The sequence below is a fragment of the Uloborus diversus genome, chromosome 4, assembly GCF_026930045.1.
Source record: "Uloborus diversus isolate 005 chromosome 4, Udiv.v.3.1, whole genome shotgun sequence".
Taxonomy (NCBI): domain Eukaryota; kingdom Metazoa; phylum Arthropoda; class Arachnida; order Araneae; family Uloboridae; genus Uloborus; species Uloborus diversus.
In genome coordinates, this window is record NC_072734.1 from 60,203,873 (window position 1) to 60,272,569 (window position 68,697).

A 68,697-nucleotide genomic window follows, 5' to 3' on the forward strand; every position below is an offset into this window, starting at 1 on the left:
TTTCTTTGAAACCTTACTTTTATTTTCTATAAAGAGATGATATCTCTTTTTACCTACCATTTGAACATGATAAAATTAATGTATTTCTTTAAATGCATGTTCTTTTGATTTTAACTATAATTTCTAAAAAACAGCAGAAAGTAATATTGAAAAAGAATGAAACAAAAATTAACAATTTTTTTAAATCAAATGTGACTTAAGTATTAATAACGTTGTTAGATTTCAATGGACAAAAGTTTGAGTTTTAGCAGAAGTTTACAAATTATGGAGTACTTATGCCTGGAAAATCTTTATAAACAACTTTGTTTTTTTTTTTAATTTCACAAAATTCCCTAGATAAAGATTTTCCCAAAGCTTAATAAAATCCAGTAGATTTTCTTTATCCCTAGAAACAATCTTTTTAAAGAACTAATTATAAATTTAATAAAAATGCAATATTAATGATATAATAGTGTGGTTTTAGTAGCCCTGAATGCAAAATTAACTGCATAAAGTTACCACTTATTATAGATTATGCGACTGATATTTTCTACACCATAATAAATTATGGTCATGTATAAATTAAGTGTTAAAAACCATTTTCTTGTCCTATTTTTTTTTAAATACAGTCAACCCTCAATAACTTGAAGTCGTAAGGAACCACGAAAAATTTTCAAGTTATGTATTGGTAGTTCAAGTAATGGGAAGTTTCTAATCTTTTCAAGAGTTAAAGATCCAATGAAAACTTTAAAAATATTCGAGTTATAATTCTCTGAGTTATCGAGAGTTGACTGCATTGCAATCCAGTGAGCAAAATGGTTAGATTACTTGAACAACTCTCTTATTTATATAAAATTTATGAATTTCCATAGAAAGCTCTTTAACCTATAGTTTTCCCCATCACAACTGTAACTTTCTTTTACATTTAAAAGTTGCATTATCACAAGAAAAAACAATGAAAATATTAATTAACGGGAAAATAATATATTTTTTTATTCATCAGTATTTTCTAAAAATGCAACATTTCTATTTTATTTTTAAACTATAATAAAAAGATCAAATTAATATTTAATGGGATTTTTTTTTTTTTTCATTTATAACTTTCCAAAAGTATAGATTTTACAATGACAAAATGTTCGATTTTATTTCTAAATTCAACCGATATATTTCATGCTAACTTAAATAGTAAAGCATATTGATTTCATTGCTCTCAATAGTAGTTTTACTATTTCTATGCAAAAATCATGGAACCAAGATAAGAGTTAAAGAAACCGTTTCCAGAAGCATTTATAAAACAAATTCATACAAAATAAAATATGAGCAATGTTCTTAAAAAAACAATTTTATTTTCCCTGACATATTTCAGTCATTTTGATGGCTTTTCACAAAAAAGCTTTGAGTAACTCATGCTTTTAGTCATCATTCTCAATTTCAATTTTGAGTGAAACTCGTACCCATAATGGTACCTCATGTCACATGCACTTCTTATGAACAAAATGAACATATAAATTGGTGGGACATACATCACAACACAACATGACAGAAAAAAAATCCTGATTCAGTATCTTTTGCTTCATTCAAATTTCAGCCTTCAATAATAAGATTTTTTTTCCATGTGCATTAGACACTTATTAAGCTTTACCATCATCAAGATTTTTAACCCAGAATGCAATATGTAATGCTGAAAGACAGTGATGTTGATATTTTTTTTTAAAATCCTACAATGAAAATAAACTTTTTTCTAGAAGTAAAGTGAAAATGAAAAATATTATACTATACAGTGGCATAACAAAGAACAGGATAGGAGGCAGTCCACCTTGGGTGGCACTTTTACCCATGACTACAGTTAAAAGGAGAAAAAACACAAGTAGAGGAGAGTGGTAATGAATGAACCAATTGTTGGTTTTTAATTTTTGTAATATTTTCTAATACTTTTTTTTTTTTTTTTTAGCTCAGAATTGGCTCTTGTTACGTTATTTATTTGATTACATAAAAAAATTATAAAAGTTGGATTAGAAAATGTTTATGATGAATGATAATATAAAATAAAAATATAAGAAATTTGGCCCATGGGGCTGAATGGATCATTGAAGGTAATGAATGGACCACTATATGAATTCAATGAAAACATGCGGAATTGATCTTTTAAAAAAATCTCATGAATAAATAAAAATACAAGCAAAAATGTTTATGAATTTCATTACAATTACTTTTAAGTTTTATATACTTTTTTAATAATTAAAAATTTAATTGTCGTTCAGTAAAATTTAATATTATCACTGACAAAGTGTTAACAACAAATAGGAATTATTTTGATTTTCAAAGACAAGTAATTAAAAAAAAGTAAAAGCTAACAATAGGATATTTTCAAAAAAAAAAAAAGCATATAAAATCAACAAAGCAAAAGCACATGATTCTACTCCAACCTATTTATTAAATACTGGATGGAAGCACTCATATCAAATCCAAATGGTTAAATACGGGTAGGTGTGGTCAGTAATTGGAAAATTCTTTCTCAATCTCATTTATAGAATTTCACTTATATTTCTAATAAATAGCTAATATTTTTTAGGGTTAAAATGTGCAAATTTTAGAAATTACAATAAACCTAGTCTATCAAGACAGAAATCTAAATCATATTTAATATTAAATATAAAATCAGAAAAAAGGACTATACTTCAGGAATATATTTAGTTTTTTTTTAATTCATGAAATTCAACTAACATCAAAATACTTCTTACAATTAGTTTACCGATGTGGAAAGACTTGCTAATACACATATATGCAGTGAAATAATAGATACTTTTTTGCTAGTACTTATTTTTTTGAAAGGGACAAAATTACTTTTCAATCAGATTATTGACCATCCTACTCTAGTGGAAAAATGGCTCCTCTCAAACAATTGAAAATTGGATTAGTTTAGTAGAACAAATAGCTCTATCTTTTAGTGGCATCTAAAATAATTTTACGCAAATACCTAATAATATTTTGTTAGTGGCCCATTCATTACCACTCCCCTACTCACTCAGAATATGAGGATTTTCTTTCCAACTGAAAATTATCCTAATAAAAGGATATTTACTTTTTATATTAACTATATTCAACAGGCACAAACTAGCCATGCCACTGTATGTATTAAAATAAAATCTTTCCCAGTTAAAGTTGGTAATTAATTTCATGACATGAAACAAAGAAAAAGTATATTACTTTTTAGTCAACAAAGTACAGAATATAAGTTGTTCAATTAAACTTAAAGCAGAATTTAAAATTAAGGTTCCAATAAGTTCCATTGCACACAAAAAAAATTCTTATAAGTATTTAAAATTAAACATGCATGTTCATGCTCACCCTCCCCCATGTCACTTCTAATAAAAAGAGACATTAGATGTCATGTTTTAAAATACATATAATTGCAATACTACAAAACTGTAGGTCTCCAAACTTTCTGTATAATTAGTAAAAAATTTGCTGAATCAGAAAAAAGCTTTTTGGCAGACTACAGTGACCACCCATGGGGGAAAGGGGGCTGTTCAGATACACTACAATAAATTTTCATTCAGCTTAATTTTAAAATTAAATACATTATAATAATATTAAGAATTTTTTTTTAAAAAAGGCTTTGTATTTTTACTGACTTGATCTTGAGTTTAAGGAAATTCCTAAAATGTTATTAGCATTAAAGGTTTACTTGAACAACTGTTATTGTGCAAAAGAGAAGTCAACTAACAAAAGTAATTTATCTCAATAAAATGCCATGTAAATGTTAAATTTTCTGAAACAAATTAAGCTTTTCACAAAAATCTTTAAAGTCACTCATTTAATAATTATATGCCCAAAAACAATATTTCTTAGTCAACAACAAATTTCATTCAATAAAATGAACCAAAGGATGTGAACATCCAAATTTAAGCACAAATTTGCAAAGTAAAGATTTTTAAAAAGCTATAATGTCAGGCTTCACAGAGGTTATGAAAAGCAAATGCAATTTTTTCCAAATTTGTGCTTTATTATATTTGCACTTAAAGTCAACACTCTCGCATAAAATAAATGGCAAACCACTGAATTCAGGCAATAATTAGATTTTAACTTTTTTTTCTTTGCTTTTTTTCATTCATTACTTTCTTAAAAGATTTAACAAGAATTAGGTTTTCACATTATTTCAGTTCCAATAAATAAATGTTACGTCATTTTTTTGCAATAAAATGGAAGAACATAAAATAAGAAATTCAAGCAATAGTTAGGTAAGTTCAATGTTAAGTCTCAGGAATTATAAGATAATCTTGATAAAGACAGAGCTATATTTTAGTGCACAGCAAATATAATGCTAAGGTTTAATTTTTCAACAATTGCAAAATCTCATTTAAAATGGTAAGTTAATCATGAAACACCAAAGACAGATATGAATAAAACAATAACGTAAAAAAAATTTAAAGTCAGTTCAATTACAAATAGAAGTTTCATACAATACTTTCAATAATATGTAACAAACCACAAAGCAAAAATCCTTTTTTAGTCACCATCTAAACATAAAATTCTCTTGTCACTATAAGTAATATGAATTTAAATATGTTGAGAAAATGAATTTTAAAGGTGATTAAATTTTATCTTAGAACATTATAACTTTTAATTATTTCTTATAAATTCATACACTATTTCGGTGAAAGATTAAGTTTCACGTAAGTATAAACAAATGTAATTGTTTAAGGTAGTTTCATTATGTTAAGAAACATTTTAATTATACTAAACTCTGCCAATTAAACAGTATATAAATGCTTACCATAAGAGCAAATTAATAAAATACACATTTGTAATGACTTCATATCAAAGGATAAAATGAGATGTTCAGCAAGAGTAACATTACCTTTTAAATATTAAATCAGATGACTATAAATTCACAGAATTCTTTAACTAGAGGTAAATTCAATCCTTGAAAAAAATTAAACACATACTGGAATAAATGCTTCACTGAAGCTAGAAACCAAATTGCAATGAGTCAAGTTTCTTGAAGACATAAAGAAATAATTTAATTTTGTAGCAAATATGAATGAGTAAAACATAGTCGAATTTTTTTTCTTTCAAATGCTTTCCACTCGTCACTTAAATCTCTTAAGTTTGTCGATCCATGAAACACAGCACTTGTAAACAAAACAAGCAACAAAAACACAAAACAGTAAGGTTCGAGTTACGAATGCACTTCCAAGTCTTCCATTTTAAATGTATCAAAAAAGCAGGTACAAACGAAGACGCATCTTCATGCACTGAACTCAATAACAAAAGAAAAAAAAAAGTTTCTGTAGAATATTAGTTAAAGATTTTCTACGTCTAATAGTTCCACATCGTCGCTATCCAAATGATAAAAATCCGTCTTTTTCGAAATTTTATTTTCTACACCTAATTGCAGCCTTTTAACTGCTTCTTTAATTAGGCTACCTTCCCGTAAAAGTTCTTGAAGCATTTCATATGGATCGTCGGAACTATTATTTTTAATTGGCGATTTGGACTTTAAAATGCAGAATTTACATGAATATGGGGAATGATCTGTCGAGTTTTCTTTGTCGCTGGAGTTGTGTTTACATACAGTCCGCACTGGAGCAGAGTAGGGCGACATCCGCCTTTGTTTGGTAGTGTATCGTTGGAGGGGCCGTGCTTTAAGTTGCAAGTTGTGTTTAATAGCGGCTACTAATTCCTCCATGTCTGCAGGTAAAAATTCGTTCTTTCCAGGCATAGTCTCTGGCACCACACAAATATCCTCTTTGCTGGGCATGATATTCGATAAGTAACTGTAATCCCTGAGATAATACAAATATATACACAGCTCACACAGATCTCCTGCCTCCTCGACGCAAACCGGCGGAGAAAGACAACACAACAATTCTCTTTGTTTTGATTTGACCTAACAGCTCGGCGACATGTATCAATGTTCCAAACAAAGTAGTTCTTGCCAGAATGCTTTGATTTCACGCAGAGTAAGCTTTCGAATTGAGAACTGTTCTTATCAGATACTTTAACTTTCTGAATTTAGTGTCTAAAGATTGTATTTACAGTTTTATAATGGAGTAAATTTGTTTGGCGAGATGCCAAATGCTATTCGTATTTATGTATTCATCCGCAGTACTCCGTCCGTGATGGAAAATTCACGTAGTTTTAGGGTTTCCATAGATTAACTCATTCTTGACTGTCTTTCGTCGCCAATATGTAGCCAAGAGTTTGTTCAGGTGGCAAAGCAGAGAGATTCGTGAAAATAACAATGGATGCTCATTTGTGTTTTCGAAACACTGTGCGAATGCGAATACATCACGCTTGGATCTATTTTCAATGTATATAACTTTCATGCATCGTCGTTTAAGTATCAAGCTTCAGAGCATTGCTTTTTATTAAATTCATTCTAAACGTATAAATTCGCATAATCGTTTTGAGTAGCAAGGGGGCATGGGGAAGCGTTTTTTTTCAACCAATATTTTTTTCGTGTTTAAGTTGTTTGTTGTTCTTATCATCAAAGATCATACACTTGTTCAGTGCAGAAATTAGGAAATTGAATAATTTATCATGTTGTACGACGATGTTTTCCTATATTGGGATAAAAGGTGCGTCGTCTGCGAAAAAGCCCTTTAGCCAGAAAAAAAAATCGGAGGGGGGGGGGGGGATTTGGTTAGTTACGCAGTTGTTGTGGGGTGTGGGATCTTTACAGGAGGGGATGAAGAGCAGTGCTGTGATGAAAATAAATATACTATTTGTTTCTTAGAAATTAAAGTTTTTGCAATCAGGTCTTGAAACATTCCCCCCCCCCCCCACCCCCCGGACGTTTTGTGTTCTATATTTGATGCTCAGTGCTTCTAGAAGTTGTAATTTCGGATTCATTTCAGTCTATCATTTTAGATTGTTTCTCAGACTAAATATTATACAAAATTTCATCACAAATCATAATGTGTTTTAAAATTTTTTTTCTCTTTCATTCATTCGTCTTTTTTTTATTTTTAGAACAGCAAGTCAGTGTTAGAAAATATTTATTTAATGGAATACTTGAACCGGTGTCCCCCCCCCCCCCACAGTTTTCCCAACACGAAATCCGCCCCTCCCCGTCCCTGTTTTTCAGTTTCAATCTCACCTTTTGGTATATGTTACGGGGTGGAAATTTTAAATGCCGGGGAAAGTGGGTTAAACCCTTGAAACAGTATGGCTCTGATAAAAATACGCTTGAGCTTGGTGTGTTCATTTATGTTTCGGTTAAAAGTGGAGACACTCAAATTTTGGTCCAACTACAGTACTCGCTTTCGGCAAAGCAAATCGCATTTCCTCACCCCTGCACTAATTAGTGGAACCTTTAATCCTTCGCACATCGGGTTTCATGTTATCAGAGCCAGACGGTAGTAACTTAGTTACTTGTTTATTTTTAATGACACAAAAACTCATGTGCTGAGCCTGTATTCACATTTTAGGAGAGACAAGCAGAGAAAGATCCAGGGCCAGGGATGAATAATAAGCCCCCCTCACCGTCGTTCAGGAGGGTCAGGAAGAGCAATTGCACCCCCTTCCGTCCCCTACCCCCCCCCTTTGAGAAATGATTTTTTTTCACGTGGGCGTGGTTTTCAGAAAATTTGCATTGAGATACATTTTTGTGAGCCTTCTTGGAAAATTCGAAGTGACCGACTCGCCCCCCCCCCCTACCTCGATTCTTTAGCTTCGATCTAAGTGTGTGACTTTTTCTGTTTATGGAACCTCACTATGGTATAGTAACTTAGGGGCTTACTCAACTCGAATGAATGTCAAGGGCAGTGGCGTAGCTACGCTTTCTGCCGCCCGGAGCGATTCTTCAACTTGCTGCCCTTTTGATAGGAAATAGTTAATACATGAAAGAGTCGAAAGTGTTTTAATAAGATTTTAATGATTTTCTTGCAAAAGGAAAAAAAAAAAAAGGAATTCAGAGCTCCACCGAAAAATTCCAAAAGTTAAGTCAAAATTCGGAATTTTAGGCAATTTTTGGTAGTGGTTTATAGAAAAGAAGCTTTAAGCTTCCTCCATTTTTTTTTTTTTTTTTCAAAATTAAAATCCGTTTTATGCTTTCTTTGGTGACGTTAGGGAAATGGGGAGTTCGAAAGGAAATTTTCCGAAATTTAAGTCTTAAAAAAGCAATTTTAGGCTATCTTTGGATACGTGAAGATATTGGGGAAGGTTCAGCGGCACTGTCAGGAAAGCTTTTCAACTAAACTGAAAAGCACGTAAATGTAGGCTGTATATAGTGGTGTAAGGGCCTCCCCTAACTCCAACCAAAGACTGGATTTTCTTTCCGAAATATTTTCAAACTTGAAATCAATTTTAGTCCATCTGTGATGCCATTAAAGAGAATAGGGAATGTACGCGAGCTCTCGAACAATTTTCCGATGCCGAATTTTCAAAAATGCAATTGTAGGCTATACTTGACAGTATAAGTTTCTACAAAAACGTTGGAAAGTCAGATAGTTTTCCTGCAGGGACGGATGCATGGAGGGGCGAGGGGGGGGGCGATCGTCTCTCCCTTGAGGGATCTTGCACCGGCAATTTTTCCGAATTGAAGTCCTGAAACGCTAGTGTAAGTTGTTTTTAATGACATTAAGGAAAGGGAGGAGGTTTGAATCTTCCTCCCGGAAACCTTTCGCCATTGAAGTTTCAAAAAAGCAGTTTTAGACTATCTTCAGCGATAGTAGGGGAGGGGGACTTCTGGCCACATAGCAAAATTTAAGTCTTAAAAACGCGATTGTAGACAGCTCAAGTTGTCCTAGGGGAAAGAATGGGTTCGGTGACTTTCCTCTCGAAATTTTTCGAAACCGAAGTCTATAAAATTCAATTTTATACTACCTTCGATGATGCTAGGAGGAGAGGGTTTCGAAACATCCCAACGAAATTATACGAAATTGAAGTTCCAAAAACGCAATTTTGGAATACTTTCTTTCAAACGAAAAAGAAAGGAATGTGTTCAGGAACCTCTTTCACTATTTTTTTTTTACTTTATTTTGCTTCAGATAAAAATGATGTGATGATAGGAGGAGAGGGTTTCGAAACATCCCAACGAAATTATACGAAATTGAAGTTCCAAAAGCACAATTTTGGAATACCTCTTTCAAACGAAAAAGAAAGGAATATGTTCAGGGACCCCCTTCACTATTTTTTTTAACTTCATTTTGCTTCATTGCTTCATATAAAAATGCTGTGGTGACCTCCCCTCTCTCCCAAGCATGCATAAATCAGATACGTAGTAAGGTGTGAGTCAAAAAAAAAAAAAAAAAAAAAAAACGTCCCCACCTTGAAACATTTCTGGATCTGTCGTTGTTTTCCCGTCTCCTTTGGAAAGTTTTTAAAGATGACTTCCTAAAAACGCGACTTTAGCCGTTGTTTGACGGACAACGTCATGAAAGAGAGTTCGGAGGTGGGTTTCCCACCCGAAATCTTTTTTGTAACTGTTGCTCATTTTAAGCTCCTCATCACTGAAAAAAGAAGGCTTTGCGGTCTTCCCTTAGAAATTTAAAAAACGAAATTTGGAGCCAACTGTGATGACGTTAGGCACATTTGGGGTAACTACCTTAGAATTTTTCTGAAATTTAAGTTTAAAAAACCCAACTTTAAGCTATTTTTGGAGATATTGGATGCCATGGGGATTTTAAAGTTCGAAGTTGATGTCCTTAATGAACATATTAGACTGTCTTTAACCACGTTATAGGAAGGGTCAGGGCTTGACCATCCTCTGGAATTTGTTGGTATTGAAATTTCAAAAGCTCAATATTAGGCTAAAAGATGAGATGTAAAGGGATAGGATGGGCCTGGGCGTTATCCTTTGAAAATTTTTCGAGACTCAAGACCTAAAACTGCATTTTTGGGCTGTTTGGTGACGTTAAGCGATAGAAAGGCTCTTCCCAAAAAATGTGACACCGCCCTCAGTCTGTAGCTTCAGACGAAGGAAGAGAAAAAAAACAAACAGTATAATGCTGAGATGTCCACAAGAACAACACATGTTTTGTATTTGAGTAATTTTATTATCATATTTTTGTACCACAACTTTAGAATTGAAAGACCTTTTTTTTGACTCCAAAAAAAGATCAAAAGCACGTTAAAATTTTTCGCATCAAAAGTTTGAAATTGCCGCCCCCCCGAAAAGTGCCGCCCGGGGCGGACCGTCCCTCCGCCCCTCCCTAGCTACGCCACTGGTCAAGGCCTGATGTTGGATTGTTGTCTTTTTCTTCTGTTTTTTTTTTTTTTTTTTTTTTTTTGGAGCAATTACTAATGGGGTCGTTTCTAAAACTTTAAAATTATTTTTTTCTGAAAGAGCATGCTTAAAAACATAGGATCTGACTCCTATTAAATGAAAAAATAATGAGTGCGCCACTGCTTTCAGGTCCCCCCCCCCCCTTCCTCCTCTCTTTCCGATATAGAAATGAAGCTGGTTATAAAATACTTTAGCACACGAAAAGGTAAACATAGGTCTGCTTTTAAAGCCAACTCACGCTTTCTATAGTGGGCGTAGAATGGAAAAGTATCGAATTTTCTCATCTTTCATCGATAACAATAACAGAGTTTAATTATTACATAATTGAACATGTTATCTTTGTGTATCAAAAAAGACAGGAATTTAATGTTATATATCTGCATTTTAAAGACTATAAACTATTTAAGAATTTTTTTTACTAATAATAAAGCTGAAATTCTGGATCTCTGTGACACGCATAGCGCATAGATCATTCGGCCGATTTTCATGAAATGTGACACAAAATTAGTTTGTAGCATGGAAGTGTGCATCTCGAAGCGATTTTTCAAAATTCTCTTTCTATGATTTTATTTTTACCACCTTTGGTGGATTTGATTCCTCTGCACCGAGCTCACCGTCATCATTTGACAGCCCTAATGCAGTGTTGCCAGATTGGGGGAAATTTCCCCATTTTGGGGAAATCTGGTGCTCTCTGGGGAAATTTTGGGGAAATATTGTTACAAATCCTGTAAATAGTAATTATTGTAGTAACGTAACCTGTAAATAGTTTCCCGTAATGAATATACAACCCCTTTTTCATATGGCTAAAATATACGACCCCTATTCCCTTTTTGTTCATTGATAAAATTTGATAACGGTCAACGCATTTCGAGAAGCGTGTGGAATATTTGAGAAAATTCTTTTCGGTGTATTTAAGCCGTTAGCGATGGATAAACAGGGAGTTTCGATTCAGATTTCGAACTGAGTGTGTGTATTAGCTCTGTTTATAGCGAGGCATTTCGCTGTGTTGTTTTCGTATTTGGAAGTAAATACGTGTGTAAACGTTGAGTTTACGGTGTTGTGTGATAATTGCTGATGAATAATTTAGCAGTTGTTAACGGTTTCTCCTGTACATAGTGTAAATAAATTTCCTGTGTTTTTATCAAGAACTGTGTCTTCATTTCAAGAAAGTGGAAGTCGCACCGAATCCGTTACAATTGGCGCCCAACGTGGGGCTTCTTCTGGACTTTCTTGGAGTAAGTGTGACTTTGGACATTTTTTCATAAAGACTTTTTTGAATTAGGACTTTATTTTTATGGTGATTCCTCGCGCAATGGATGAACAATTAAAACAACTTCTTGACGCAATCACCTCTGTGAAGAGTGATATGGCGGCTAATCAAGAACAATTAAAAAGTGACTTGACTGCAAGTTTTACAGCCAATCAAGAACAATTAAAAAGTGACTTGACTGCAAGTTTTACAGCTAATCAAGAACAATTAAAAAATGATATGGCAGCTAATCAAGAACAATTAAAAAATGATATGGCAGCTAATCAAGAACAATTAAAAAATGATATGGCAGCTAATCAAGAACAATTAAAAAATGATATGGCGGCTAATCAAAACCAATTGAAAAGTGATTTAACGGTGCTGAAAAATGACCTAGTTTCTAACCAAGAGGAAATTAAAAACGATCTTACTTCGGTAAAGACTGTGATGGAAAATAAATTTAATGAGATAGAGCATCGAGTTGATGCTATCGAAGAGAAATTTGAAGAAAAATTAAGTTCCGTGGAAGGCCGATGCAATGCTGTAGAAAATAAACTGGAAGAAGAAGATAGAAAATTTCATCAACTTAAAGAAGACATCTTTAAAGACCTGGAAAGGAGATTGGCGACCGCGGAAAGCTGCTCTGTACAGTTTGGCGCTCCCACATCGGTTGCTCGACCGTCCATTAAACTTGCCACATTTGATGGGAAAACTTTGTGGCAGGTTTACAAAACTCAGTTCATGATAGTGGCGGAAGCGAACGGATGGGACTCTGCTACCAAGGCCTGTCATCTTGCAGCATCCCTGAGAGGTGACGCAGCGGACATTCTTCAGAACCTTCCGGACGGCCAGCGCCTGGATTTCGCCGCCCTCACATCTGCGTTGGAGCTTCGCTTCGGTGAGAAGTGCCAGAAAGATTTCAGCCGACTCCAGTTGAAGTCCCGTTTCCAGAGAACCGGAGAAACCCTGCAAGAGCTCGCGGCGGACATCGAAAGACTGTCTCATCTTGCTTTTTGCGACTGTCCTGCGGATGTTCGGGACAACCTGGCACTCAACTACTACATCGACGGGGTTCGAGATCCGGAAATCCAGAAAGCTCTACGGATGGCGGATGTCAAAGACCTGAATTCTGCTGTTGTGTATGCGATGAAGTTGGAGGCCGCCCAGCAAGCAACCCGCAAGGATCGCCATTCGATCCGCGGCGTCAAAACTGATGAGCCTGATCCGGTTTCGTCACGCTTTGCTGAACTGGAAAAGCAAATAAAAGAAATTGCAGGAATCCTCAAAAGGACTTCGGCTCCCAAGGACCAAAATGGACAATCACTTAAGTGTTGGAAATGTGGCGGCGAGGGTCACTTGCGAAGAAACTGTGAAGCTCGCCAAGAAACCAGAGGGAAGAGCACCTCTCCCTCGCAGGTCCAGGAAAACTAAGCCATGGCAATCTCGCGGGGCGGAGGTCGCCAAATTGGAATGAGCCCCATCTTAAAGTTTTCCAGATTTCATCGACGAGTGGCGGCAGTAATGGACTGTTTGTTTACGCATATGTAAACGGGTTTCCCTGCGAACTGATTATTGACACTGAAGCCAATGTTACGATCATTAGAACAGATGTGGCTCGTCAATTTGGACTCAACATTCTGTGGACGCCGCCCTGCGTTACCCTCCAAACTGTGACAGGTGACAAGATCGAGATTGAAGGTAAAGTGAACTTAGAAATTGTGTTTGGAAATGCCATTTACCATCATACCGCATTCGTTGCTGCTATCATAGACCCCTTCATTCTCGGATTGGACTTTTTAAAGAAGTATGACTTCAACCTCGATTTCAAGACTAACGAGCTGCACTCGACGAGAGAAGACATAGCAGTCTTTCCCGCAGAAAGTGATGCAAAATCCGCTCATCAAATAATTGCCCAAACAGATTTATCAATTCCCTCAAGGTCAGAATCATTAATACCCGGCTCCATTGAAGAAAGCAATAGTTTTAGATTTGGACTCATTGAATACCCCAACTTAAGCAATAACCCAAAAGGAGTGCTGGTGGCATCTACGCTTGTGGACCTTTCCAAGGATGTAATTCCTGTGAGAGTCGCCAACGTGAGTGAAAGGCCAAGGAATATCCGGAAAGGCGAAGTGTTAGCAACTTGTACTCCCGTAAACTGCATCATTAGAAGAATCAATTCCCCCGAGACTGTGTCTTCTGAGTCCTTGTCATCGAAGTTAATTGGGAGTGCACCCTTATCGAAGGATCAAAGAACTGCTGCGGAACAATTGGTGGACGACTTCAAGCATCTGTTTTCATCTACATCGGAGGATGTGGGCCGGACGAATTTAACGCAGCATAGGATCTACACTGGAGAACACCCCCCTATTAAACAGCATCCAAGACGACTACCGTTCGCCAAGAAGGAAGAGGTTGAGACCCTCCTGAAAGAGATGAAGGAGAATGATGTAATCGAACCGTCATCCAGTCCTTGGGCCTCTCCCATCGTCTTGGTCCGAAAGAAAGATGGCTCCACCAGATTTTGTGTCGATTACCGACGGCTGAATGAAATCACCAAGAAAGACAGCTACCCTCTTCCACGGATAGACGACACCTTGGACACTCTTTCCGGACACAAGTGGTTTTCGACCCTGGACTTGAAGAGCGGCTACTGTCAGGTTGAGATACACCCTGATGACCGAGAAAAGACAGCTTTTACAACTGGACAAGGCTTATGGCAGTTTAAAGTGATGCCCTTCGGCCTTTGCAATGCACCAGCTACGTTCGAGCGTCTTATGGAGACATTGTTAAGAGGACTTTCTTACGAATCCTGTCTGGTCTACTTAGACGATATCATCATCGTGGGACGCAGCTTCGAAGAACATCTGGCAAATCTTAGGAAGGTGCTGCAAAAGCTTAAGGAAGCCAATCTGAAGTTAAGCCCGTCCAAATGTAATTTGTTCCGCCGGGAAGTGAACTACCTTGGTCACATCATCTCTTCTGAGGGTGTGCAAACCGATCCAGAGAAGGTATCTGCGGTCAGGAGTTGGAGTCGTCCCGAAAACATCCATCAGTTGCGAAGTTTCCTGGGGCTCTGCACGTACTACAGGAAGTTTGTGAAGGGTTTTTCCAACATTGCACGACCTTTGCATAAGCTGACGGAGAGCAAGCAAAAGTTTGAATGGTCCAAAGAATGCGAAGATGCATTTCTACGACTGAAGGAGGCTTTAACATCAACGCCTATCCTCGCCTATCCTCAGCCTGAAAAATCCTTCATCCTGGACACTGATGCGAGCAACGAGGGAATTGGAGCTGTTTTATCCCAAGAAATTGACGGAAATGAACATGTCATCGCTTACTGGAGCAAATGCTTATCAAAGTCGGAGCGAAATTACTGCGTCACCAGAAAGGAGTTACTGGCCATAGTGAAAGCTGTAGAACACTTCCATCATTACCTCTACGGCCGAAAATTTCTGCTTCGGACAGATCATGCCTCGTTAACTTGGCTTTTGAACTTCAAGAATCCAGAAGGCCAGATAGCCAGATGGATACAGCGGCTCCAGGAATATGACATGGAGATCAAGCATCGAAAAGGGTTATCTCACGGTAATGCTGACGCTTTATCAAGGAGACCCTGTCTTGAGAACTGCCACTATTGTTCCCGAATCGAGAAACAGTATGGAACGACTAGCCCTACCGCCTATCAGGTGACAGTGACTCCAACATCATCAGAACCTGATCCATGGAGTGATGACCAAGTTCGAAAAGATCAACTTGAAAACCCCGACATAAAACCAATTTTAGAGTTCATGGAAAATGACAGTCGACGCCCTAGCTGGCAGGACGTTTCCATCTTCAGTCCTGCAACAAAAAGATACTGGGCTTTATGGAACTCACTCCATTTACGGAACGGCGTGCTACACCGGAAATGGGAATCTGACGACGGCAAAACATCTAGGTGGCAGTTACTACTTCCCCGATCAAGGATTTCAGATGTTTTGAAAGAAATACATAGTAGTGCGACTGGAGGACATTTTGGTGTCTTGAAAACCCTTAATAAAGTTCGGGAGCGCTTCTTCTGGAGCAAGGCGAAGGATGACGTGGAGAAGTGGTGCCATTCTTGTGACGCCTGTTCTGCTCGTAAAGGACCGAAGAAACGAAGCAGAGGGAAGCTACATCTGTACAACGTTGGAGCTCCTTTCGAACGAATTGGAATCGACATCCTGGGTCCTCTACCAAGAACTGCTGATGGGAACAAATACATTCTTGTTTCCATCGACTACTTCACCAAATGGCCGGAAGCATATCCCATTCCAGATCAAGAAGCTACTACCGTAGCAGAGACTCTAGTCCAGCATTGGATCTCGAGATACGGAACACCTTTGCAGATTCATTCCGATCAAGGGAGGAATTTCATCTCTGCTGTGTTTAAGGGCCTATGTCAAATTCTCGGAATTGAGAAAACTAGGACAACACCACTACACCCACAATCGGACGGCATGGTGGAGAGATTTAACCGCACAATCCTGAATAATCTCTCACTTATGGTATCCAGAAATCAACAGGATTGGGACAAGAAGCTACCTTTGTTCCTGCTGGCCTACCGCAGTGCTGTCCACGAGACTACCGGATATGCCCCATCTCAGATGCTCTTCAGACGAGAGCTTCGGCTACCTTGTGATCTCGTCTTCGGTCGTCCTCCGGATGCGCCTTCATCGCCTGAGGAGTACATCCAGGATCTCCAGGCCCGGTTGGAAGACGTTCATAACTTCGCACGAGAGCGAATCAACATCGCGGCGGAGAAGATGAAGACCCGATACGACACAAGGTCTACTGGACATGAATTCAACGAAGGCGACAAGGTTTGGTTATGGAATCCCATCCGACGGAAAGGTCTTTCACCCAAATTGCAGTCGCATTGGGATGGACCCTACAAAGTCCTTAACCGACTGAATGACGTCGTAGTGAGGATCCAAAAATCACCTAATGCAAAACCTAGGGTTGTACATTATGATCGGTTAGCCCCATACTATGGCCATAGTTCATGAGTATTACGTAAACAACCATGGTTGATAACATAAAAGTTGTAGATAATTTTTGCTTTTAATGTTTAGTAATATTTCTTGTTATTATTGTATTTTCTGTATCTGTTAGTTATTAATTAATGTGTATATTTGTGAACATGTGATAGAAGTTTGGCACCCTTTCTGGGGATTGTACTGCCCGGGACGTGCAGTCCTTAGGAAGGGGGCAATGTTACAAATCCTGTAAATAGTAATTATTGTAGTAACGTAACCTGTAAATAGTTTCCCGTAATGAATATACAACCCCTTTTTCATATGGCTAAAATATACGACCCCTATTCCCTTTTTGTTCATTGATAAAATTTGATAACGGTCAACGCATTTCGAGAAGCGTGTGGAATATTTGAGAAAATTCTTTTCGGTGTATTTAAGCCGTTAGCGATGGATAAACAGGGAGTTTCGATTCAGATTTCGAACTGAGTGTGTGTATTAGCTCTGTTTATAGCGAGGCATTTCGCTGTGTTGTTTTCGTATTTGGAAGTAAATACGTGTGTAAACGTTGAGTTTACGGTGTTGTGTGATAATTGCTGATGAATAATTTAGCAGTTGTTAACGGTTTCTCCTGTACATAGTGTAAATAAATTTCCTGTGTTTTTATCAAGAACTGTGTCTTCATTTCAAGAAAGTGGAAGTCGCACCGAATCCGTTACAATATGTTTTGAGGGGAATTCTTTGGGGAAAAATTTTTTCCTTGGGGAAAACCTGGGGAAAAAAAACCGCAGGGAAAAAAGATTTTTTTTTCGTATTTAAATTCGCGTCAAGAAGTAGTGAGAACATTGTTTGTATCAAACAGCGTTGGGTTAGCTTTGCTCAACTTTATGGAATTCTCATTTCGCATTATGTGGAATATTATGCTATGGAATTCGCTTTAATGTTCTGCGTGAGTAACTAGTTGGTACATGAAACAGGTAAAAATAAGTGTGATGAAGAGTGTTCTTGGATAAATATATACAAAAATCATAGTTTAAATGTACATACAGAAGCAGAGTAGTAAATGCGAGTAGAAAAAAATATTTGGTTATTTCTTATCTCTCGGTCAGGCGCTTAAATGACTCGTGGCACTCGCACGGTTTTGCCCGTAGTAAAAAATTAAAAGGTCTTTTGGTTCCCCTGTACATTTACAAATAATGCATGATGAATTTCTCGCCAATTGGCTTGCCCACGTTACGGTTCCACGTTATAACTTGGTAATTTACTCGTCCATCTTATGATAATTTTGCCCCGGAAAATGTTCTTAAAATTGGAGTAGAAAAAGAACAAAATCAAGTTTTCAAAAAATCGCTTAAAGGTGCACACCCTCATGCTACAAACTAATTCTTTGCCAAATTTCATGAAAATCAGCCGAGCGGTCATGGCGCTATATGCGCGTTGGAGATCCAGACAGACAGAGAGATCCGGACAGAGAGATATCCAGACAGAGATACTTTCAGCTTTATTATTAGTAAAGATAAAGAAAGATAAAGATAAAAAAGACAAAAAAAAAAAAAAAAAAGCGAAAATGTGAAGAGAAAAAAAAGTTGGGGAATTTTATAAGAAAATTTGGCTATTTGGGGAAAAAAAAATTTCAAGAGACAAAAATATAAGAGGAAGTCAATTCATTTTATGAAAATGTTAGTGGAAAAATATTTTTTGCATTTGGGGAATTTTGGTAGAAAACATCGCTTTTTGGGGAAAAGTTGGAAGGGAATTGGGGAAATCTGGATTTGACCATCTGGCAACACTGCCCTGATGGCTATTTATACTCGACCCTTCTGACTTTTCTCCTGGCATTAATTTGAATTCAAAATGTCAAAATTCTAATTAATGCAGGGGTTCGGGGTGGTTATGGCTGGTTGTGTGGTTGATGGTGTATTTTACTTGTGTTAGAAAAGGAGAAGGAAAAAATTCTTATCTTATTTTTAAATCCGCAGGTATAACTTTAAACTTTGAAACGAAATGTCAACATTACGTATAATAATTAATTCTGTCACCATGTGTTTTTTCCCCCGAGTCTTTTTACTCATTTATGATATAAGTAGATATGCTTTACTACTAGATTATAATGCGATTAACAAAAGGTATTTTAGAATTCCAGGTTCCATGTTCCTTTTTTTAAATTTTATGTCCAACATCGCAAATTGTTTATGAATTTCATTAAATTGTATTTGTCCTTTTTAAAAAACTGGATGTCTTATTCCAATTGCCGTAACCACTAGCGCAGCCAGAAATACCTTCTGGAGGGGGATTTGGATCAAAACAGCTCTTTCATATGCACAAACTACTGTATTAGAATTTGCATTTATGTTAAAACCAATGACCCTGGGGGATGTTTTCACCCCCAAACCTCCCTCCCCCCCTTTGCTGTGCCGCAACATTATTTTACATCTCACTAAAAAGAAGGTATTTCCAAGAGAGGCAAGCCCTCCCCCTCCCCTCCCCCGAAAAAATCAGAACGTACCGTCTGCTATAAGAAAATAAAAAATATAATTTTTGTTAAAAAATTTCTTCGTAAACATCTTTATCTTTACTAATAATAAAGCTGAAAGTCTCTCTGTCTGGATGTCCGGAGGATGTCTGAATGTCTGGATCTCTGTGACGCGCATAGTGCCTAGACCGTTCGGCCGATTTTCATGAAATTTGGCACAAAGTTAGTTTGTAGCATGGGGGTGTGCATCTCGAAGCGATTTTTCAAAAATTCGATGTGGTTCTTTTACTATTGCAATTTTAAAAACAAAATTAACATAAGATGGACGAGTAAATTACGAAATTATCATAACGTGGAACTGTAACATGGGTACAAGCCAATTGGCAAAAATTCACCATACATTATTTGTAAATATACAGGCGAACCAAAAGACCTATTAATTTTTCTATTACGGGCAAAGCCGTGCGGGTACCACTAGTTAATAACAAAACTGAAATTCTAGAAGTGAAAAAATTACATAGTTCTTTTTGTGTGTAGCTTTAGCAGATGTGAATGTGAAATGCAATACAAAGAACGAATTTCTTTCTTTTATTTCTAAAAAAAATTCATTCGAAAATATATTTGATAATTCTTCACAACAAAAAATTCTTTTGCATGTAACATGTAAAGCTCAAAGGATTTAAAATGACCACGTCGCGTGATTGCGAACATAAACAGAACAGGAAATCCCATGACCTACATTTTCCCGTGTCGATGAAAGCGAGCCAAATATAGGGATAAACGCTCAATAAACACAACCCGGCGACAAATTCTTGTGGCGGGGATCTGGCGCTTGCGCAGTGAGAGGGTAAACGACCTGTCTGCGTCGGCGACGTGATGTGTACGTAGTACATTCGGGAATGAAAATGAAATCAATCCGCGGCTCCTGAATCGTTTTTTTCCCCTGCTTCCTTTCGTCGCTCTACCTCTCCTTTGCTTACCGTTCAAGGTTCAGAAAGATTTGCGTAATTATTATAAGCAAAACTGTTTGCTGTTTCATTTTTCTGACGAAATAATGGCTGGCTGTTATGCTATTATTTCGGAATAAAAATGAAGCATTAAAACTAAGAGTAGTGTTTTCTTTCCAGTTTTTTTCCCAATAATGTTTGTTGAATCGTCTGTTGAAATAAACAAAATAACGTAAACGATTTGTTTGTGCAGATGATTTCAATGAAACAACAGATGATTTCAATGAAAGTAGTATTTTGCTTTTTTATTCTCCTCTTTTGTACGTAAACGGTAGTTGATTCCAAATTGAAGTAAATCAAAAAGGTGAAGATGAAGATGATCAAAGGTTGTTTGTTTGCTTATTTTGCAATTTATTCACTAATTTTCCTTCTCAAACTAGTGAGCAGCATATTTTTTTCAAATTTTTTTTTTCATTAAAAAAAATTGAAGCCGCATCTTAGCTATTCAACTAAAATAATGTTTTTTTCCCCAGCTTTGAAAACATTCTTGTAAAATTAATTACTGAGACCAGCGGCGTACTGGATCCAAAATGTGTACCGGGAAATACACTTGACCGGCGCCTTGTTCTATTTTCGTACCCCCCCCCCCCCCCCCCCCCCCCCCCCGCAATCCACCAAGCTAACTAATAAATTAAACTTGACGAACTTCCTATCAGAGGAGTACATAATCTTCATCGCCCTGGGAGAAATGTAGCTTTTGTCACTCCCACCCCCCTCAATCCACAAGCTCTACTAATAAATTAAACTTCACGAACTTCCTATTAGAGAAGTATATAATCTTCAACGCCATGGGAGAAATGTAGCTTTTGTCTCTCTCTCCCCCCCCCCCCCCGCCTCCCGTTTGACGAAATGAGAGAAAGTTTTTCTTTTAAATCTTCCTTCGGTGATGTTAGAAAAAGGGGTGTTCTGTGTCGGGGGGGGGGGGGGGGGGGGGGAATATGCTCAATCGGAAGTTTTTCGAAATTGAAGTCCAAAACACGATTGTAGGGGAATCTGAGACAACGTTAATGAACGGGGAAGGAATGCGGTTTGGGACTCTTCTTAGAAATTTTTCGAAATAAGTCTCAAATATGCAATTAAAAAAAAAATATATTTTTTAATAATGTTTGGCAGAAATAAGTGTCTGGGGCGGAAATTATTCAAAATTGAAATCCTAATTACACCTTCGTCTGCTATCGTTGATGACATCAGGTGAAAGCATGGGTTTCGGGGACTTTTCCTGGGAAATTTTCAAAATGGAAGTCTTAAATCGGAAATTTTAGACGATCTTTAATGGGGGGAAACATTGCGTTTGAAGGGTTCTCCTGTTTTCCACGAAAGATTTTTGAAATTGAAGTATCAAAACGTAATTTGAGACCTAGGCTATATTTGATAACATGAAACGAAAAAATGGAGATCGGGTACTCATCCCTGGCAATTTTTCGAAATCGAAGTTCTAACTTCTAAAAATTAAACTTTAGACGAGGTTTTATAACTTTGTGACAGGATTCTCGTGGACGGGGGAAGAGGAAGCTTTCCCACAAAATTTTTAAAATTGATGACTTGGAAACGCTGTTTTATACGTTTATAAATGTGAAACTGTTGCTACACCCAGGAGCGCCCCCTTCCCCAGGTCTCCCGCGAAATCAAAAAAAGTAGGGTGAGTACAGGGGTGGATACAAAGAAAGTTTTTTCAGGGGGCGACGGTAAAGTAAAAAGCCTCCCTCCCCCCTCCGCTCATACAATTTTAAGCTTCTCGCGTATTCCAATTGTGTCCCCCCCCCCCCACAAAATGCTCTACTTCAGGTATACGAAAATGGCGGCTCACTAATTGTTTCAAACGTATATATACTAATAATATAAAGCTGAAGAGTTTGTTTGTTTGAACGCGCTAATCTCAGGAACTACTGGTTCAAATTGAAAAATTATTTTTGTGTTGAATATTCCATTTATTGATTAAGGCTATAGGCTTTTTTTTTTTTTAAACAGATTAACCGAAATATTTGTAATTGCAAATTAAATGTTTAACTGTTTAGTTCTATGAATTCCTAATAGATGGCGGAGTTAACTCATCGAGTTGGCGCTGGCCGAAAGTGTCGGTAGCGGCGAGGAATCATGCCGCACGGCTCAGATGCTACGCTATTGTGGGTCTCTAGTGGTCAGCGAACAGAGTTTGGAATGCGTTTTTTCTTTTTTTTTTTTTTTTCTTCCATGTTCAGGTTCGTAATTTGATTTTGTAGGCTTTTTCTATTGGGTTTTGTTTTCCTTTATTTCTTCAACGTTGTTTTTGTTCTTATAGTTGAAGATAGTTACTTATATCAGTAAATAATTTGATTTGTCGTATTATTAAATTGTGATTGTTCTTTACAGCGTTTTCATTTAGTATTGTTTGTTTGGCGAAACATTTTAAATCGCAGAAAAAAAAAATTCGTTAAAGGATAGGGTTACGGTAGCGTGGTTACTTTGCGCGTGAAGCGATGAACTATACAGTTGAAGGATTATTTTGAATTGTATAGCTACTGTTAATCTTTTAATGTGTTTTAGAGAATAGTTTTAAATTCCAAAGAAACTTGAATAGGTTTTTTGCAAAGGTTGGTACGCATTTTGGTTGAAGAAAAATGATCATTTCACATCAGAAGGGGGGGGGGGGAGTTTTTTTTTTCTTCTATGGACTTTTTTTACATTCCTAGCACGGGTATCGCCGTGCGGGTACTGCTAGTTTTAAATAAAGAGAAAGAGAATGTCTTCATCGGACAATATGAACCTAATCATGAGAATAATATCCACTCAAAAATAAGTGTGGGGTGGGAGGGCTTTTCCCCCGAAATGTTTTTGGTTTTTTCGTTTTCAAAATGCATTTAAACGATCTTTGATTGCGCAGACGATTTTTTTTTTTCACAATGAAAATTATTTCTTTAAGTTGACATTTTATTGTTTTTATTTATTTTGGTAATTGCATTAATTCATTTAAAAATTATATTTGGCAACAGGGGAAAAAGAAACATTTTTTTTTTGATATGATGTATTTATTTTAATAAACTTATTAATTTTAATTATTATTTTTTCGTTTTGAAAACTGTTAAAGAATTTTTTTAATGGAAAAAAGTGTATAAGCTGCTTTGTTTAAAAGGTGCTGCTTTTTTTTTTTTTTTTAAAGATGAGTGAGGAATATTTTATTCCTAGAAATCAGCCAAAAGTATTAAAAAAATATTTTCGAAACAATTTGTGATTTTAGCTATTTTTGAGAATATTGCTCAGGTACTAGAAAGTAGTATGGGTATATGGGAAAGTAGGCTCGTTTAGTTCTAGACAGAACTTCTTGTTTTGTTCCAAGGTAAAGCTTGACTACGGAGAGATGGCAGGTGAACTGGAAGTGAAAACATATAAAAGTAGAAACAACAACAAAAGCACCAAAAAGGTAAAATATTTGGACTTTATTTCAACATATATATTTTTACAAAAAAGAAGATTTCTTTTCTTTTTTTTTTCTGTTCTTCAGAAGCAAAGGGGCGCAGCTAGATATCTTTTAATATTCAAGAATTTTTTTGGCGTTCTTGTTAACTTATTATGCAACTTTTAAACGCTTCGCAAAAATGAATTTCAAAAAAAAAAAAAAAAAAAAAAAAAACGGCTCACCCTAATGTTGTACATCTGGGATTATTGAAGGTTGAAGTAAAGTAGCAGCTCGTTTAATCCGCCTGAGCGAATTCAAGACTTCCACACGGAATTCTAATTTCTGATCATTCGTCAAAGATTTGAGCGTGGGCAGAAGAGAATCAAAAAATGCTCGGTCCTCGTCAACAGGTTCAACCAGAATACTTTGATTTATATATTTGTACACTGAACTGTTGTCAACATCCATTCGGTGCTGCTCCGGGGTTGCTTCTGATTTCGACAAACCCCGTGTAGAAGGGTTCGTTGTTGTAGTTTGTGGATGAGTCCATGCTGTAGTTTCTGAAAGAGAGTCAGAGCTGTATTCACCGATTGGATCATCTGGTTCCAACTTGATGCTCACCATCGGTTTCATGAACATAGACCTGTTGTCAATATCTATTCGGTGCTGATCCGAGGGAGCTTCCCATCTCAATAAACTCCGAGTAGAAGGGTTCGTTGTTGTACTTTGTCGAGGAGTGCTTGCTGTCATTTCTGAAAACGATTCTGAGCTGCAACCAGCGATCAGACCATCTGGGTCCACCTCAAGGCTCGGCATCGGTTTCGATTTTTCCGAACTATATATGGAGTTCAGGAAAAACAAATGTTTGGCATAAACGTAGACTCTACCTTTTGGCTCAGGCTGTTGGTTTCTTTTCTTTTGCGTTTTTAAATAATTATCTCTTATATTCCTCCATCGGGATTGGACTCTTTTTGCTGAAAAGAAACATCAATTCCAATTGATTGAATTGCTCAATTTATTTGCACAAATAAGACATTTTTACTCATATATTAGCATTTTATTACCCGTGAAAAAAATGCTTCACGAAGCAGTGAATGTTGGCATGTAAACTTTGGCTTTTAAGTGTGATGTAATATTCAAAAATCAGGAGTCATTTTATGTATCATAATGTGAAGCATCAACTTTCTAAAAAAACTTTCTTGTATTCAGAAAATAATGATTTGTACAAGTTGAGGAACTTCTGAGAAAAGAAGAAAAAGACACAAAATGAAGGAGAAAACTTCAGAAAATAAACAAGACACAATAGTCGAAAAAGAAAATCAAAGACAAATAGGAGAAAGGCCAACTGCATTGATAAAACGAAACAAGTTAAAAATAAACGTGCAAGATAGGTTATTAGAAATGAATTAAAAAAGAAAAGAAAGAAAAAGGACAAAATATAAAAATGAAAATAAAACTACGGAGAAATAGGGAATAGCTTTAAGAGCATTAACTAATGACTAAGTTAGACCTGTACATAACAAATGGAATCATTGCCAAAAATCAATACTCGACGTTAAATCCCGGTTATCACAAATTTGCCATTTCAACTGCGCTTGTGCACGGACTTCGCTGATTTTGAAACTCTTGCTCAAACTAATGAAAAACATTTAAATTTGTTTATATGAGATAAGAACAGATAAAAATTAGAAATTACAAAGCTTTCTTTGATTTAGTTTTTACGCCTCGGTAAAGATTGAATTTTGCGTCTTAATTATTTATGGATTCGGAGTCTGAGTTTTCTATCAAACAAAGGCCCTTTTCAGGGCCAAATTTTTAACCTCAGAAGAGCGTACTCGACCTGCAGCATCACTTCCAATACAAAGCCGAACCCTCAACCTAAATACAAATGTATAATACTGTAACGGATTCGGTGCGGCTTCCAACTTTCTTGAAAGGATGACACAGTTCTTGATTAAAGAATACAGGAAATTTATTTACACTATGTACAGGAAAGAGCGTCAACAACTGCTAAATTATTCATCAGCAATTAAGCAATTATCACACAACACCGTAAACTCAACGTTTACACACGTATTTACTTCCAAATACGAAAACAACACAGCGAAATGCCTCGCTATAAACAGAGCTAATACACACTCTCAGTACAAATTCTCAATCGAGACTCCACTGTTTATCCATCGCTAACGGCTTATATACACACCGAAAAGAAATTTCTCAAATATTCCACACGCTTCTGTAAAGTAGTAGACCGTTATCAAATTTTATCAATGAACAAAAAGGAAATAGGGGGTCGTATACTTTAGCCATATGAAAAGGGGTTGTATATTCATTACAGGAAACTATTTACAGGTTACGTTACTACAATAATTACTATTTACAGAATTTGTAACATTGCCCCCTTCCCAAGGACTGCACGTCCCGGGCAGTACAATCCCCAGAAAGGGTGCAAACTTCTATCACAAGTTCACAAATACACACATTAAATAATAACCAATAATGCATAGGAAACACAATAATAACAAGAAATATTACTAAACATTAAAAGCAAAAAAAAAAAAAAATATCTACAACTTTTATGTTATCAACCATGGTTGTTTACGTAATACTCATGAACTATGGCCATAGTATGGGGCTAACCGATCATAATGTACAACCCTAGGTTTTGCATTAGGTGATTTTTGGATCCTCACTACGACGTCATTTAGTCGGTTAAGGACTTTGTAGGGTCCATCCCAATGCGACTGCAATTTGGGTGACAGACCTTTCCGTCGGATGGGATTCCATAACCAAACCTTGTCGCCTTCGTTGAATTCATGTCCAGTAGACCTTGTGTCGTATCGGGTCTTCATCTTCTCCGCCACGATGTTGATTCGCTCTCGTGCGAAGTTATGAACGTCTTCCAACCGGTCCTGGAGATCCTGGATGTACTCCTCAGGCGATGCAGGCGCATCCGGAGGACGACCGAAGACGAGATCACAAGGTAGCCGAAGCTCTCGTCCGAAGAGCATCTGAGATGGGGGCATATCCGGTAGTCTCGTGGACAGCACTGCGGTAGGCCAGCAGGAACAAAGGTAGCTTCTTGTCCCAATCCTGTTGATTTCTGGAGACCATAAGTGAGAGATTATTCAGGATTGTGCGGTTAAATCTCTCCACCATGCCGTCCGATTGTGGGTGTAGTGGTGTTGTCCTAGTTTTCTCAATTCCGAGAATTTGACATAGGCCCTTAAACACAGCAGAGATGAAATTCCTCCCTTGATCGGAATGAATCTGCAAAGGTGTTCCGTATCTCGAGATCCAATGTTGGACTAGAGTCTCTGCTACGGTGGTAGCCTCTTGATCTGGAATGGGATATGCTTCCGGCCATTTGGTGAAGTAGTCGATGGAAACAAGAATGTATTTGTTCCCATCAGCAGTTCTTGGTAGAGGACCCAGGATGTCGATCCCAATTCGTTCGAAAGGAGCTCCAACGTTGTACAGATGTAGCTTCCCTCTGCTTCTCTTCTTCGGTCCTTTACGAGCAGCACAGGCGTCACAAGAATGGCACCACTTCTCCACGTCATCCTTCGCCTTGCTCCAGAAGAAGCGCTCCCGAACTTTATTGAGGGTTTTCAAGACAACAAAATGTCCTCCAGTCGCACTACTATGTATTTCTTTCAGAACATCTGAAATCCTTGATCGGGGAAGTAGTAACTGCCACCTAGATGTTTTGCCGTCGTCAGATTCCCATTTTCGGTGTAGCACGCCGTTCCGTAAATGGAGCGAGTTCCATAAAGCCCAGTATCTTTTTGTTGCAGGACTGAAGATGGAAACGTCCTGCCAGCTAGGTCGTCGACTGTCACTCTCCATGAACTCCAAAATTGGTTTTACGTCGGGGTCTTCAAGTTGATCTTTTCGAACTTGGTCGTCACTCCATGGATCAGGTTCTGATGATATTGGAGTCACTGACACCTGATAGGCGGTCGGTCTAGTCGTTCCATACTGTTTCTCGATTCGGGAACAATAATTGCAGTTCTCAGGACAGGGTCTCCTTGATAAAGCGTCTGCATTACCGTGAGACAACCCTTTTCGGTGCTTGATCTCCATGTCATATTCCTGGAGCCGTTGTATCCACCTGGCTATCTGGCCTTCTGGATTCTTGAAGTTCAAAAGCCAAGTTAAAGAGGCATGATCTGTCCGAAGCAGAAATTTTCGGCCGTAGAGGTAATGATGGAAGTGTTCTACAGCTTTCACTATGGCCAGTAACTCCTTTCTGGTGACGCAGTAATTTCGCTCCGACATTGATAAACATTTGCTCCAGTAAGCGATGACATGTTCATTGCCGTCAATTTCTTGGGATAAAACAGCTCCGATGCCTTCGTGGCTCGCATCAGTGTCTAGGATGAAGGATTTTCCAGGCTGAGGATATGAGAGAATAGGCGTTGATTTTAAAGCCTCCTTCAGTCGTAGAAATGCATCGTCGCATTCTTTGGACCATTCAAACTTTTGCTTGCTCTCCGTCAGCTTATGCAAAGGTCGTGCAATGTTGGAAAAACCCTTCAAAAACTTCCTGTAGTACGTGCAGAGCCCCAGGAAACTTCGCAGCTGATGGATGTTTTTGGGACGACTCCAACTCTTGACTGTAGATACCTTTTCTGGAGCGGTTTGTACCCCTTCAGAAGAGATGATGTGACCAAGGTAGTTCACTTCCCGGCGGAACAAATTACATTTGGACGGGCTTAACTTCAGATTGGCTTCCTTAAGCTTCTGCAGCACCTTCCTAAGATTTGCCAGATGTTCTTCGAAACTGCGTCCCACGATGATGATATCGTCTAAGTAGACCAGACAGGATTCGTAGGAAAGTCCTCTTAACACTGTCTCCATAAGACGGTCGAACGTAGCTGGTGCATTGCAGAGGCCGAAGGGCATCACTTTGAACTGCCATAAGCCTTGTCCAGTTGTAAACGCTGTCTTCTCTCGGTCATCAGGGTGTATCTCAGTAGGGGAATAAGGACAGTTCAACGCCAGCCGGCGGCAATGCGGCTATGCATCTGCAATCCGGCTCATAGCCGCCTCCCACTCCCCCTCCGACCTTGGGGATGACCTTGGGGTTGCGCCTCGAACTTGAAGAAGGTGACCACCGCGTTTTAAATATTTTCCCGCATTTTTTGGACTTTGTCATTTTACCGTGAAAGGTTACGAATAGTTTTCGCGCGTTTTAGATATTTTCCCGCGTTTTTGTACTTAGAATATTTTCCGTGATTTTTTCTTTGTAACGAAGGTTTTCACAAAAATAATTAATTAAAAGATGATGGTCCCACCAACCAACCAGGTGTATTAAATACACCCTATCAACCTTTTTTTTTTTCATTTAGGTCTTAGACTATTTTCCAGTCTTTTGATCTTCAATTATTTTCCTACATATTTGAACTTTGAATATTTTCCGCGAATTTAATTATTTTTATTTTTACAGAGTATCGGAGTTGGGAATCGAACACCCAAACTTTGATTTATTCACGTATTTCCATCTTTTTTCATTTTTACAGCTTAATTTATTTTTCCGCCTTTCGAACTTCACAGTTTTCAGAATTAGTTTGTTTTCACGTATTTCGAACTTTGTCATTTTTCTTTGTAACCATTTACAAGGGTATTTTCGCGCATTTTGTCGTTTTTTTTTTTTTCGCGCGTTTTCGAACTTTGTCATTTTTTTTTTTTTGTAACCTTTTAAGAGGATATTTTCGCGCATTTATATTCCCCCCCCCCCCTCCCCCGCGTTTTCGGACTTCGTCACCTTTTTCTCATAATCTTTTACGAGGATATTTTCGCGCGTTTTTAGATATTTTGCCGCGAATTTTATTTATTTTCGGTCATACTGGACTTAGTTGTTTTTTCTCACAAACTTTTACGAGGATATTTTCACGCGTTTTGATTTATTTTCAAGCATTTTAGAGTTCGAGGATTATTTTACCGTTTTAGTCTTAGACTATTCTAAAGTCTTTTAATCTTTGATTATTTTCTCACTCTCTTAGTCTTTCACTATTTTTAATCATTTCAGACTTTGAATATTTTTCACAAGTTAGATTTTTCTTTCATGCATTTTTGGACTGGAAATTTTTTCACATCCATACATTTAGGATTTCGATTATTTTTTTCTAGTTAGGTCTTTGACTATTTTAAAGCTCTTTTGTCTATTTTTAGCAATTTGTAGACTTAGTTTATTTTTATACCTTTTGATTTCTAATTACTTTTGCATCTTTTATTCATTTACAAGTGTACTCGACTTTATCATTTTTCCAACTTAAACTATTTTTTTCATCATTTAGGAGTTCAATTGTATTTTCATACATATTTACACTTAAAATATTTTTCGAATTTTGATTTTCTTTTTCATGCATTTCAAACTTTATCATTTTTACATCTTTGATTCTTTGCACGAATTTCAAAACTTGCAATCAATTTACTCTTAGTAGTAATTAATACTTATCATTAACAAATTTTCACGAATTTTAAAAATCAACTTAATTAATTTTTTCCAGTAAGCAAATTTCGCACTCAAGTTACATTTCATCACTACATATGCTTTTCAAGAGATTCATTTAATTTATCACATTTTATTTAATCAACTCCAATAATTATTTTTTGATTAGTATTTAACTTAGTCATTTCATCGTATTACTTTATTTATTTTTTCATACAAGCACTCTTGTTAGAATAAAACAAAATTTTCAACTTTCATGAATTTGAATCACTTTGACTATTTCATTTTCCCAATAATATTTTATTTTACTTTAACATATTCTCACGCGTTTTACTATTTATCATTCATTTACCAAAGTGATGAAAAATGTTCCCGCTATTATATTCAAAATACAACTCTTTCAATATAGTTATTTTCCAAGACGAAAGTGAACAAGTTTTTCTAAATTATTACTTTACAGCCAACTAATTTCATTAACAGAGTTTTCAATACAATTTATAAATTTCAGTTTTATTTATTAATTTTTCATTCGCATGCAAATAAATTCAAAGTCGCATATTTCATTCAAGTCGGCTTCAATTTTGTATAACTGAAGAAGCTTCCAACAAAACACTCCCACATCACAACCAAGACTTACAAAAGATATTTTTACAAAATTTCAAATCATTTCAAGAATATACACACTCATAGAAAATCCCCAACAAAATAAAATAAAAAGTTTGCTTAACACAATTTTAGACCTATCACAAGTACTATATTTGCTCCTTTTTAAGAATTTTCATTAAACTTCGAATTAATCTAATGCTAGTTCATGATCAACATAAATAGATAGGAACAGACACATACAATCTTCGTGGAAAAAAAAACCCCGGAATCAATAGTAAATTTATCATACGAAGAAAAAAATATTTTAAAGTCAAAAATCCAACCTTTGTAGGAAAAGACTCCTCCAATACTTATGCATTGATGCATTGTTGAAGATAATGAATAATGTTACAAAATATGCGTCGATTTTAAATTTAACAACGGCATAAAATGTAATATTATCCAAGCTTCATTTCCATGCCTTCCTAGAATGTTCTGACTGCAACCAACACTCTCTTCGCTAAGCGTCCATCCACATCGAAAGCACAATGGATAATGAAAGATGAAACATAGGCTTATCTCAGATTTTATCTTATCATAGTGAGTCATGGAATTCACGTGGTAAGATTTCAACTCAATACTAACGGCTGTAAACACATGTGAACTCTTTTATCGCTGATAAATGTTAGGTATCACAACAAAACCATTTGTAATAATCTTATCGCCCAAAAACTTAATTAAAGAAGATACATCGATTTAAATCTTTATTTGAAACTAATTTCCTAATTAATTTCAAAACCACTGTCGACGATTTATTTATTTTTAATTTTTTCCCGAACTTGAACTGTCTACAAAGTTATTCTATTCTATTCGTTTCTCATGCACACACACACACACACACACACACACACACACACACACACACACTTAAAGACTTAATTTTTTTCTATTCGCAATCATTCCACCATAACATTTCACATTTTCAAAAAGACCATAGTTATTACTTTTTTAAACTGAGTTGTTTTCCAATGATTATTTCACTGTGGAGATTATTTTCAATGCGTTCTTATTCTTTTAATAATTTTCATCAATTAAGCATTACAATTATTTATTCTTCCAAAAACATAGCGATTTTCACATTTCCAAAAAATATTTCTAGTGATTTTATTTTTACAACAGCGAATTCAATTTCCTTAGAAATTTTCGAATGTATTTTGACATATTAAAACGAATGCATTATTCAAGTTATACATATGTACATGGTGTAGCAATCAACCTTGAATGAATAATTGCAGGTCTTTACATATAAAAAAAATTTCAACTTGTAAGAATATTTTTTTTTTTTTCAAAACAATATTTTTTCAAACTTGTAACATTTTTCTACTTAGAAAATGAAATCAAATATTTTTTTTTTCTTCAATTATATAAAATGTTTTTAAGAATTAATTTCTCAAACTTGTAATGTATTTCCACTAATTAAAAAAAAAAATCAATTTTTTTTTCCAATCATATAAAAATAAATTTTTTAATCTTACAAAAATAATTTTTTTTCCGCAAAAATATTTTTTTCAAAACAAAAATAATATTTTTATAACATATTATTTTTTTCTTTTCAATCTTTTTTCACAAAACTTTTTTTTTTCATTTTTTTTTTTCAAACTTACAAAAATAAATTTAATCAACTGAATCTTCAAACAGAATGATTTAATTAATTTTAAAACTAGCAATCACTTTACTTTTTGTATTAATAACAACTATTGTTAATCCATTTACTCTTTGCACTCTCAGTATTAATTAGCACACATACATTACAAATAATAGTAATGTTTAAGATACTTATAAATCATTCACTCAAGCTTTCAAATATCCAATTATCATGTTATTGTTCAATCATGTGAGGGAACTTGTAATGAAACTTTACTCATCAATCGAAATTATAAGCGAAAATATCACATTTTTAGCAATTAATATAATCATACAATTAACTTTGAATTTAAGAAAATTAAAAACTATTATACACTTAGTAACACATAGGTCGAAATGGTTTACGATCAGGTGAGTGTCTTTTATCAATTGAGAGAACAACATAGTTGAGAAAGAGCGCTCACATTTCATATTAGAATTTATAAGTCTTTAAGGTATTTCTCCAATATTGAATTCAGTATTAATACGTATGAATTTCAACATGTGAATGTGACTGTATATTATTTTTCAACCCATTAACTTGTTTAAGGTTCACTATCATAATTTTCAACTTTTTCTTAGCATATGTTGAAATATTTTATGTGTGTCAATCTATTGAAATATCACAAAAATCATATTCTCACTCAAACTTTATTACAATACCATACAGTGAAACAAACAAAATACAGCCATTCTAAAGCTTGCTTACAAGAAAACGCATGTAGAAATATATGAAAGATTAATTTCAAAGCACAAATCATCAACTATATACAACGCAAAGCAATAAAACAAGTTTAACTGCCTTAAAGGATAACAGATACATTTTGAAGGATAGAGGTAATTCATTTATAAAACTTATTAATTTACTACTTAGCTAAAGGTGCGTATTTCGCAGTCTGAACTTCCACATTGACAATATGATCCAACGTCCACCCAGATCCAAGTTGTATAAATACCTCTAAGGCGTTTTCAACCTGACCAATAGCATCATTTAAATGTTCTAAGATAGTGTCCTTAACAAGTTCTATTCGCATTACACTTCTAAAATAAGAAGTAATCAAATCATCATCATCATCACCAACATGACGACTCAGCACTGCCTTCATTACTATGCACCATTTAATGCTTCGTTTTTCATCTATTTCATCCTCCAATATTTGAATAATTTGGAGTCTTAACTCATCAAAACACATTTTTATGTCTTGAGAATTTTGAGGAGCAGGTGTTACAAACTCCGTAGCAAAAACACCGAATGTAGTTTGTCGAGTAGGTTTTAATCTCTTTGGGACATGAGTTTTCACTGTAACTTGCTTCACTGCACTATGCATAACACGAACGTGATGCAAAAGGGTAGATTTACTCGCAAGCACTTTTCCGCACTGATCACATGTATAGCTTCGTCCATGTATCAGGATATGCCTTTTCAAACTATCCTCTCGTTTAAACTTTCTGTCACATTTCGAACATGCAAAGGTGGTAGTAGAATTATGAATCTTCAAATGACGATTCAAAGCAGATTTCCACTTGAATGACTTTCCACATTCTTGACATATGAATGAGGGACCATGCTCCTTAATATGTAGATTCAAATGCTTTCTTTCATCGAATAGCATGTCGCACTTTTCACATCTATAAGACTTCTTTCTAGAATGTATCTTTTGATGACTTCTCAAAGTAGACTCACGCCCAAAGGAAGCATTACATTTCATACAACAAAATGGTTTCATTCCTGAATGAGTCTTAAGATGTTGATTCATATTTGAATTTGAACTAAATTGCTTCCCACATGAAGCACATACCTGTAAAAGATATAAAGGAAAAATAAATCAAAAATTATCAGAAACTTTTTTTATTTAAGTCAATTCTATCATTGAAAATAGCATTTAAAACACTAGCACATATGAAGTTTCGTGCTATATACTTTCACAACATCATTTCATCATCTAAATTTAAACTCAAATGAAATGTAAATAAATACATAAAACGTGAAAACAAAACTCCTGTTTACATCATATTCAATTCTTTTAATAAGACAAGAATCCGAAAGTTGAAATTTTATAAAAGTTCATTTAAAAATACAGCACACAATATCGTTTACTGTTCCGCTACCAAAATTCAGCATGTACAATTTTTCCACTAAACTAACAAGCTTCTTTAGAATATTAAAGTAAGATGCTTATCAAATAAGCGCAAACCTTCAAGTAAGCACATTCTATGAAAATATTAATCAATTTTCATGAAATGAATATTTCGTACTCACACTTTTGAAATAGAAAAATTGGTGAAATCTTTACCCAAAATCATTTATTATATTATTTTCATACTGCTTGAGCCCTCAAATATTTCAACAAAAGAATTATCACATAACACACTCAAAAATAAATACTTACATGTGATGATAAAACATCTTCACGACTCACACCACCATCAACAATATTCGAGTTTTCCCTATGATTTTCCATTAGAAAATCTCTAAAGAAATTCGAAACACCAAGTTAAAATTTTCAACTGTTCGAAAAAGTTTTTCGATAGAAGTTAACTTCAGCACAGAAAACCTCCCGTCACGATCGGAATGGAATCCAAACCACCAAAGGATCTTTCGAAGTAACCACATCAAATTTATACTTTCGAAGGATGCGTTAAACAAAAAGGTGAAATTATCAACCAATGAGAATGCTAAATGAAATGGATGAGAGAACCAATGAGCTTAATGCATTTGTTTGAATACAATCCTTTCACAACAGTAAAAAATAAAACAAAATTAATAAATAAATAAAGATAAATTCAATCCATATGTGACCATCAAGATCTTTCTCAAAATTTGTCAAAAACTACTCTGAGTGGAGTTGTTTTTCTCAAAATTTAAGTTTCAGGATGTGCCATGACCTTTGCATGTTCGAAATGTGACAGAAAGTTTAAACGAGAGGATAGTTTGAAAAGGCATATCCTGATACATGGACGAAGCTATACATGTGATCAGTGCGGAAAAGTGCTTGCGAGTAAATCTACCCTTTTGCATCACGTTCGTGTTATGCATAGTGCAGTGAAGCAAGTTACAGTGAAAACTCATGTCCCAAAGAGATTAAAACCTACTCGACAAACTACATTCGGTGTTTTTGCTACGGAGTTTGTAACACCTGCTCCTCAAAATTCTCAAGACATAAAAATGTGTTTTGATGAGTTAAGACTCCAAATTATTCAAATATTGGAGGATGAAATAGATGAAAAACGAAGCATTAAATGGTGCATAGTAATGAAGGCAGTGCTGAGTCGTCATGTTGGTGATGATGATGATGATTTGATTACTTCTTATTTTAGAAGTGTAATGCGAATAGAACTTGTTAAGGACACTATCTTAGAACATTTAAATGATGCTATTGGTCAGGTTGAAAACGCCTTAGAGGTGTTTATACAACTTGGATCTGGGTGGACGTTGGATCATATTGTCAATGTGGAAGTTCAGACTGCGAAATACGCACCTTTAGCTAAGTAGTAAATTAATAAGTTTTATAAATGAATTACCTCTATCCTTCAAAATGTATCTGTTATCCTTTAAGGCAGTTAAACTTGTTTTATTGCTTTGCGTTGTATATAGTTGATGATTTGTGCTTTGAAATTAATCTTTCATATATTTCTACATGCGTTTTCTTGTAAGCAAGCTTTAGAATGGCTGTATTTTGTTTGTTTCACTGTATGGTATTGTAATAAAGTTTGAGTGAGAATATGATTTTTGTGATATTTCAATAGATTGACACACATAAAATATTTCAACATATGCTAAGAAAAAGTTGAAAATTATGATAGTGAACCTTAAACAAGTTAATGGGTTGAAAAATAATATACAGTCACATTCACATGTTGAAATTCATACGTATTAATACTGAATTCAATATTGGAGAAATACCTTAAAGACTTATAAATTCTAATATGAAATGTGAGCGCTCTTTCTCAACTATGTTGTTCTCTCAATTGATAAAAGACACTCACCTGATCGTAAACCATTTCGACCTATGTGTTACTAAGTGTATAATAGTTTTTAATTTTCTTAAATTCAAAGTTAATTGTATGATTATATTAATTGCTAAAAATGTGATATTTTCGCTTATAATTTCGATTGATGAGTAAAGTTTCATTACAAGTTCCCTCACATGATTGAACAATAACATGATAATTGGATATTTGAAAGCTTGAGTGAATGATTTATAAGTATCTTAAACATTACTATTATTTGTAATGTATGTGTGCTAATTAATACTGAGAGTGCAAAGAGTAAATGGATTAACAATAGTTGTTATTAATACAAAAAGTAAAGTGATTGCTAGTTTTAAAATTAATTAAATCATTCTGTTTGAAGATTCAGTTGATTAAATTTATTTTTGTAAGTTTGAAAAAAAAAAATGAAAAAAAAAAGTTTTGTGAAAAAAGATTGAAAAGAAAAAAATAATATGTTATAAAAATATTATTTTTGTTTTGAAAAAAATATTTTTGCGGAAAAAAAATTATTTTTGTAAGATTAAAAAATTTATTTTTATATGATTGGAAAAAAAAATTGATTTTTTTTTTTAATTAGTGGAAATACATTACAAGTTTGAGAAATTAATTCTTAAAAACATTTTATATAATTGAAGAAAAAAAAAATATTTGATTTCATTTTCTAAGTAGAAAAATGTTACAAGTTTGAAAAAATATTGTTTTGAAAAAAAAAAAATATTCTTACAAGTTGAAATTTTTTTTATATGTTAAGACCTGCAATTATTCATTCAAGGTTGATTGCTACACCATGTACATATGTATAACTTGAATAATGCATTCGTTTTAATATGTCAAAATACATTCGAAAATTTCTAAGGAAATTGAATTCGCTGTTGTAAAAATAAAATCACTAGAAATATTTTTTGGAAATGTGAAAATCGCTATGTTTTTGGAAGAATAAATAATTGTAATGCTTAATTGATGAAAATTATTAAAAGAATAAGAACGCATTGAAAATAATCTCCACAGTGAAATAATCATTGGAAAACAACTCAGTTTAAAAAAGTAATAACTATGGTCTTTTTGAAAATGTGAAATGTTATGGTGGAATGATTGCGAATAGAAAAAAATTAAGTCTTTAAGTGTGTGTGTGTGTGTGTGTGTGTGTGTGTGTGTGTGTGTGTGTGTGTGTGTGTGTGTGTGTGTGCATGAGAAACGAATAGAATAGAATAACTTTGTAGACAGTTCAAGTTCGGGAAAAAATTAAAAATAAATAAATCGTCGACAGTGGTTTTGAAATTAATTAGGAAATTAGTTTCAAATAAAGATTTAAATCGATGTATCTTCTTTAATTAAGTTTTTGGGCGATAAGATTATTACAAATGGTTTTGTTGTGATACCTAACATTTATCAGCGATAAAAGAGTTCACATGTGTTTACAGCCGTTAGTATTGAGTTGAAATCTTACCACGTGAATTCCATGACTCACTATGATAAGATAAAATCTGAGATAAGCCTATGTTTCATCTTTCATTATCCATTGTGCTTTCGATGTGGATGGACGCTTAGCGAAGAGAGTGTTGGTTGCGGCTACATCCAAACTCTTCCCCTTGCTGATAAGGATGACAGGTGAGCTGTCAGAGCAACTATTGTATGGAACTTCCTTTGTGCAGGGAAAGAAACTTAAAAAGCAGGTTCAGTACAAATCCGTATGTCCGCCATTACTGGTCACGAAAACAGTTGTAAATCCCCTCGGAAAGCATTCGCCAAGGGAAAGATAACACGCCAAATTGTTGCACTCCTTTCGAAAGAGCGTCCGGTTCTCCGGAAAATTCTTGGAGGTGTCTTATAAGTGTGAAGCTAGCCGTAAATAATAGGGTGCTTTCATGCGATCATTTTCTCAACTTTCAATAGTCTTTCTCGCTAAAATTATTTTCCGATACAGAACTTTAAGACGATTTCTTAGCGTACTTTCTATGTCATAATGCTTGCATACTAATTCCGGTTCAAAAACAATGAAAAATAATTATTACTATAAATAGACATGGTACGAAGTTTCGGCTATTTCTCCACAGCATCGTCCTGGCCGAATCATGAGAAGTGATTCTGCCGCTTCAGCAGCTATATTATGTTGAAATAAATAAAGATTTATGTTGTGAGTTTCATTTTACAATTGTAATTATATAAAATAGTGTCCTTTTAGTTTACGCAATTATGCCATACAATGAAATAAAGTAGATAAGTACATTTAGTTAAATTGATTGTAAGTATTGAACACTTGGAACCAGAAATTGTCCAGAAATTAATTGCATATTCTTTTAACTTGAACGTTTTTGGAGAAAAATAAGTTTAACCTCTATATTCGAAGTAAATAAGTACGTAGCATTTGCTTATTTTAAAATAGATTATTTGGCTGTAAGGATAAGGGGAGGTAAGGATAATCTTTTAAAATATTTTTAAAAAGAGTCTCAAGAGAACTTTTTTCTTTTAAGTAAAAAAAATGGGGGGGGGGGGGACTTTTTTCGGCTTCTTCCATAAAATATTTTCCCGTAGAGATTGTTCAAGATTATTAAAAATAGTCCTGGATTATAAAACATCCTACGAATTAAGCAAAAAAAAATAGTTAATTGAAAATGAACTTTTATTATTTATATTTTATAAAGCAAAATATGAAGAAATAGATTATTCTTTGCACATCCACGTTTTATCACTTTAAAGAAAATAGTTATTTGTGATTTTTTTTATTTTTTATTTCGAAATAAATACGTCAGCTCCGCTTAATCGGGTAACGGATATGCAAATACCCCGCGTTTACGTACAAAATCTCCTGGAACTGAATATTTCCACGTAGACGCAATGTTAAATATCCTCGCTTAATGCAACAATTTCCCCGGACAATCGAATAATATTAATCAGCTTTAGCAAATAATTTTGCTGGGAAAAATTTTGAATAAATTAGAAAGAAATTAAGCAAGAACATTGATTGTCGTTGAAGGCGTGAAAAACAACATCCATAGTCCATGAAAACGTTTTTTAATGTTTTTAAAAGAACAGTGAAAGAAATTTAAAAATTTCTTTTGTCTTTGTCATTACAAAAAAAAAAAAAAAAAAAAAAAGCAGTCGATAATGAAATTAAATAACGCAAATGAATATACGCACTTTAGGCGATGATGAGGAATTGATAAATATTAAATGTAAGATACGGTAGACGAGAAGGGAAAAAAGGAAGTCAGAAAAGTGTTCCCAAAAAGATCTTTTTTACAAGCAATTTATGGAATTTTTCAAAAAATAACGTACTGAAAAAAGGTGCCAAAACAAAGATTTCATAACTCAAGCTGTAGGTTACTTTTTATAATTTCTATGCGTACTTGTAATGTATTGTACTAATTGTTGAACTATTTTGCTGTTAAATTTAGCTTATATCAAAAACAATTTAGCAATAACATTTCTTTATGCAGCGATCTATTTATTATTAGTATAATGTTTTAAGACAAATGTTGTCAAATTAGAAAGCTAAATAAAATTTTCCCGCATATTAAAATCAGGGGTGATTGTGAGTTCATCAAAAAATACCTGAAAGTTTCAACGGGGGGGGGGGAGTAATCTTTGGGGCCCCTATTACTTAAGTGCACCTTTGCCATAGTTTTAAATAGTTCTGAGTCAAAATATTGCGTGCACATTTAATTAAATTTTTAATGGATTACGAAGTTACTTTTGAGCTGGTGTTATACAAATTATCTTGACATTTGTCCATCTTAAGGGATAGTTGTCCATCTTAAGGCTCTTGCAGGTATATTTGATGAGTATTATATAATTTAAAATAAATTGCGGAGGTAGGGAGATAAAAGCATAACGAAAAAAGATCATAATTCCGGTATTTTCAGACATAAAAATACCGGAAATACGTCCGAAAATACCGGAAATTCGGTAAAATACCGGACCACAATCACCCCTATAAAATAACCCGCTTTATCGAATAATATTTCTTGGAACCGACGATATTCAATTAAGTGGGGCTAGATCCAAAATAAATGCGTTAACTCTCTTACTTAAAGAATTTTTTCTGAAAGATAAGTAAAGTAAGAAAAAATATATGTACATAACTAGAACAATTTTAATTTGACTTCAAAAATTTCAAATTAGGTATAATGTTAAGATTTAGTGAAATTAGTTTAAAAATAAGACAGTAAGCAGGAAATGTTTTGTGACACTATACATATTAAAATATCTGTAGTAGAGTATCATATTGCATGCATTTATTATGAATTCAAGTATTCATGGCTAAAAATTCAAGAAAAGAAGCAGCCGAAGCTTCGGTCACCCTTTATCCGATGCTTCGATGTTTGGCGCTTCGGTTAAACTGCACTTCGCTTTTTAATTATTAGCAGTAACAATAAAATAAAACAGTAATTAAAAGGCAGGGGCGGATACAGACAGTTTTTGGGAGAGGCCCCGAAAAGTAAAAAGTGCCCCCTTCATAAGAACTTTTTTTATTAAAAAAAGTTCTAGACCGGGATACCTCGCCCTTTTTCGTTATTCATTACTAACAAGCTAATTTTCCGTTAGTAGCTTCATTTTGTCGTGACGCCCAACATTAGCCAGTACAAAAAATTTTGTAAGTGGTAGCTAACAGGGGTATTAAGGACATAGTTTGTTCATTTGGCGGTTATCAAATATTTATAACTAACTGTGTGTTTTTTTTATAATTATCATATTAATTATCTAAATTAGCCGAAAAAAAATTGTCCTACAAAATGCACGATTTGATCAAAGATGTCCCACTTTTGCAACATGTACTATTTACGAAGACATGAAATATAATTACTAACCAGCTGAATTTTTTTTTTTTTTTTTTTTTTGGTCAGTTAGTTAATGTTTATATAATTTAAAACACACATTGTCCTACAAATTGCGTGGTATGCTTTTCTGGTTCGACACTCCAAAGTTGTCAATACTACAGGACCATTTTTTTTTATTAACCGTAGGACACAAATATCACGTGATAGACTAATGTGTTTCGTGCCCAAATAAAGCAATGTTCAACGAGAAAACAGGTATATATCCCTAGTCCTACAATAATTGTTATTTTCGTTTTCCTATGTGAATCCATCCAAAATAAAAGCCCTCAAAAAAGAAAGAAATACCCCTTGAAAAAACTGCCTTAAAATTTCCAATGACGCAATTTGCGCTATGGACCCCCCCCCCCCCCCCGTCTGTCTGTGCACTCCAGTTAATTAGAATGTTTTTCTGTGAGAGTTTATTATTTTACTATTATAAAGTGTGGTTTCTGCGAGTTTTAAGTTTTTTTTTTTTTTTAAGTAATAGAAATTATTTTTATTTAAAAAGAGGATTTTCGCCCTCCTCTTTCCCCCAAAACCCGAAGCGCTAAGTGCTGGGACTTTTTACCCCCTTTTTGCTGGAAGGGTAAGAAGTAATTTGCAACAGGTTTCGACTTTTTTTTTTTTTTTTTTGGACGTTTGGGTTTGGCTATTTTTTAGCCTAATTTTACTGTACTATATGCATTACACTCCAAATTTTTTAGAAAAATATGTAAAGCATAATGTACTTACGAAATTGATTGTTTAAAAAAAAATAGCAATAATTTTATCATGAAAATACTCCAGTTTTTTTTTTTTTTTTTTACATAATTGCGTGAAAAATTCTACTTAATAAATTATTTTTCATATATTTTAAAAATGAAATGAAAAAATAGTCAATCGATTTATCTTTTATAATATAAATATTTTGATTTCACTCGAAATTCTTTATAGCAAGAAAAATGATACCCGATTATGCCGTCATTCCAATTTTCCGGTAGTACGACATTACAATATTTGTGATTATGATTCTTTCGAGCTGATGGAAAATTTCGACAAGAAAGCAAAATATCTTGAGAAAATTTCTTGATTTCTTCGCGTTTCTCATAAAAGCGAGGGTTGTCGCACAATATATTGCAAAAAAAAAAAAAAAAAAACACTCCATTATTTTGTAGCAATTCACAAAGTAATTAAAATTATTTCAGAGCGATAAACACGTGGTCAACATAAAATAACTTAGCACGGTTATGGTCGACTCCAACGTGAAATACCTAATACACAGTAAACAATTATGTGCGCATGCGTACTAATATAACTGAACTCCAATAGCAAAATGTAGTGAATGAATCTATTTTCAGTTGTATGAATTTCAAATTACATTGGAGGATCGGCAAAACGTACCACGCAATTTGTAGGATGATGTGGGTGTTAAATCACATAAATATTAACTAACTGATCAAATAAAATTTAGCTGGTTAGTAATTATATTTCATGACCTTGTTAATGATACATGTTAGAAAGGGGGGGACCTCGTTGATAAAATCTTGAATTTTGTAGGACAAATATTTTTTTGGCTAATATCAATAATTATTTTGAGAATTTAAAAAATAAAACCCAGTTAGTAATAATTTTTTTATTATCATCAAATCAACATATTATATACCTGCCACAATCGAGCATTTTTGCAAAGGAAACTGTTGGGCGTCTCATTGAAACGAAACTACTCACGAAGATTCAACTTGATAGTAATTATTTTTATATTTGAGATTTGTACTACAACTTTGGAGTGTCGGACCAGGAAAGCATACCACGCAATTTGTAGGACAATGTGTGTCTTAAATTATATAAATATTAACTAACTGACCAAAAAAAAATTCAGCTGGTTAGTAATTATATTTCATGTCTTCGTAAATAGTACATGTTGCAAAAGTGGGACACCTTTGATCAAATCGTGCATTTTGTAGGACAATTTTTTTTCGGCTAATTTAGATAATTAATATGAGAATTATAAAAAATAACACAGTTAGTTATAAATATTTGATAACCGCCAAATGAACAAACTATGTCCTTAATACCCCTGTTAGCTACCACTTACAAAATTTTTGTGCTGGCTAATGTTGGGCGTCTGGACAAAATGAAGCTACAAACGGAAAATTAGCTTGTTAGTAACGAATAACTAAAAAGGGCGCGGGATCCCGGTCTATTTCCGCGAGGTCCGTTTAAAATGTTTTTTAAAGATCTCTTAGAGCCAATTAAACTATTTTTAAGTACATAAAATTACTTACTAACTCATTTCGGATTCCCATTCCCAAATTTGAACGTTGTGATTTTAACGGAAAATCTTAGGCTCAACTCAATTCAAGCCCCAAGCTAAGGAGCAAAATATATTACTAGAGATCATGATTATGAACGCGATTTTTCAAACGTATACAACTGCAATTTTGCAATGCGCAGGAGCCTCGTAGCTAATGAAGTGCCGGATCGTTAAAAAAGTAGATCCACGGATCCGGATCATTAGTGTCAAGATCCACGGAAACGGGTCTCAATTTGTTTTACCCAATTAAACTATCCAAGTGTTCAATTTGTTACGGAAGGTATTCCCGTCAGAATAATAACACTGCTTCTTCAAAAAATGTCATCTACGGCGAAAATATAATCAAGACTATGATTTACTCTTTAAAGAAATCTCCGTTAAAAGTGAGGGAGAGTTGGAAGGAACGGGGTCAACGCTGCATTAATGCCTAAATAGAATGTGAAGAATTATTTCTAGCTTCCTTGGTAAATGTAGGATACAGGAGCAAGAGTGTAAAGCTGCTACTGGGCAGGCTAGAAATAATTTTTCGCATTTTGTTTCAGCATAAATGCAGCACTGACCTATTCCACCCAACTTACTCCGACCGACAGAATAACAGAGCCGAGAAAACCTTTACAAACAGTTAATAGAGAATTTAGTTTCACTTTTTTTTTTGAAGAATGCCGAGAAAAACCAAAATGAAGAACAACAGAAACCCCAAATCAATAACAGAAACGAATGTTAAACTAAAAATTAAAAAAAAAAAAAAAAAACATGTCCTAGAGGGCCGACCCGATATTGAGATGGATTTTGCGGGTCAAAACACACATTGTTAACAAATATGAACTGACAGCGGATAGAAATTTTAAATCATTTAACTTTTTCTCCTTACCGACTATGAAATAGCTACCTATCACGCGTCGTATAAAGGCTTTGAATTGCGTTTAAAATTTCCTTGACAAGATTATAGCTTTTACTGCATATAACTTGGAAGTTCCAAACAAATATAAAATGAAGAAAAACTTAGTTCTTTCAATTTGAGGCCAATATTTTTAACGTACAGGTAAGTTTTTACTAATATAATTCTGAAAAACGTGAAGTCGGTTTTTATTAATATCTCCGGTTTTGCAACGGGTGGTACAAATTTGCTTCTGAAATGATACCTTATAATTTAAAAAGGGAATAAAACCTAATTTAAACGGAGAGTTTTTTATTCAAATATTTAGGAATTTTTAGAATAGAAAAGTTCCGTTTAAGATCCGTCAAAAAGTAGCGGATACGGATCTTTAGTTTCCCTTGGATATCCGCGGATACGGATATCCGGAACATCACTACTCCTAATCTTTATCGCTCTGCAAATTAGTACAAATTATTTTGAAACCCGGGGAAGGGATGCTTTTTGTTCCAAAGAGAGCTCATAATGCATTTTTAACCTGTTTCTTTATAATTGACGTTTTAAATCGTTGAGAATCAAATAAGATTGCTAAGCAACTTTCGGGGCTTGGTCAGCGTTAGCGAACGGGGGGCAGAGCTCCCTAGTATATTGAAAAATAGTTAATGGTATTGTTAAATTATTCCCGGGAGGGGGAGGTTCGGAACCCTGTGCCCCACCCTAAAGCTCCTAAATGTTATAAAGTTAAAGTTTTGTCAAAAACATTTCATGACTAATAGGCCATTTTAAAATTTTTAAACAATGCAGGTTTTCGAGCATTCTGTGATTTAGTTTATAAGCACTTTTGCAAGCTTTTTTCTTTTTCACTATTATTTGAAATTCGAACACAAAAACTTTTAGAGCAGATAATGGTACACAATCCTCTCTTTAAGCGAAAATTTTTTATTCAAACAAAAATAGGTTAGGTAGCAAGTAAATATGTTTTAAATTTCAAACAGTTTCGTCTTAAATAGGTTAGACTGAATGAATGATAAGTCCGTCATTATGAAATCGTAGAAACTGGACACACGTGCTTTTTTTTTTTTTTCTCTTTTCTTTTCACACACCCCTGCTTAAGAGTGGGCCACTCTTTAAGACGCCAAGAATTCGCCAACTTCATTTTTAATAGTAGAAACTTTTAAAAGAGTGAGACTTAATGGGAAAAGAACAGGAAAAACAGCTTGGTATTTTCAAACTCCTTTCGCCCCTCAAACTCAACAGGAGGTATGACTGGAGCTCTTCGGCTGCGATAAGCGCTATTGTTTGCTCCCCCTAGTCCCTCGGGTCTACCGGAAGTGTGGAAGAAATTGGAGTACACCGTTGGTTGCAGTCAGAACATTCTAGGAAGGCATGGAAATGAAGCTTGGATAATATTACATTTTATGCCGTTGTTAAATTTAAAATCGACGCATATTTTGTAACATTATTCATTATCTTCAACAATGCATCAATGCATAAGTATTGGAGGAGTCTTTTCCTACAAAGGTTGGATTTTTGACTTTAAAATATTTTTTTCTTCGTATGATAAATTTACTATTGATTCCGGGGTTTTTTTTTTCCACGAAGATTGTATGTGTCTGTTCCTATCTATTTATGTTGATCATGAACTAGCATTAGATTAATTCGAAGTTTAATGAAAATTCTTAAAAAGGAGCAAATATAGTACTTGTGATAGGTCTAAAATTGTGCTAAGCAAACTTTTTATTTTATTTTGTTGGGGATTTTCTATGAGTGTGTATATTCTTGAAATGATTTGAAATTTTGTAAAAATATCTTTTGTAAGTCTTGGTTGTGATGTGGGAGTGTTTTGTTGGAAGCTTCTTCAGTTATACAAAATTGAAGCCGACTTGAATGAAATATGCGACTTTGAATTTATTTGCATGCGAATGAAAAATTAATAAATAAAACTGAAATTTATAAATTGTATTGAAAACTCTGTTAATGAAATTAGTTGGCTGTAAAGTAATAATTTAGAAAAACTTGTTCACTTTCGTCTTGGAAAATAACTATATTGAAAGAGTTGTATTTTGAATATAATAGCGGGAACATTTTTCATCACTTTGGTAAATGAATGATAAATAGTAAAACGCGTGAGAATATGTTAAAGTAAAATAAAATATTATTGGGAAAATGAAATAGTCAAAGTGATTCAAATTCATGAAAGTTGAAAATTTTGTTTTATTCTAACAAGAGTGCTTGTATGAAAAAATAAATAAAGTAATACGATGAAATGACTAAGTTAAATACTAATCAAAAAATAATTATTGGAGTTGATTAAATAAAATGTGATAAATTAAATGAATCTCTTGAAAAGCATATGTAGTGATGAAATGTAACTTGAGTGTGAAATTTGCTTACTGGAAAAAATTAATTAAGTTGATTTTTAAAATTCGTGAAAATTTGTTAATGATAAGTATTAATTACTACTAAGAGTAAATTGATTGCAAGTTTTGAAATTCGTGCAAAGAATCAAAGATGTAAAAATGATAAAGTTTGAAATGCATGAAAAAGAAAATCAAAATTCGAAAAATATTTTAAGTGTAAATATGTATGAAAATACAATTGAACTCCTAAATGATGAAAAAAATAGTTTAAGTTGGAAAAATGATAAAGTCGAGTACACTTGTAAATGAATAAAAGATGCAAAAGTAATTAGAAATCAAAAGGTATAAAAATAAACTAAGTCTACAAATTGCTAAAAATAGACAAAAGAGCTTTAAAATAGTCAAAGACCTAACTAGAAAAAAATAATCGAAATCCTAAATGTATGGATGTGAAAAAATTTCCAGTCCAAAAATGCATGAAAGAAAAATCTAACTTGTGAAAAATATTCAAAGTCTGAAATGATTAAAAATAGTGAAAGACTAAGAGAGTGAGAAAATAATCAAAGATTAAAAGACTTTAGAATAGTCTAAGACTAAAACGGTAAAATAATCCTCGAACTCTAAAATGCTTGAAAATAAATCAAAACGCGTGAAAATATCCTCGTAAAAGTTTGTGAGAAAAAACAACTAAGTCCAGTATGACCGAAAATAAATAAAATTCGCGGCAAAATATCTAAAAACGCGCGAAAATATCCTCGTAAAAGATTATGAGAAAAAGGTGACGAAGTCCGAAAACGCGGGGGAGGGGGGGGGAATATAAATGCGCGAAAATATCCTCTTAAAAGGTTACAAAAAAAAAAAAAAAAATGACAAAGTTCGAAAACGCGCGAAAAAAAAAAAAACGACAAAATGCGCGAAAATACCCTTGTAAATGGTTACAAAGAAAAATGACAAAGTTCGAAATACGTGAAAACAAACTAATTCTGAAAACTGTGAAGTTCGAAAGGCGGAAAAATAAATTAAGCTGTAAAAATGAAAAAAGATGGAAATACGTGAATAAATCAAAGTTTGGGTGTTCGATTCCCAACTCCGATACTCTGTAAAAATAAAAATAATTAAATTCGCGGAAAATATTCAAAGTTCAAATATGTAGGAAAATAATTGAAGATCAAAAGACTGGAAAATAGTCTAAGACCTAAATGAAAAAAAAAAAGGTTGATAGGGTGTATTTAATACACCTGGTTGGTTGGTGGGACCATCATCTTTTAATTAATTATTTTTGTGAAAACCTTCGTTACAAAGAAAAAATCACGGAAAATATTCTAAGTACAAAAACGCGGGAAAATATCTAAAACGCGCGAAAACTATTCGTAACCTTTCACGGTAAAATGAAGTCCAAAAAATGCGGGAAAATATTTAAAACGCGGTGGTCACCTTCTTCAAGTTCGAGGCGCAACCCCAAGGTCATCCCCAAGGTCGGAGGGGGAGTGGGAGGCGGCTATGAGCCGGATTGCAGATGCATAGCCGCATTGCCGCCGGCTGGCGTTGAACTGTCCTTATTCCCCTACTTATCTCAACCTGCCAGTAGCCGCTCTTCAAGTCCAGGGTCGAAAACCACTTGTGTCCGGAAAGAGTGTCCAAGGTGTCGTCTATCCGTGGAAGAGGGTAACTGTCTTTCTTGGTGATTTCATTCAGCCGTCGGTAATCGACACAAAATCTGGTGGAGCCATCTTTCTTTCGGACCAAGACGATGGGAGAGGCCCAAGGACTGGACGAGGGTTCGATGACATCATTCTCCTGCATTTCTTTCAGGAGGGTCTCGACCTCTTCCTTCTTAGCGAACGGTAGTCGTCTTGGATGCTGTTTAATAGGGGGATGTTCTCCAGTGTAAATCCTATGCTGCGTTAAATCCGTCCGGCCCACATCCTCCGATGTAGATGAAAACAGATGCTTGAAGTCGTCCACCAATTGTTCCGCAGCAGTTCTTTGATCATTCGATAACGGCGCACTCCCAATTAACTTCGATGTCAAGGACTCAGAAGACACAGTCTCAGGGGAATTGATTCTTCTAATGATGCAGTTTACTGGAGTACAAGTTGCCAACACTTCACCTTTTCGGATATTCCTTGGCCTTTCACTCACGTTGGCGACTCTCACAGGAATTACATCCTTAGAAAGGTCCACAAGCGTAGATGCTACCAGCACTCCTTTTAGGTTATTGTTTAGGTTGGGGTATTCAATGAGTCCAAATCGAAAATTATTGCTTTCTTCAATGGAGCCAGGTATTAATGATTCTGACCTTGAGGAAATCGATAAATCTGTTTGGGCTATTATTTGATGAGCGGATTTTACATCACTTTCTGCGGGGAAAACGGCTATGTCTTCTCTCATCGAGTGCAGCTCATTAGTCTTGAAGTCGAGGTTGAAGTCATACTTCTTTAAAAAGTCCAATCCGAGAATAAAGGGGTCTGTGATAGCAGCAACGAATGCCGTATGATGGTAAGTGGCATTTCCAAACACAATTTCTAAGTTTACTTTACCTTCAATCTCGATCTTGTCACCTGTCACAGTTTGGAGGGTAACGCAGGGCGGCGTCCATAGAATGTTGAGTCCAAATTGACGAGCCACATCTGTTCTAATGATTGTAACATTGGCTCCAGTGTCAATAATCAGTTCGCAGGGAAACCCGTTTACGTATGCGTAAACAAACAGTCCATTACTGCCGCCACTCGTCGATGAAATCTGGAAAACTTTAAGATGGGGCTCATTCCAATTTGGCGACCTCTGCCCCGCGAGATTGCCATGGCTTAGTTTTCCTGGACCTGCGATGGAGAGGTGCTCTTCCCTCTGGTTTCTTGGCGAGCTTCACAGTTTCTTCGTAAGTGACCCTCGCCGCCACATTTCCAGCACTTAAGTGATTGTCCATTTTGGTACCTGGGAGCCGAAGTCCTTTTGAGGATTCCTGCAATTTCTTTTATTTGCTTTTCCAGTTCAGCAAAGCGTGACGAAACCGGATCAGGCTCATCAGTTTTCACGCCGCGGATTGAATGGCGATCCTTGCGGGTTGCTTGCTGGGCGGCCTCCAACTTCATCGCATACACAACAGCAGAACTCAGGTCTTTGACATCCGCCATCCGTAGAGCTTTCTGGATTTCCGGATCTCGAACCCCGTCGATGTAGTAATTGAGTGCCAGGTTGTCTCGAACATCCGCAGGGCAGTCGCAAAAAGCAAGATGAGACAGTCTCTCGATGTCCGCCGCAAGCTCTTGCAGGGTTTCCCCGGTTTTCTGGAAACGGGACTTCCACTGGAGTCGGCCGAAATCTTTCTGGCACTTCTCACCGAAGCGAAGCTCCAACGCAGATGTGAGGGCGGCGAAATCCAGGCGCTGGCCGTCCGGAAGGGTCTGAAGAATGTCCGCTGCGTCACCTCTCAGGGATGCTGCAAGATGGCAGGCCTTGGTAGCAGAGTCCCATCCGTTCGCTTCCGCCACTATCATGAATTGAGTTTTGTAAACCTGCCACGAAGTTTTCCCATCATATGTGGCAAGTTTAATGGACGGTCGAGCAACCGATGTGGGAGCGCCAAACTGTACAGAGCAGCTTTCCGCGGTCGCCAATCTCCTTTCCAGGTCTTTAAAGATGTCTTCTTTAACTTGATAAAATTTTCTATCTTCTTCTTCCAATTTATTTTCTACAGCATTGCATCGGCCTTCAACGGTACTCAATTTTTCTTCAAATTTCTCTTCGATTTTATTTTCCACTGCGATGAATCGGCCTTCAACTGCTTCAAACTTTCCTTCAATAGCATCAACTCGATGCTCTATCTCATTAAATTTATTTTCCATCACAGTCTTTACCGAAGTAAGGTCGTTTTTAATTTCCTCTTGGTTAGAAGTTAATCATTTTTCAGCACCATTAAATCACTTTTCAATTGTTGTTGATTAGCCGCAATGTCATTTTTTAATTGCTCTTGATTAGCCGCAATGTCATTTTTTAATTGTTCTTGATTAGCCGCCATATCATTTTTTAATTGTTCTTGATTTGCAGTAAAACTTGCAGTCAAATCACTTTTTAATTGTTCTTGTTTAGCTGTAAAACTTGCAGTCAAGTCACTTTTTAATTGTTCTTGATTAGCCGCCATATCACTCTTCACAGAGGTGATTGCGTCAAGAAGTTGTTTTAATTGTTCATCCATTGCGCGAGTAATCACCATAAAAATAAAGTCCTAATTCAAAAAAAGTCTTTATGTAAAAATGTCCAAAGTCACACTTACTCCAAGAAAGTCCAGAAGAAGCCCCACGTTGGGCGCCAAATTGTAACGGATTCGGTGCGGCTTCCAACTTTCTTGAAAGGATGACACAGTTCTTGATTAAAGAATACAGGAAATTTATTTACACTATGTACAGGAAAGAGCGTCAACAACTGCTAAATTATTCATCAGCAATTAAACAATTATCACACAACACCGTAAACTCAACGTTTACACACGTATTTACTTCCAAATACGAAAACAACACAGCGAAATGCCTCGCTATAAACAGAGCTAATACACACTCTCAGTACAAATTCTCAATCGAAACTCCACTGTTTATCCATCGCTAACGGCTTATATACACACCGAAAAGAAATTTCTCAAATATTCCACACGCTTCTGTAAAGTAGTAGACCGTTATCAAATTTTATCAATGAACAAAAAGGAAATAGGGGGTCGTATACTTTAGCCATATGAAAAGGGGTTGTATATTCATTACGGGAAACTATTTACAGGTTACGTTACTACAATAATTACTATTTACAGAATTTGTAACAATACTAAGCTGGTTACGCCTAACGTAAAATATCCGCAAAAGACGGATATTTGTAATATTCCGATCAGTTTTGAAGTACATAACGTGTTTTACGTTTACGTTGAATAAATATTTCCAAACCAATAAATATTGAAGTGTAATTTTTCTCTTTTCTTTATAAAGATTATCAGTTATTCATATCCATTGTTTCATACAATGTATCCCGAAATTGCCGTGAAAATACTCTAATCGTATTCATTAATTTGTTGGGACTCTAGCATAACCTAAATATAAACAAGCAACACGAAATCTTGAAACAGAAAGCCCAAAAAGCAAAGTCCGTGCGCAAGCGCAGTTGAAATGGCAAATTTGTGTTTTGATCCATTTGAGTTTTGGCACCAATGTCAAGAATACTTTAAGGATTATCAAACTAATGAGTACATTATTAAAGGAAAAGATAATGAAATTTAAAGACCAAACAAATTTTATTTTGGTTCAGAAAAATTACAACAGGATACTTCTGTACACAAAAGATCAGTTTAGTGGAAGATCTTAATCTTTGGTGGAAAGAACAAATTAGGCAATATATGAAGTTTTAAAAGTCTTCGTTCAAAAGATCGGACCGCTAATCGGTCGGAGTTGGCTTCGCTCACTGATCGGCTGGATAATACTAACGTGGTGGCTTGGCAACTTTGGCTATAAACAGTAGAGTTGCGTGATCATTTGTTTACATTTTAAAGCTTAATGTAATTTATTGTATTTTTGTTTATTTGGTGAAATATTTCAAATTGCAAAGAATTGCTTTTTGTTTTTAAAGAGTTTTTAGTCATTTTAGTTGAAGAATGTTCATTTTACATCGGGTGGGGGGAGGGATGAGTGATTTTCGCATATTCAAAGAACTGCTTTTACCTTTATCATTTTTTTAAACGATATCCTTTCGAACGTTTTATTCTTTTTCATATGGAGGATGTTGCAGCGGGATTTCCCGTTTGTTCTAGATGGGGAGTTAGTTTTTTTCACTTAATCTGAGGACGCTTTTTATCCTTTGAGTATGGCTGAAGGAACAAACCATTAAGTACGGGAGAAAAAATAGTTATTAAAACAGCTGCTCAGTGGGCATTAGATTAATCAAATTGTAATAAATATACGCATTCTGACACCAAGCAGCTTAAAACATTTCCTTTTTACTTATTTATTTCAACAGAACGGTTCAAACACTTGATAGTTTATACAAATTTTCAAATTTTTCAATTTACAAAGCTTGAACAGAACGACGTCTGTCGGGTCCTCTAGTTCAATGTACAAATTGCAATAAATGCTCACTTCTATTTATATTTATTGAAGGTTTGCAGTTACATTACTCAAATAATTTTGAAAATGCTTATTGCGAAAAGTTGGAATAATTAATCACAACATTTTTTCATACACGGAAATTACATTGATTTATCTTCCTCGGCTTATATTCATCTGATTTTGTTTCCAAACTTAATTTTTCTTGAAAACAAAGTTTCATATTTTTTCACTTTTTGCCTAAAATATCTTTTCAAACACTTTTCCTCAGGAAGAAAAAAACCGCTTTTAAATTAGCTCAAATACTTTTGAACTCAATTTTGAATAACTATTCTCTTTAAGAATAATCTTATCTGTTGTTTATATAGTTAAAAATTGCCACAAAATCCACCAGATGTCACTGGAGTATGACACGGTTTTTTGTTTGATTGATTGGTTTCATACTACAACTTTTATTGAAATGACTGAGCCTGATAAGACGCGTATCAAGTGAAGCCTTGGTTAAACACGCGTCACTTGACATAACTTTTATTTTCGAAGTAGACTGTGCAAAGCCGGCAGCTAGTTTTTCTTTAACCGTTGCAGTTCATTTGCAATTTTCCAATGTATCCATTAGTAATGTTTTGTGTAACTCGTTTGGGCTACTAATAAAATCTTTGGTCCAAACATTTTGTTAATAGCCCAAACAGTTTGGTAGATCCAAACAGTTTGACTTTACCACTTCCTGTCCCACGCACCTGCTAAAATTCTTCTGATGCTTTCTGTCGCCCAAATTATTTCTAAAACACCTTTTATCACTTTTTTGGCGATCCTTTTGTCATCTGTAACATCCCTATAAATTACCATCTGTGTTGATTTGCCTTTCTTTTTAACTTGATTGGCGACTTCCAAGTCGCTTATTTAACATTCAATATCTTAAGATTTTTTGGAAGGATTATACCTGTCTAATTTTTTTCCCCACTTAAAAAGGTGCTGCGTTTTTTTTTTTTTTTTTCTGTTCTCATCGGTGGAATACTTTTGAAGCTCCCTTATATTTAGGTGAGTCTTTTTTTTTAATTAAGTTATCTGGTACCCTGGCTGAGCTACCGATTTTGTTGTTGTTTCGTAGGTCAGTCAGAAAGTTAGTTGCACTACTTCGTAAATATGTTTCGTCTGGGACATTTAATGAAACTATGGCATGGCAACTCTTCAGACATGTACAATCGCAAACATGTCAAACTGCTGCAAGTAGCATCCAAATTGGAAATGCATGCAATGGTTCGATTTTGTGGGCCAAAAAAAAAAAAAAAAAAGTAACTGCACTGAAATTTATGGGCAGTAGCATGAAGTGTATGGTGAAAATGCAAAATCACGTCAAGCTATCGTGAAATGGTGCAACATGTTTGAGAATGGACGCACAGATATTGAAGACGCTGAACGCGAGGGAAGATCAAGTATAGGTGGGAAGTGTGGGATCACCCTCCTTAGCCGGCTAAACCTTTCACGACTTGATTTCCTTGTTTTTTGGTCCCATAAAACAAGAACTTTCATAGCAACGATGCCATTCGGAGCCGAAGTGAAAGCTGCAACCCAACAATGCATATGGGACATTGGACGAGATTTTTTTGCAGAAGGCATCGAAAAACTTGTACCACGCCTTGACGAATGCTTAAATAACAAATGAGGTTGCGTTGAAAAGTAGATTTTGAATGGAACTTTAGGATAACAATAAAGTTATTGTAAAATTTCAATCCTTTTTTTTTCTTTTTGTTTTCTTAAACAGTGCAACTAACTTTCTGATTGACCCTCGTACTTTTTAGACTATATACATTGTCTGTTGGCAATATTATATGAATAAAAAAGGTCAGACTGGACAAAATACGCCAGTTTTAATTTAAAAAACAAATGTTTACTTAAACGAGCTGATGTGTGCATCACATGACTTCCTTTTACTCCAATTTAATGTCATTTTCTCATTATTGGCAGTTTTAATGTGATTCAATAGTTTACTCTCTAAATATCACCTACAGTGGCCAAATTGAAACCAGATTTAAAAAAAAAAATCCACCAAATTTGTCGCTAAGTTGGCGACAAAACATGGCGACCAAAAGACTGGCGATATATCGCCAAGGTCCGCCAAATTATAACACCACCTGAGTTTACATCGAAATTAACAATGATTTCCCCCCAAAAAGGGGCAAAAGACCCCCTTTGGAGCATACGAATGCAACCAAAAAGGAAGGTGCACAACTAGACCCCATTAGGAGTCTACGTACCAAATTTCAACTTTCTAGGACATTCCGCTCTTGAGTTATGCGACATACATACACACATACACACATACACGCATATACACATACGCATCACATACATACGTACATACAGACGTCACGAGAAAACTCGTTGTAATTAACTCGGGGATCGTCAAAATGGATATTTCGGGTATCTGTACGTTTCTAGGCGCATATTCACGTGTGGTCGGGTTGAAAGAAAAACTCAACATTTATTTGGGGATGAGCAAAATGGAAATTAAGGCCGATTTTTGGGTGAAATTTTTTTCGCGAATACAATACTTCCTTTTTTGTAAAAGGAAGTAAAAAACCCTTTGTTTTCAAACCAGTTTACAGTAAATTGGATGTAACTACGTTAATTCTTTTTAAACTTATGTCATCTTGTCTTTTTTCAAATCGTATTCTAAACTTCTTCAAAGAATATTAGTTCTGTATTTATTTCAACATTTGCTTTATAATATATCAAGAAATACTTTTGCCTTGTTTACTTGCTGACTCGCGACGCGTTCCGAAAACTGTAAAGCTCCTTTTAGGGTACACTGCTCCCACCCGATGAAGAAGTAGCTTTATTATGCTTTTCTGAATATTCAAGATATGGCGCCAAATAAAATATTTTTTCATTACTTTTTCATAGACATATTTTCTTACTTTTAGATACTTTTAATTATTTTTCCTTCAAAGACGAAGTCGTTCAAATGAACGAGTTGAATGAACGGATCAAAAGAATGAACGATCGTCTGATGAACGGATCATTAAAAAGAACGACATTGCCCACCTTTTTGGTGCTTTGATTTAATGAAATAACGCTATCACAAATGCTATGGCGCGAGTTTCATTGTTGGTGACGTCAGAGCGTTATTCGATCAGTGGTTTTGGCTATTATATATATGAGGATAAAGACATAGTGATATGCAATGGGGATGGTACGTTCCCAGAAATATAAATATATATTGATAATATATTATAAGCATACTTGATTTCTTTTTTAATTTTAATTATGTCTGAGAAAGTAACTTGAATAAATATAAATACAACGAGAAGGTTCTTTACAGAAGATCTGCGATGCGATTCGTTTGCAACACGAGATTCTTCAAAATTCCTTTGTTTTTCTTTTTTGAATTTTACAAAGTAAATTCGTTCAACATGGGCCTCATAGGAGTGAGGCCGATGCAATAGTTCTTCACCCAAAAATAAATGAACAAATTGAAAGGAAATCCAGAAAACAAAATCGCTTTAATTACTTTTTTAAATACCCGAAAAGCTCCCTCTTTGCCACAAATGTTTATATTTTTGAACTTCTCTTTTGAACCCCTCAGAAGAATGTTAACGGTTAATTTAATGCTCCCTTCTCCTCGAAATTAAAATAATGATTAAAACTTTAAAACTGAAAAAGAGAGGGGGGGGGGGGCGCTCGCTATCTCAAATAAGTGTTAGTTGATGACGGAAAAGGATGGTAAAATTTAGGTTCAGAAGGCCACTTTACATTAAAACCAGCAAGAACAGTGTCAGAATCAGTGTCGGAGTTTTTTTTTTTTAGCGCGCTATGTGGCCGGTAGCTTGCAACGTCCGAGTCATCGGCTAGTACTTTAATACAAACGCGTAACTATGGATCAAATTCTCTTACCAATGTCCTTTTTTTCAAGGGGCAGTCTCTCTTCAAAACCTTCGACAAGGGAACTTGCTATTTTCTGCCAAGTTGAATCTTTTTCAAATTTATCTCTGTGTAAAGGGTTGTTGACATCCCATACTACAGGGTGGTTTTTTACAAGTTCTATCAAAGTTTCTGTGTCGAACTCATCAGATATTTTTGGCTAATAAACAAAGCAAAAAACAACAAATTAATGTAAAATGTAAAGGTAAGAGTGTAGAATGGAGTATGATAAACAGGGTTGCTCACCTAGTGGGGAAGGGGGGGGGGGGCATGGCGCAGAATTCGCCAATGGAATTTATAGGGGTGTGTTTTAAGCAACAGTTTAATTTTTGTGGAGGGCACCCGATTTGATAGAGTTCTTCGTGAAATTTGGGGGTGGGGGGGGGGAGGGGGTTGCGTCTTTGCTCTTGGGCACCCCTGTAATTTCGTGTACCCAGATACATTTGGTTCACAGTGAGGACAGTTTCAAAAAAAAAAGAAATAGCATTATTCAAGACAACTTTGGATGCGAAAAGCAGATAAACCTCGTATTCAATCGCATTTGGAATATCATTATGGGCTGTCCATAAGTGTCACATTTTGTCATCATATTTGACCCCTCCTTCCCCTTGTCACTAAGTGCCAGACACTTTACCTTACCCTCTTCCGTCCTTTGTCATGCTATATTATTACATATACATATCGCTATAAAAATGCGTGATGTCACACTTCTTGCCCCCCCCCCCCTTTTTTTTCTTTTGTCACAAAATGTCACGATTTCACTAAAATCTCAACCACCTCCTCAAAGCAGGACACATAATTTGTGGACGACACCTTGACCTTGTACGATATTTTGATTCAAATAATTTTCGTCTTCCAAATTTTTTTTTATACATTTTGCCATTCGATAAAGCAGTTGTTCACAACCTGAGCACCTGCGGAACGTCCCCTTCCCCCAGGAGGAGAAAGAGAGTTTCAAGGGAGGCGTGAATGTGAATGCATAAAATAATCAAGTGAAACAGTAAAACTAAAATTTATAGAATATTTTAGTCACATGTCCATCCTTTTTACTTTTACTTGAGGATTTTGTGTAGTTTTCGTCCCAAATCTCTGATGTGAATCTCGGTTTTCAGTGTTTAGCATCGTGGTGCAGTAGATAAATAGTTTTAGATTCCGAATGTATACTACTATAAGACCTCTTACAGTGTTGGGGGGGGGGGGGGTTGTTAATTTATGAAATAAATAAAAGCTGCCGAAAATGTAAACAATTGAAAAAGTAGTTTTTAGTCAAAAGGAAACCGAAATTAAACATTAAAAAAAAAAAAAAAAAATCGGAAAAGGAAATCTGTCCCTAATTTGAGGTGTTTCATATTCGCAATATGGCGAGACGATATCTATTTAGCGCGGCAATGAAGAAACTCGCCAAAGTACAACACTTGTGACGTCATAAAAACCGCGCCTTATTTCCAAAATCGGACATTAAAAAAAATTAATAAATGAAGAATAACTGTTGGGAAAATAAAAGTTTTTTTTTTTTTTTACTGCTCCATGTTTTTTTTTTTTTTTTTTTTCATTGATTAGAAGTAGTACTTTTGACTGAAGGAAACAACCCCATTTTCCTCGATAGCGGAGGGGGATTGCCCCCTAGATGGAGCCAGAAGCGCCTTGAAATTTTTCGGAGTGCGGAAATTCGCAATTTGCCGAATAAAATTCCAAAATTTTCCTGAAGTTGATAATTTTGCCGAACAAGAACTTTTTGGGAGGTCTCATGACCTTCATCAGGCACCCCTGGATGGAGTGATTCTCAAAGAGTGTAGAGACGCAATGCACAAAATTTCAGGTCCTAATTCTTTCAAAAGAAAAGTAGGATCGAATTAATCTCATATTGAAACATTGAAATTCTCTTTCCCCTTTTTTTACCCCAAACTACCCTACTCCAATTCTACACTGTGCCAACAACAGAAGAATGAGAAGAGGAGGAAGTGAAAATGGCGAAAAAATAAAACAACCAATCGATGCGTAACTTACCGCGCGTGTTTCTGTTTCGGCTGCCATCTGCACTCTGGCTGCGTACTTTATCGCACTTGCGAAAGGAGTTTTTCTACTTTCCTCTCCGCGAGTCGCTGCGTCACGTGTTTCACTGCGGGAGGAAGTAAGGCCCCTATAGTGCAAACGGGAAGAGAAATTTTTTTTTTTTTTTTTTGGAATCCTTTGTAAAGGGGCTGTCTACAAATGCAGGTCCATCATGTGGGCGACCAGGGGCGATTTCAGAAGCAAAATGAAATTAAGCATTTTTGTATGTATTTTATTGTTTTTTCCCTAGAAATGTATCGCTGGGCGATTCTTGAATAAATGTCCCGTGCGCAACAGTGTAACGATAGGTTTTTTATTTTTTCCAGCTAACCAAAGCCTTCCAAAAAATAATGCTGTTGGTGATTGGGGAATAATACACGCTTTAATATACTATCAAAGCATTACAGTATACAGTTAATCCCATATTTAATTAATAGTACTTGATAAAAATAAAAAACTTAGCGTTACGCATGGGACATTTTTTTCGAGAATCGCCAATCGCCCTAATACAACCCTTTGCTCTTCTCCCTGGAAAATTTTGAAATGATGGGCATGAAATGTTGTCGCGTTTTGAGGGAGAGGGGGGGGGGGTGAAATTGTGACAGTTTGTGACAAGCAGAAAGGAGGTGGGAGAGGGTAACAAAAAGTGACATCACACAGCACACACGAGCACAACTTTTTAGGCGGGTGAGGGTGGTGGTGGTGGGGGGGGGGGGTCCATTGCCCCTTCCGACTTCTAAAAATTAATGTTTTTATATATAAGTGGGCGTGGTCTTTTTATTATTTGTTCCTTTATCCCCCCCCTTTTCCCTATGGAAAAGTTCGAAATGACTAGCCGGACAAAACATTTCTTTTTAATAATAAAATCCTTGGGAAAAATAGCGTGACGGTGACAAGGGGAAGAGTGGGGGAAAGTGAAGTGTGACAAAAATGTGGGAGAGGGGGTCAAAATGTTGAAACAAAAGTGTGATACAATTTATGGACAGCCCCATAGGTCCGTCAAAAGAGGATCATAATTTGAAGGATCAGAGGGAGGGGGAGATAGATAATACTGCCCCTCTAGTTTTTAGGGACACATAGAGGAGGAAAAATGTGTAAAAATTGTGCTCTAAGTGTCAACGGCCCTCACTCTGTAAAAGGGATTAATTTCTCCAAAGAGAAGTCCCCTAAACGCAATTTCACGTTTCAAGGAGAGCAGGGCCGGATTAGCCATAGAGCAGAAGTAGCAAATGCTACGGGCCCCGCGCTTCTTAGGGGCCCCGCGCCATGAGAAAAATTTCAGGAAAAAACTACTTTCCGCACTTTAATTTGTTTAAATGTATCTCTATCACTCTCTTTTTATTTAGATCTAACTTTTCTAAATACTCAGGTAAATTAAAAATCTTATTTTTTTTTCGTTGGATTGCTTTCAGAAATTTCTCTCAATTGAAGTCTTAAAAACGCAATTTTCGTTGACCTTTCTTAGTGGAAGGAGAAAAAGCTCCGTTGGGTCAGAAAAATTTCAAAACTGACCTAAAAATTAAAATTTTAGGCATAGGCAATGTTTGGAGAACTGAGAATTGGGTTTTCTCTAGATTTTTTTTCTTTTTTCCAAAATAAAGTCAATTTTAAGGTAGCTTAAGAAATTTAAGGGAGTTAGGGTCCTAAAACTTTCAGCTATTTAAGCCTAAAAAAAAGAAAATTTGTGTTGTTTGATAACAATAGAGGATAGGGGAAGGGGTTCTTTCCTGAAATTGTGTTCAAAACTGAAGTCAATTTCAGGCTATCTTTGGGAGGAAAGGGTTTGAGGGATCGTCTCATGGTATAGCTGAAATCAAAATTTCAAGCCATGTGAGGATATTAGAAAAAGGGAACTCCCAAAGAAACAATTCTGAAGCGGTTGTAGATTATCACTGGAGTTTGTTATCGGTGGGGGGGGGGGGGGATACTGGTTTGCTTTGTAAAATGTTGGAAACTGAATTATTTTAAGACGTAGGCTATCTTTAGTTTTAGCTTTAGGTAAAGAATGGTGGTTTGGAGCCTTTCCCCCCGAATGTTGAGAAGCTTGGAAAGTAGGTGGGTATTCTCCTTTGGAATTTTTTTTTTTAATTTTGAAATCGAGATGGTTCAAGGGCTTTCTCCGGAATTTTTCGGAATTTGGGGTTTAAAAATTTAAGCAACTTTTGTTGATAGCCGGAGAAGGAGGATGCTGAAACTCTTAAAGCACAAATCCTAAAACCACATTTCAAAGCTCTCTTTGGCGATGTTAGACAAGAGATGGGAAAGGGTTACCATTCAGAAATTGCTTGAAAGTGGCTTTCTTCTTAAAGCTTTCGAAATTGAAGTCCTGAAAAGGTAATTATTAGTCATCCTTAAATCCTCTTTGGTTATTTAACTTCATGTCAATTTGTCACCCTCAAAATACCCCCTCCCCGCGACACGAGCCCGTAGATCCGGCACTGTAAACAACAATGAGCAAAATTAAGAGATTATGATAGAAGAAAAGAAAAAGATTCTGAGACTTCACACTTATGTTGAGCGAAATAAATAAATTGTTAAGAGAATATTATTTTTTTGTGAACTAAAATAATTATGTGTAGAAGAAAGACTTTAAATATCGTTTTTAATTTTTTTCCTCTGAGTGGGGGAGAACTAAAAAGCTGCCGCCCATCCCTAGAACCTAACCCATTTCTTTTGCATCACCAAAAGTAGCCCAAAACTTTTTTATTTGAATTTAAAACTCAGAAAAATTCAGGAAGAAAATTGTTTAACATAATCGAAAACCCGCTAAAACTGCTTTCTCGAACTTCAGTTTCGAAAAATTTCCACGGGTGTAATCCGTGGTCGCTAGATCCCGGTCAAAACGTCGTCTAATAAGGTGGCCTACAAATGCGTATTTTGGACTATAATTTCAAAAAAATTCTAAAAAGTCTAATAATTTCAAAAAATTGCGCCTCTTCTAATAATTTCAAAAAAAAAAAAAAAAAAAAAAAATAGCGCCTAGATCGTTCGGCCGATTTTCATGAAATTTGGCACAAGTTTGTTTGTAACATAGGATGCGAACCTCGAAGCGATTTTTCGAAAATTCGATTTTGTTCTTTTTCTATACCATTTTTAAGAAAATTTTTCCGAGAAAATTATCACAACGTGGAACAGTAAATTACTCAATCATCATAACGTGAAACCGTAGCATGGGCGAGCCATTTAACATAGCAAATTTGCCAGAAATTCATCATTCATTATTTGTTAATATACAGACGAACCAAATGCCCTTTTAATTTTCTACTACAGGCAAAGCCGTGCGGGTGCCACTAGTACGTAATAAACTCGAAAATTTTCCAATGGGACCCCTTGACACCCCTTTCCCTTGAACACGCCTCTTCTCTAGCTCTACAACATCATTAAAGATAATCTTCAGTTTTATTTAAGAAGACTTCAATTTTAAAAAACTGCCTGGAGAGAGTCGCTGTGAACCCAAATTTTTTTCCTTTGATTTTACCTAAGATAGGATGCAATCGCGTTCTTTGACTTCAGTTTCTCCAAATGATGACCTTCGAATCTTCTCTTCCTAATATCACCAGGAGTCATAGAAGTGAGTTTTTAGTATTGAAATATCGAAAATTTTCCAGGGTAAGCCCCCGGACCCCTTATATTGTCCAAAAATTGCGTTTTTTGGAATTAAAAGTTGAAAACTTGTAGTAACGGAAGGACGAGGGGCAATATAAGATTTATGTATTTATGCGTGTTATAAGTGCACCTCCCATCTCCATGAAAAAGAGCTCTATTGTTTACTATATCGTGCAAAAACGAGGGCCCCTTGGAAACATTTGCTACGGGCCCCGCGCTGGCTTAATCCGGCCCTGAAGGAGAGTTGATGAAAGGGGTTGGCACGGGCAACCGCCCGGAGCGCCAGGTCAGCAAGGTGCCAAAAGAGACCGAGATTTAATGGTCTCAAAATTATTATATATTTTTTTAAATATTTATGCTTCAACAATATATTTAAAATAATTTCTTTCAAAATTATTTTCGTATTCTAAGAACTTTTTCTTGGTGGGTACTAGACCCGAATTACCCATTAGGCCATCCAAGGCTCTGGTCTAGGAGGTGCGTAAGCCAAAAAGGGAGCATATTATGGTGAAAAAAATAGGAACAATAGGAAAAGAAACAGAGCCTGCCAGCTGAACAGGAAAAAAGGCAGTTGGACAGGAGGTGGTGTATCTTGGTTCCAGGTCAGGGGCGGACTGGGTCCCTAAAGAGATCTTGACTCCCAGTGGGCGCAAAATAAATAAATAAATAAATAATTAAAAAAAAAAAAATCATCCGAAGGAGCGGGGGGGGGGGGGGGAAGAGGAAGAAAAAGAAGGCGGAAAAATCCTTCATAGGCGGGGGATGATTTCTTGTTGTCCATTGGATATCTTGTTGTCCAATGGTGAGAGAGAGATTATTAAATTAATATCTTGATACTGCAACATTTCTTTTATAAGGAAAAAAGTACAATTGAGGAAATAAATGGCTACTGAAAATAGTTCATGAGCCCTCAAACTAATCAAAAGTTTAAAGGGTTTAATTTGGATAATTGATACAGGTAGTAAAAATTCTTTTTTTTTCCCTTCGGTTTTTTATTTTTGGTATTCGAATCACTTACAACTTTCATTCAAACTCTTATTATTTGAAGAAAAAAAAACTTTCATGCTTCATTTCTTAAACTTTTTTGAACAATCTCGATTGCTAATTGTTTTCATTTGACCGTCCGTGGCGTTGTGGTTCCTTTTTCAGCTTGGACCAGGAGCCTCTGCAGATGATGCGGCTCCTCTGGTGTAGTGATGGGCATAATCGAGTACTCACAATCGAATCACTCGAATATTCAAGATCATTCGAGAACTCGATTATCATGAGTTCTCGATTATCGTATCTCGAGTTCTCGATTATCACTTTCCGAGTTCTCGAGCGATGGACTGCTCGAGTTCTCGATTATCACTTTCCGAGTACTCGAGCGATCAACTGCTCGAATTCTCGTTTGTCTTTTCCGAGTGCTCGAGCGATCAACTGCTCGAGTTCTCGCTTTGAACTTCTCGAGATGTAGAGTTCTCGAGATGTTGAGCTCTCGAGATATTGAGTTCTTGAGATGTCAATCACTCGAGCAGTGTAATTTTCGATCGATTTGAGAATCGAATGAACCTCTCAATATAAGTGACTTCTGACAGGGGTGCCCACCTAGGAAGAGGGGGAGGGGGGGCGTGGCGCAGACTGCGCCATTAAAATTTTTAGGGGGTGTTTTAAGGGGTATTTTTCTTATTTTTTGGGGGCTCTGCGATATTGAGGGGGTGCGCCCTTGACCTCAGGGGGGCACCCCTGCTTCTGAAGTGATTCATTTGCAGGGACGGATTTGTCATTTTGGGGGTCAGAGGGATGGCTTCGAAAAGTTAATGATTTTACTTATGAATGGGCATGGTTTTTGTTGCCTTCCGAAAAGATATGCATCGAGACCCTTTAACCCTTCCCCCAGAAAAAATTGCAGTGACGGGCTGTGCTGAGGTGCCCACAGGGGAGGTGGGTCATAGCGTAGACTGCGCCATTGAAATTCTCCAATGGACGTTAATCTTTTTTAGGGAATATCCTTCTTGAGGGGGGGGAGGGTTGAGGGATATTTTTCGCTTTTTTTGGGTGGGGAGGCCTCTGCTATATTGAGGGTGGGTGTCCTTGTCCTCAGGGCGGGTGGTCCAGGGCGGGTGGGCCCCCCCTGCTTCTGAAGTGTTTCAGTTGTAGGGGCGGATCCGTCATTTAGGGGGGTCAGAGGGCTAGCTTTGAAAAGTTAATGATGTTTCATTCGAATAGTGTTATAATTGAATGTATGCTGTCGAATGCTTGATTATCAAATGATTATTTGGGCTGCTTTGGTAGTCTAATGATATGTTTGGTGGAAGTGGGGCGCTAATAAGGTTCTAACTTGAGAGGCATTAAAATTAAAATTATATTTCAGGTAAAAAGGGGAACTTAAGTTGAAAACCTGAGGGGAAGTCTTCCCCCTTACGTCCACCTTCGACTATACCATTGGGTAATGATACAGGTCTAACAGGTAATAACAAACGTTTTAGAGCCCAACTGTACAGATTACTGCAGACACGTGTTTCGGGATTTCAAGGAACCCTTTTTTCAACGCAAAATAGTGAGATTGTGGATGTAAGGACATTACAGGATGTCTTTAGGGATCATTCATTAATTACGTAAGGGTTCCGAAAGGGAGGGGGGTTGGAAAAATGTCTACATACTTGGGGGGGGGGGGGGCTTCAAACCCATTCTCACGCAATATTTTCCAAGTTGATGTTTTACATTTGAAATTGCGCGTTCAAGTGGTTTGACGGGGATTATTTATTTTATTTGCGTCCGGAAAATAAGAAACCTATTAGGATGAGCTGTTTTTTATTTGTTTTACGAAGAATGAATAGTGTAAAGCATAATAAAAGATTCGTACTATGCATAGCATTTTTTTTAAAAAATAAATATCGCATCATATACCCAAAAAAAAAAAAAAAAAAAAAATGTCGAAAAAGCATTATGTCTAGATTCCAACTTTTTAGTAAATATTTCATTACACAACAAGAAGTTCTGTCTAGAACTAAACGAGCCTACTTTCCCGTATACCCATAATACTTTCTAGTACCTGATCAATGTTCTCAAAAATACCTAAAATCGCAAATTTTTTCAAACATATTTTTAAAATACTTTAAGCTGATTTATAGGAATAAAATATTCCTCACTCATCTAAAAAAATTAAATGCGTAAAAAAAAAAAACAAAAACACACACACACACACACAAAGCAGCTAGTACACTTTTTGCCATTAAAAAAAAATCTTTAACAGCTTTCAAAACGAAAAAATAATAATTAAAATTAATAAGCTCATTAAAATAAATTCATCATACCAAAAAAAAAAAAGTTTCTTTTTCCCCTGTTGCCAAAAACAATTTTTTAAATGAATTAATGCACTTACCAAAATAAATTAAAACAATAAAATGTCAACTTAAAGAAATAATTTTCATTGTCAAAAAAAAAAAAAAAAAAAAAAAAAAAATCGTCTGCGCATATCTTTATGTAGAAACATAAATGACTTCGAGTTTATTCGCCGAAAACTGACTACCTAAATTAAAACTTTAGCGTAAAAATAAAAACAAGTCAGATCAACAATAATTTTTTCACAGTGAAAACCATAGCTGCGGAGTCGGAGCCGGATTCAATCTCATTTTGGGGTAAAGGAGTCGGAGTCGAATATCTAAGAATCGGAGTCTGTCATTTGTCCTCCGTGTATAAATTTTTGCCAAAGCTACGAAGTCAGAGTCGAAGTCGGGGAGTCGGAGTCTGATTAATTGTCGGGCACAGGAGTCGGAGTCGGGGTCAAGTGCCCCTAAATTCTCGGAGTCGAAGTCTGGAGTTTGGCGTCAAGAGCTATTTCCAACAAAACGTGTTTGAAGTAAATCCGCCTTCAAGTACGGAATCTACATTGACTTTCAGTTTCCCCATAGGCGCTAATGTTAAGGGATTTGAACTGTTCAAAATTGAACGGAAAATTGTTCAAACCAAAACGATATTTTATATACAAGTTTTTCATCAAACGCTTTTTCCTACGAAGTTTGTTTGAAGCAATTCGCCTCACAGTTCGGAATCACCTTGAATTTTCCCGTAGGCGCTAATGATAAGTTTTTTTGAACTGTTCAAAATTGAACAAAAAATATTTCAAATCAAAAAGTGAAATATGGGAATGAGATTTCCTCGCCGAGATCTTTCGAACAAAAAAAAAGTTTGTTCGAATCGGACTATTCATTCAAAAGTTATTAGGGGGGAGGGACAGACAGACATACCGACAGACATTTTTCCCCATCTCAATACCCTACTTTCCAATTTTTAATTTTTCGATATTTATTCAATTATTTTATTTATTTTTGACTTTTTTTTTTGTTTTTTGCGATATTTTTAAGATGCATTAAGCCTTCTTTCATGCTTTTTTCTTCTTTTTCTGACTTTTACTGGGAAAGTAGGCTAAAAAGGATTAATTTAATAATAGTGAATTTAATTTCGATTCCAGTGATGTTAAATTCGTTATTTTATTATTTTGAAAAACGAAATGGAATCTTACGTAAGAATAGGGAGAGGGGTTTGAAAAATCTTACGTACCCTTACATAGGGGGAGGGGGGGAAAAATTGCCAAAATCATCCTTACGTAACTAATGAATGGCCCCTTACATGCAAAAGCTTACCATTTTGTTCAAAAAAGGGTACCTTAAAACTCCAAAACACGTTTCAGCAGTACTCGGTATATTTGGGATACAAAACGTTTGTTATTTCATGTTACTTCTCGGCACTAAGGTATTTACTTATTCCTTAATAAAACAAGTGGTTTACTTCTCGTGTAATTCCTTCCTATGTGTGCAAATAAGAGGGGAGTGGGGGGGGGGGGGAGTTTTGACACAAACTGCGGGATTGTAATTTTTAGGGGATTTTGTATTTTTGGGGGGTATTGCTCTTGGTGAAGAGCTTCATTGGTGGTGCGCCTTCGCTCTTGGGATGGATAGATTTGGAATGATTTTAAAATAGAATGATGCTTTTCGCTTGCTTTATTAGAATAGGGTTATAGTTAAATGTTTGGCGTCGAATTTTTGATAATTGAGAGATTCCTTAATAATCGAACGATATTTTTCGAACAAAAATTGTTGATTATCATATGAGTGGATTTATGGCGGGGCATGTGTTGTGTGAGTGGCGGATACAACGGGAAAATCATGGGGATCATGCCCCCCCCCCCCACCCTAAACCGTCGACAACAGTATCCGTACACATTATGTTCAAACACTTCATGCGTAAATGTCAACGATGACAGTATCTTTTCATTTCATTAATTATTTTTCAAAGTAAATATTTGAACTACTATTTCGTTTCATTGCTCATGAAATTAATTTGCAACGTTTATCCCCAATCAGGTGCCTTATTCCTGACCGATTTAATGCTTTTTATTGACTCCCAAACAGATTCAGACATTTTTCGTACCAAAAACGGGAATTTCATTCATGGGGGTGGGGGTGGGGGCTTTCTTAAACATGAGCCCCCCTCCCCCATCCCCCCAGAAAATGGTTTTCTGTATCCGGCCCTGGTGTGATTCGGTGGTGAAATCTTGAAACAAAAGGTGGAGAAACGCTTTCCATACTGTTTTGAACTTGACAATTATTAAAATCAAATACGTATAATTTTTATTAAAAAGCGGGGGATAACGATAATATGGGCGGGTCTTTGGGCGACACTAGCGGGTTTAAACTTGAGAGTTGTTAAACTTAAAAATATATTGAACCAGTATGGTACAAACCGTGTAATTTAAAATTTAAGGTGATCTTAGCTCTTTTTCGGGTTATTGTTTCTTAGGGGGAGGGGGAAGGGAAATTGTCATAAGAGGCGCGCCATTGCTCACAGGGACGGACGGACACCCCTGTCATTCTGTAAAATTTCAGAATCAAATTATAGCTTCTCAAGTACTTTTTTTCGAATGGGGTTACTCAAGAGAGCACACTTCTTTGAGATAAAGGTTTTAAAACGATTGTTAACACTGTGACAACCATGTTGAAACGTTTGTGAAACGTTTAAACGCAATGTGTTTATAATGCAGTGGTGCCCATTCCCCCCCCCCCCCCGGCGATGACACTCATCCCTCAAATGCGACGGAGAACCCCCAGAACGAGAGCCCCTTAAAATAAGACTAAAAGCCCTCTTACCCTCCCCTCTTCAAAACTTCAATGGCGTGGACTGCGCCATTAACCCCCCGCCCTCTCTCTCGTAGGGATCCTTGTTTAATATATTGCTTGTTGTCGAATGTTCGGTAATCGAGCGGTCTCGGATGATTTGAAAACCGGGTACGTAATCTGCTTTTCAGAATCAGAGAAACTTGGTAATCAATTTAAACCTTTTTGAGAACCAACGCACGGAAAATGAAGCGCAGCTACGGAACCTTAAGTTCCGAAATGACCGTCGCGAGCCAAAGTATTTTCAGCAGTTTTGCCTCAACTTTACAAAAATAAAGAAATAAATAATCTCATAAAATCAGCACATCAATTGACTCCAAATTTTTAAGTTGAGTGAATAATATACTAATCAACATTTATGAAAATATAAGGAATATGACATAACCAGAAGCGAGTAAAACAAGAAAAACATTTAAATTCAACTATGCACGTGAAAATAAATGCTAAGTACAAAACTCATAAATATCTTACGTATGGAATTTGAAAAAAAAAAGAAAATCATTTGAAAAGAA

General features: G+C 35.6%; 1 long non-coding RNA gene across 1 annotated transcript; it reads right to left on the reverse strand.

Moving 5' to 3' along the window:
* Positions 1-23,291: 23,291 nt before the first annotated feature.
* LOC129221284 (uncharacterized) lies at positions 23,292-58,400 on the reverse strand. Its single transcript, XR_008580493.1, has 3 exons — positions 58,380-58,400; positions 56,346-56,532; positions 23,292-24,286 (listed from the first exon to the last, which is right to left on the reverse strand). It is a non-coding gene; the product is annotated as an uncharacterized LOC129221284 (long non-coding RNA).
* Between the last annotated feature and the right edge of the window lie 10,297 nt (positions 58,401-68,697).